Here is a 72,089-nt window from a genome sequence, read left to right on the forward strand (position 1 = left end):
AACATCTAGATTCTGCACATGATCAGAGTTTTTTAGTGCTGTGCCCCCCAGTGTAAGACCTGTCAGTTGGCTATGCTGCCATCTTGTCCTGTGATTTATCATCAGGACTTCTGTTTTATCTGGGTTTAATCTCAGCCAACTGCCACTCATCCACTCCTTGAGCTCAGCTAGGCAGCCATTTAAGGTTGTTATTGTGCCTGGAGCAAAGGAAAGGTACAGTTGTGTATCATCTGCATAGCCGTGGTAGACCAGGCCATGATGTCTGATTATGTCACCCAGTGGCAGCATGTATACTACAAAAAGCATGGGAGATAGTTATGAATAACGAATATTTAATATACCAGTGGACAATAAAAAAGTCACGCTGTTTCCTTAACCTTACTCACTTTTTACCTTTTCACATTACCAATAGCAACTACCTTGCCATCATTTCATTTACAGCAGTGGAGCTGCGTCTAAGGCATCTCCATTCACAGACACTGTAAAAGCTTGTAAATCACATTTACAAATGAATAGGCTCAAACACATACCATTGTCTCTGAGGTTTATCTCAGTTTTGCCCTTTCAGACCACCTTTGAATAAGAAAACCTTTTAAAGCATCTCATACGCTATATACTTATAAAGGAATTGATACACACAAATAATCAGTTATGGTGGGATCACGGATCTAACCCCATGTCCTAGTATATTTAAGTCCTTAATGGACAAAGGTTATAAGCGGGTAACAATCACTATTCAGGAACAATTCTACAATACAATCATACAATGAATAGGTATTACATAAATTATTTAAACAAACGCACTATGGAATGCAAGTAAAGCTGACACAGTGCAACAAACACACATATAAAGATATCAATTACCGTCACAGACGCAGAGATATGATCAGTCACACTCTCCCCCCAGGATCCCGGGAATGTCCTCTGCAAGATCAAATGAGAGTCCGGGAACCCAGTGTAGCTCCTTTTAAAGGAATGGAGACCAGGCGTCTTCTCATTGGTTCTTCACTACTTTGGTTTCAGATGTCCATCTGGAATTTCTTCCTGGCCATGAGGTATAGCTGGTTTAAACCAGTTATCTGTACAGTTCTTTGTTCAAAGGTTGGATCTATTTGCACATGTCTCTATACACATACACACACACACATATTTTTATATATATATATATATATATATATATATATATATATCTCCGGAGTTGCGCAATTAATAGCATTGCGATTAATTTAATGAACGTGCTTCTGTGACGGTGATTACAACAATACAAAACAATAAAGTATGGACGATCATATTCCAATACTTTGGGTAATACATAATGTACATATGTCGGGAGTGCCACCACGATTAGACGTCCTCGATCGATTAAAGATTCTTTTGATTTAAACTAGATCTACGCAAATAGTGTAATTAAATGGCGTAGAGGTCATTCGCAATACATTAATAGCATAGAGGTGCAATTTCAGTTTCCACATAGTATAGAACCCTGCGGGACACCACAAGACAACGGCACTGGTGGCGAAGAGTATACTCCCGATGAAATTTTCTGTGACCTGCCAGCAATATAAAAGTACGGTAATGCCATTCAGCCAAGGTTCAGAGATTCTGCAGGAACTTCTCCACAGCATACTGATCTGGGAATACCTCAAAGCACAGAAAAGCCCTGTTTTCTGCAAAAGACAGAGTGAAATCCCATCCTGTGCAGGTCTGTGAAATCCAATAAGCAACTCACCACCAAATGTTTTTTTCAATCTCTGCATAACTGACCCTTCCACAACTCTGTGACAGACTGATAGAGGCTGGAGCTTGCGTCACAGACCCTCCCTGAAACGCTTGAGCACACCTGCGTTTTCTCTGTTACTCCCAGAAAATGGGCAGTAAACACTTGCAAATATTGGCTTCATGTTAATCATCTTGCGAACGGCTTGCGAATAGAACAATCGCTGATTTTTGTCGCTGTTTGACCTCATGCATGCTCGCTATGATTCAAATGCATGCACAATCTTTCAAATAAAGGTTTCTGTGCAAATTCGCACAGCAGTGATCAGGTCTGAATAATCCCCATTGAACTCTTCTTGTTTTCTACACACATACCCAAACACACATTTAGGGAAATTTACTAACATAAGAATTGTATTTCACATGGGATGTTGCTATGGGCAACCAATCAGATACCATCTATTATCCTCTAGAGCACGGGTGTCAAACACGAGGCCCGCGGGCCAAATCCGGCCCGCCAGACCTCGTCATGTGGCCCGCGCGAGGAGATAGCACGCAGGGGCAGTGTGTCTAAAACAGGAGTGCTGCGGGCCACGTCCACTTCCTCGGCCACCTTACACTGTCGGCGGCCATGTTCCTGTAGGCACATATGTATGGGGCTACAGTAACATGGCCACCGGCCTCCACGGCTACATGGAGGAGGGCCCGGCCGCCTGTTCCCTCTGATGCCTGGCAGTGACAGACACTGGGTGGGGACGTCATGACGATGACGCCGCCCGCCCATGCGTCTGTAGAGAAGTAGAAGCAGGCAGGGAAGCTGGACCGGGAGTCGGGGACAGTGTGGCCGCAGCAAGCAGTGAAGAAAATCTGGAAGCCGCAGCAGCTGCAGGACAGATGGAGAAACAGTAAGTGAGGATGAGGATCACACTCACAATAAAAAATATATATATATATCTGCTGTTTCCTGAGGTGTCCCCGTGTATAATAATAATAATAATAATAATAATGCCATGACACCACAGGCTGCTCCTCCTGTATAATCATTTATGTGTCATGGCATGACTTTTATTATATTATACAGGGGGAGCAGTCTGTGGTGTCATGGCATTATTATTATTATACAGGGGGAGCAGCCTGTGGTGTCATGGCATTCATTTTATATTATACAGGGGGAGCAGCCTGTGGTGTCATGGCATTATAATTATACAGGGGGACCTACAGATACAACCGGCCCTTTGAGGGTGACCAAACTGCTGATGCGGCCCCTGATGAATTTGAGTTTGACACCCCTGCTCTAGAGGGTGCTAAATAAATATGAAGTAGATTCTGATTGGTTGCCCATAGCAACATCCCATGTGAAATACAACTCCCATGTTAGTAAATTTCCCGTTTGTTTTATAATTTACCTTTATGTGTTTCCTTTATGTCTCCCCCCCAACAGCCCCTTTATCGCTGACATATGTATTCCAAACTGCTCTATATTTTATTTAATGTATAAATGTGAGGCAGCTGGGAATTTATTGTCACATTTTTTCCTATATCTCTTTTATTGTTATTGCTGTATTTATTTATATTTTACATTCCACTCTGAAATGTAAGTTCTGATCTTCTATGATTCTTTGAGGTACTTTAAGACTATCTTGATCTGTTTCTTTTTTTTAACTTGACTGCTTTGAAAACATTTTTGTTAATTATACATTGCTGTATGTTAACTTTTAAAATCAATAAAATACATTGTGCTAATGTATTACCCTCCCCGTATGAGATCAGCATAAGCACAGGGCCGGCTCTACCATTAGGCAGCTTTAGGCAGTTGCCTAGGGCGCCAGGATCGGGGGGGGGGGGGGGGGGGGCGCCACCAAGTCTGCCTATCAAAAAATCAAGGATGTGATCTTTGTTGTACTTAATGCAGGTGTCTGCTGTGGAACTTCTAAGACCTCACTCCATACTTTCCCTTGAGGCATACTTCCCTACTTTGCTGCCCAATCCTCCTTGTACTCTATTGTGGATGGCAAAGGGGGGCCTCCAGGGGACTTGCCCACTTTCCGTGGAGCTGGGTGCCACAACCATTTTGGGTGCCTCCCTGCCATTCTGGATTGTTAGGCAAGTATGCCTTAAGGGGTTGGTATTGGTGGTAGTGTGTGTGTGTGTGTGTGTGTGTGGGGGGGGGGGGGGGAGGCTAAAGTTTTGCATAGGGTGCTGAGAAGCCTTACACCGGCCCTGCATAAGCATAATATACAGTTCAACATTTGCAGCTCATGGGATTCTCAGTTTAATTTTAATAAAAGCGCCCATCGCATCGCATACCATAACGCATACGATGGTATGCGATGCGACGCGATATCGTACGATAGTGCACGATGGCATACAATTTTGAAATTGTATGCCATTGTACATGGCATACGATGCCATACGATGCGATGCGATGCGATTAAACATTGTATAAGCACCCTAATGGGTGCTTATACAATGTTAAGCACCCAAATGGGTGCTTACAATGTTAAATGCACCCCCACGCCACCCCCCCACTATAAACGTGAACCCGAAGCGTGGCGAGTGCAGCGAGCCCGCGAGGGGCGGCGGTACGCGTCCTACGACCTTTTCATACCCCCACTATCCACGTCGGCGTGGAGTTGAGAATAGAATAGTGTGGCGAGCGCAGCGAGCCACCGAGCCCGAAGCGTGGTGAGGGGACGCAGATACCTGTGAAGCCCGCGAAGGGACGCGTTTACCTGTGAAGTTATCCGCGTCCCCTCGCGGGGCTCGCTGCGCTCGCCACGCTTTGGGCTCGGTGGCTCGCTGCGCTCGCCACACTATTCTATTCTCAACTCCACGCCGACGTGGATAGTGGGGGTATGAAAAGGTCGTAGGACGCGTAACGCCGCCCCTCGCGGGCTCGCTGCGCTCGCCACGCTTCGGGTTCTCGTTTATAGTGGGGGGGTGGCGTGGGGGTGCATTTAACATTGTAAGCCCCCTTTAGGGTGCTCAAAAGCACCCTTTAGGGTGCTTATACGATTTTTGATCGTATAGGGGGTCAAAATCGCGTCGCATCGCATGCCATCGGGTGCATGGCATACGATGCGATGCGATCCGTTCATCGTACGACGGACATCGGGGGCGCCGCCAAAATACACAAGTACCAAAGTTATTTATATTTAAAAAAACAGTTTTCCCTGACAGTTGAGTAATGCCTTGAAGACCAAAGTTGCACCTTTTAAGCATTGTTTCTCTAATGTTTTAAATGTATTTATTGAGCCTGATCTCTTTGTCCTAGTGTCTCTAGTTCATATAAATCTCATTCAAATATGTATCATATGTATTATACCTTTTTTTATTTCCAAAGTGCAGAACAATTTAAAGCCACTAAACTATTGCTCTTTTGCAACCAAATCAACTGTGCATTCATATGACGAGATAGATTGAAAAAAAGTTTAACAAATATTACACATTTGTTTTAATAACATTTAGAAGTCACCAATGCATTCCATGAGCCTCAAAATCAATGTCTTGAACAGGTCATAGAATTCCATACTAACATATATATTAGAGTTCCACTAATACAATATATATTGCTAATACAGGTCATGCTGTAATACCTAATCAAGCCTTGGTTATCAGTAAAGCTTTATGTAATCATTGCAGATTCCGCATCTCAGAGATACTGTGCAATTTCAAAATATGAATTTGTCTTTGTGATGTGTACTTTTACACATATTGATTTAGCATCTGATGCCACTTTATCTGCTTGTTATGTATGTGGAAGTTACTTATTGCGAACACCAAGCGAGGGGAATCAATATAGTTATCAGTGTGAGCAGACTTTTTCATAAAGAAGAACCCCTAGACAATGGTGGAGATTGACTGACTGTCAAATATGTGTGTCTTGAACCAATATATATTGGCGAGAACATTAGCTGAATTGATTAACATTGTCAAAAGAATCTATATGTTAGACAACTCTACAGTGCTAAAATATTTTGTACCAGACATATGTAAATCGAAAAGAAAAAGGATCTAAAACAGTGACATTTATTTCATTTTAGACACATTATATTCATGGCATCGTGTTCCCATATTATCTAGAAATGTAGAATTATACAATGTGTAATGTGATACATTTTTACCACCAAATAGATCAGTATTCAAAATGATTATGATTCATTTAATAATACATTTCAGCAACATATATATAAAAAAAAAACTTAAAATATATACAGTATGTGTGCTCATTTTTTGAATTTTATTTAAGTGTTTTAAAATGGAATTACCATTTTTTTTACATATAACTATGTATAGCACAATAAAATAAAAACAAGAATGAATTTGTTTTAAATAGGAACTTTTGTGTCTATACAAGATGTTGTAAATGTGTCCTTAATTGACAATTAAAATATATGTTTTCATTCGTTAAAGATTTAGGGACTAATTATCAACAAGTTAGTTATTTAAAACGTATTGCGTATAATAAACGTCGCTAGAGCCAATCAGCTCCCAATTGTCATTATTTAAACATATCACAAGTGAGGAGGTTTATATAATTAGTGTTGCTGCTATTAAGCCATGCATGAGGCATTATGGCAGACCCTTGAGAAAGGTGTACACACACACACATTGGTCCTAATGACATCCCTCTTATTTTGATCAAATACATATCAGCAGGGGAAGCTCCCAAGGTAGTGCTGCAGCAAAGTTCAAAACTCAGATAGGGGAGAATCATTCAATGGTAAGTAAAAATTTTATGATTTCTCCTCTGAGACGCTGCATGCGAACAGATGTTTACCCGTACACATTCGTTCACAGCCCTGCAAACTTCTTCATAAGGTAGAATTTCGCGAAGCTGTGGGCTGCGTTTACCTGCTCGCTAGACTGCGGGCACTCGCAGTCCAGTGAGCCGGTCTGAATCAGGCCATTAGTTTGCTGGTTATCACAGGGTGGCTTATGTTATTGCTGAATAAAGCTGTGTACACACGGTGCAATATATTGCTCACATTATATTGCTCAGTGTCCAATTTTCATCAGCGACCAGAGATGGTCGCTGGTGAACAGGAGACTCTGCCGGGGGAGCCGTAGGGTGAAATAGCTTGTCGCAAGACCATTAGGGACAGGAGCGCACACAGCGATTTATCACCCACAGCACATACAAATCACTGGCAATATGGTTGCTCAGTGACCATATTGCCAGCGATATGTGCTAAAATTGCACCGTGTGTACACAGCTTAAGTGCATTAAGCCTTTTTGTTATTTACTGGTGTGATGACTGTTTGATGTGGAGGCCAAAGAGGTGAAGTTCCAGATAGTGAATGAGATGCAGAAAATATGAAAGATAAGCTAATTGCAACTTCTGTATTTTCAACAAACTGTTGAAAAAAAGTAAAATGTATGTGGTCAATTGTATTATGTAATTGAATAGATATTACTTGCAAGCTTTTAAACCTAATGTTTTTAAGCAGTCAAGCATGATAGAACAACAAATCATATGTCACATATTTATACACATAGGTATAGTAGATCTGTAGAATCACTGAATTATCGCAAATGAGGTAACAAAGCAAATTAACATTTTATTCAAGGGAGAGGAGGTCTATTATTTTCAGTCTCTTTTTAAGAGTAATGTTATTTGCTGTCTTAAGCTTGTAAAGTACTTTGGAATATTGTTACTTGATTCCGAGTTAACAAGACAATTACATTCTGTTTACTCTTTTTATTGCACACCAGTTTGCTTAACATAACAGTTAAGTATATTCATGGGATTAAAATGTAATTGTTCACTGGTATTAAAATCTATGGTCTCTTCATAATGCCATTCTTGCTATAAAAAATATATGCTTATGTTTTTAGCTAACAGAATTAAGTAAAGATTAATAAGCTATCATGAAGTGTTAAAAAAAAAGTGTAGGATTTTCAAATAATAAAAATGACCTTAACATAGTATTTCACTTACTATTATTCTAATTATTGAAATACTGTATTCAATGGTGTATAATGCAATGAAAATAACAAGAACTTGAAAATTGTTTGTTAATCTATTTAAGTAGCAGTGATATACAATTTTATTATAAACATATTGTACAGGTAGACTAGTTAGGATAATATACATCTGGCTGTTAACAAATATCAATATACAAATCATATAAAGATACGTTCCTAAATTATGAATATGAATTGTTACATATTTATATATTGTCCTGCAAATTTGTCTAGTATAGGATGAAAGTAAATTATTTTTACTTTCCATTTTAGGATTTGTAGAAGTTATAGAGAGGTATATAATTTAAACCAATAAGTTAGGAATAAAGTATATGAGATTGGTGAGGAGAGAGTAGGGGAGAGCAGGTTATATCAGTGCTGTCTTTAATATTGGGCTTGTCACCCTGAGGTTGGGCACTACGCCCAGGGAGTAATACGCCTGCATGCTTGTGCAGCCTCTGTGCCTGGGATCGGCTCCAGGCCTACTAGCGTTCCGAGTGAAATTTTGAAGCCCCCCCCTCATTCCCAACTAAAATAAAGAGTACACACAAAAAATACTTTATTTTTGTGCAAAGTTTTGGGTATTTTTAAGCCTTCTTCAGATAATACAAAAAAAATGCATGGAAGAAGGTTTAAAGGCAACCCAAAATATTTCATACAATAAACCTCAGTGTTTATTTACCTCATTTTAATTAATGTACTGTATGTTCTTTTCTATTCAAAACTATTTATCTGCAAGGTGCATATTTACAAACTAGATGATTGACATCTGTTTAAACATGGTGGACTGTTGGTGAGAAAAACTCATATAAAAAGCACATTCAAATTATGCTGGCAAACAGGTGCTTACAAATCGATGCCCTTTAGCAAATTTATACTAAGTTCATCAAAATAAAAATAAAAAAAGACTCTCATTCTGCATTAGTATTTTCCTTTTGGCTTTCCATTTTTTTGTGCATGTGTGAGAAAACAAAGTAGTTTCACTCGCTGCCAACAGATGGCAGTGTTTCGGAGACACACAAGTGGACACTAGACATATATATATATATATATATATATATATATATATATATATATATATAAAGTTGCCAGGTAAGCGGCACCCGGAGACTAATCAATAAGGTAAGCCAAACGTGGATGGGATCAAACGTTTTCGAAGTTTATTCACTTCTTCATCAGGATGCAAAGACACAAATGAAAACACATACCTATATCAGGGACACCACACCACGTGAAGATCATCCCGGCGACGCAGGTCCTGAATGACGCGCCCACTGATGACGCCATCATCCCATTCCCGTTGCCCGGACAACCATCTAAACAAAAACGTAACAGTGAGAAATATAGTAAACATACAATATATGTTAAAAACATGAGAAGGTTCACAATAATGTAATGCGTACATAAGGTAATAAATATGATGGCGGTCAAGCGCCGCTTCTATATAAACACAAAGAATAATGCGCAAGCAGCATAGGAATGCTGGTAAGAGCACTGCGTCTGCATGAAGCAGGCAGGTGTACACGAGACGGAAGGTGTTACAAGAAACAATGAAGTCCTGCGGACTCGTTAAGCCCTCGTGGGGCAAGTGTCCCCAGGCTATGGATCCAACGGGACTCTCTTTGTAACAGTCGAAGTGACCTATCCCCTCCCCGTTTATTCACAGGCTCATGGTCAATGATAATATATTTTAATTGATTTATGCTGTGGCCGGCAGTCACAAAATGCCGTGCTACCGGTTGGTCACTGTGTCCACTAAGCAAAGCAGCACGTAATGTCGACTTGTGTCCGGCAATCCTTTCCCGCAGAGTGCGGTCGGTTTTGCCGACATATCCTTTACCACAAGGGCACATGATAAGGTACACAATGTACTTGGTGGTACACGTGACCACATGTCGGATGGGAATACGTTTACCAGTCAGGGGATGTGGGAAGTCACTGCCAGTCATGAGTGCACTACACACTATACAATTTAAGCATTTGTAACATCCGGATCTTTTAAGCAGAAAATTGCCCTGCACCGATTGTAACCGGTTCAATCCACTATAGCATGGCATTAATCTCTTCTCCCCTAGTAGTAATTCGGGGTCAGTCTGCACAATGGGCCATAGGTTATTGGATACTGAGCGGATGGTATTGCTCATGGTGTTGTAATGGTTGACCCATGGGAATCTTTTGTCCATGTCCGTGTTTTTACAAGAGGTTTTAAGTGTTTCCTCTCTCTGGCACCTAAGAGCTTTGTCTTTGGCTAGTTGTAATTGTTTACCATCGTAACCCCTTACTACAAAGTCAGCCATCATGGTGTCAATATGTTCAATGGCGATTGCTCTGTCAGAGCATATCCTAATCGCCCTAAGGAATTGTGAATAGGGCAATGAAAATTTGAGTTTGGGGGGATGGAAGCTAGTAGCATGTAATGTTGTGTTTCTGTCCGTCGGTTTACGGAACAATCTGGTACACAACAGACCGTCACTGATGCTCACCTGAACATCAAGATAGTTTACACTTGTTTCACTGATATTATGTGTGAATTGTACAGGATGGTTGGAGCTGTTGTGTACCGATATGAACTGTTCAATGCTCTCTTTAGGACCAGTCCACAAGACAAATAAGTCGTCTATATATCTTACATAAAATAATGCATGCTGGACAAAAAGAGTATTAGTCATCATAAGATCATCTTCGATCATATACATGTAGGCGTTGGCGTACGATGGGGCCACATTGGACCCCATCGCACAGCCAGACGCCTGCAGGTAATACACACCATCAAACATGAAAAAATTGCACGTAAGCACCAACTCAAGTAAATCAATAAGTACGTCAATATTCGGACCCTTATATGCAGGGTTTCCAGTCACCAATCTGCGCACTGCCTCCAATCCATCCTTGTTGGGTATTATGGTATAAAGACTGGAAATGTCAAGACTGCACAATAAAGTTCCAATAGGTACACTGGGTATAGAGCTGAGTTTGTTAATGAATGCAGTAGTGTCCAGTAAGTGTCTCGAATGTTGTACAATACATGGCTGGAGCATAGCGTCAAGATAGGTGGATACCTTCTGGAACAGACCATTACGGGCAGATATTATGGGGCGGCCGGGAGGACAAGTTAATGATTTATGAATTTTGGGTAACGAGTATAAGATGGGGGTAACCGGATTATCATTAATTAAAGCTGATTTGAGGTGATTGGTGATGTGTCCATCACCGACCGCCCTAGCTAATCTGTCATTAAGTTGCTTACTGAACTGGTCAGTAGGGTCACGATCCAACTTCTGATATACATCGGGCATATCTAATTGTCTCAAAAGTTCTGTTCTATAGTCAGACAAATTCTGCACCACTATAGCACCGCCCTTGTCGGCCGGTCTAATAGTAATATCAGTATAACCCGAGAGATCTCTCAATGCCTGCATCTCCACCTTATTCAAGTTAGAATGCTTACCACACTGCGGTGTCCCGTTCCCCAATACTTCAGATGTCGTGCTGTTAAGCATGCGGTTGAAAGTTCTGATGGATGGATTGTTCGTCATGGGGTCAAATCGGGAATGTTTCTGCAATTTTTGTAAAGCCGGTGGTAAGGGATCTTCAAGAGGAGAAGTAGGTGGGATACGTGAGGCTACTTTTGTGCCTCTAAAGTGTTCATGCAATTTCAGTTGTCTGTGTAGCTTGTATTTTTCGATGGACCACTGCATACTGTTGGGTTGAACGGTAGGGACGAAAGATAAGCCCCGTTGGAGAACCTTCTGTTCAACTTCAGTCAAAGTATGGTCCGAAAGGTTGTAAATCAAGCTTTCACTTTCCTGTAAAGTGGTGGACGCCCTGGCTGTCCTCGCCCTCGCCCTTTGGGCCCTTTCGCCCCCTCTGCGGGTTTTGTACCTCTGTCGCCGCGTCCGCGACGGGGACCATCCCCTAAAGGGGTCCCTCGAGAAGTACCAGATGTCTCAGTCGTACCCTCAGACTCGCTGTTGGTGGCAGCTTCCTGGGACGAGTCGGATTGCCACAGCTGTTTATAATTTCTTGGACGTCTTCTGTACTGGTTGTTTTGTTGGTTGGAGCCGCTAGCCCACTGGTATACGCGGTTACACTCGTAATCGGCGTTAACTTTTGCTAATTTTTCTTTTTTGAACAGGATCAGGTCATTACGATAGGAGGCGATTTGCGTCTCAAGCTTGCTGCACCAGTTCTGGGAAGTGTCAGCACGAAATGCTGGTAGATGTTGTGCCTCAAAGTTTTTGATCCTTTCTTTGGCAATGCCGAGCTCCCTGGCCGACTCCTCAATCACTAGGAGCAGTAGATCATAGCTGCACTTATTTAAGACGGCGATCCATCTTTTACAGAAGGCTGTATTATATCGGCCGATTGTAGGGGAGTTGTTCACGCGAAAGCCACGGGGAATGCATTTGTCCTTGTAATATCCACTTAGTGTGATCCCGTGGTACAAGTAATCAACCTCTTTTTGTTTCAGGCGTACCCAATCCTTATACAAATGATTAAGGGGTACCGGTACCGTAGCGTCACAAAGCAGTTGATCAAACAGAATAGCTTCAGCCTCGTCTTCGGTAAAATTCAGGAACGTGCCCTGGGTCAGGAGAGACAAGTTATCCGATTCCAAACACTCACCCACTTCTGTGTTAACAGCGCTCGTCATAGCAGACTTGCTGTAAATAGTGTGAACAGTCCCGTGTGGGGGGTGTATCCTGGGGAATATAATCCGTGTGGGTGCTGTAGCCCAATATTTCAAATGCAAGATGCACAGAGAAATATATTAGTAGAAGGGTGGTGGGGCAGCACTTCCAAACTTAAAAGCATATACTTGCTCCGGTGCCAAGCTTTTAAGATACCGCGGTATCCAAACAAAGTTGCCAGGTAAGCGGCACCCGGAGACTAATCAATAAGGTAAGCCAAACGTGGATGGGATCAAACGTTTTCGAAGTTTATTCACTTCTTCATCAGGATGCAAAGACACAAATGAAAACACATACCTATATCAGGGACACCACACCACGTGAAGATCATCCCGGCGACGCAGGTCCTGAATGACGCGCCCACTGATGACGCCATCATCCCATTCCCGTTGCCCGGACAACCATCTAAACAAAAACGTAACAGTGAGAAATATAGTAAACATACAATATATGTTAAAAACATGAGAAGGTTCACAATAATGTAATGCGTACATAAGGTAATAAATATGATGGCGGTCAAGCGCCGCTTCTATATAAACACAAAGAATAATGCGCAAGCAGCATAGGAATGCTGGTAAGAGCACTGCGTCTGCATGAAGCAGGCAGGTGTACACGAGACGGAAGGTGTTACAAGAAACAATGAAGTCCTGCGGACTCGTTAAGCCCTCGTGGGGCAAGTGTCCCCAGGCTATGGATCCAACGGGACTCTCTTTGTAACAGTCGAAGTGACCTATCCCCTCCCCGTTTATTCACAGGCTCATGGTCAATGATAATATATTTTAATTGATTTATGCCGCAGTGTGGTAAGCATTCTAACTTGAATAAGGTGGAGATGCAGGCATTGAGAGATCTCTCGGGTTATACTGATATTACTATTAGACCGGCCGACAAGGGCGGTGCTATAGTGGTGCAGAATTTGTCTGACTATAGAACAGAACTTTTGAGACAATTAGATATGCCCGATGTATATCAGAAGTTGGATCGTGACCCTACTGACCAGTTCAGTAAGCAACTTAATGACAGATTAGCTAGGGCGGTCGGTGATGGACACATCACCAATCACCTCAAATCAGCTTTAATTAATGATAATCCGGTTACCCCCATCTTATACTCGTTACCCAAAATTCATAAATCATTAACTTGTCCTCCCGGCCGCCCCATAATATCTGCCCGTAATGGTCTGTTCCAGAAGGTATCCACCTATCTTGACGCTATGCTCCAGCCATGTATTGTACAACATTCGAGACACTTACTGGACACTACTGCATTCATTAACAAACTCAGCTCTATACCCAGTGTACCTATTGGAACTTTATTGTGCAGTCTTGACATTTCCAGTCTTTATACCATAATACCCAACAAGGATGGATTGGAGGCAGTGCGCAGATTGGTGACTGGAAACCCTGCATATAAGGGTCCGAATATTGACGTACTTATTGATTTACTTGAGTTGGTGCTTACGTGCAATTTTTTCATGTTTGATGGTGTGTATTACCTGCAGGCGTCTGGCTGTGCGATGGGGTCCAATGTGGCCCCATCGTACGCCAACGCCTACATGTATATGATCGAAGATGATCTTATGATGACTAATACTCTTTTTGTCCAGCATGCATTATTTTATGTAAGATATATAGACGACTTATTTGTCTTGTGGACTGGTCCTAAAGAGAGCATTGAACAGTTCATATCGGTACACAACAGCTCCAACCATCCTGTACAATTCACACATAATATCAGTGAAACAAGTGTAAACTATCTTGATGTTCAGGTGAGCATCAGTGACGGTCTGTTGTGTACCAGATTGTTCGTTAAACCGACGGACAGAAACACAACATTACATGCTACTAGCTTCCATCCCCCCAAACTCAAATTTTCATTGCCCTATTCACAATTCCTTAGGGCGATTAGGATATGCTCTGACAGAGCAATCGCCATTGAACATATTGACACCATGATGGCTGACTTTGTAGTAAGGGGTTACGATGGTAAACAATTACAACTAGCCAAAGACAAAGCTCTTAGGTGCCAGAGAGAGGAAACACTTAAAACCTCTTGTAAAAACACGGACATGGACAAAAGATTCCCATGGGTCAACCATTACAACACCATGAGCAATACCATCCGCTCAGTATCCAATAACCTATGGCCCATTGTGCAGACTGACCCCGAATTACTACTAGGGGAGAAGAGATTAATGCCATGCTATAGTCGTGGCAAAAATCTCAGGGATTGGGTCATGAAGACCGACATCAGTGGATTGAACCGGTTACAATCGGTGCAGGGCAATTTTCTGCTTAAAAGATCCGGATGTTACAAATGCTTAAATTGTATAGTGTGTAGTGCACTCATGACTGGCAGTGACTTCCCACATCCCCTGACTGGTAAACGTATTCCCATCCGACATGTGGTCACGTGTACCACCAAGTACATTGTGTACCTTATCATGTGCCCTTGTGGTAAAGGATATGTCGGCAAAACCGACCGCACTCTGCGGGAAAGGATTGCCGGACACAAGTCGACATTACGTGCTGCTTTGCTTAGTGGACACAGTGACCAACCGGTAGCACGGCATTTTGTGACTGCCGGCCACAGCATAAATCAATTAAAATATATTATCATTGACCATGAGCCTGTGAATAAACGGGGAGGGGATAGGTCACTTCGACTGTTACAAAGAGAGTCCCGTTGGATCCATAGCCTGGGGACACTTGCCCCACGAGGGCTTAACGAGTCCGCAGGACTTCATTGTTTCTTGTAACACCTTCCGTCTCGTGTACACCTGCCTGCTTCATGCAGACGCAGTGCTCTTACCAGCATTCCTATGCTGCTTGCGCATTATTCTTTGTGTTTATATAGAAGCGGCGCTTGACCGCCATCATATTTATTACCTTATGTACGCATTACATTATTGTGAACCTTCTCATGTTTTTAACATATATTGTATGTTTACTATATTTCTCACTGTTACGTTTTTGTTTAGATGGTTGTCCGGGCAACGGGAATGGGATGATGGCGTCATCAGTGGGCGCGTCATTCAGGACCTGCGTCGCCGGGATGATCTTCACGTGGTGTGGTGTCCCTGATATAGGTATGTGTTTTCATTTGTGTCTTTGCATCCTGATGAAGAAGTGAATAAACTTCGAAAACGTTTGATCCCATCCACGTTTGGCTTACCTTATTGATTAGTCTCCGGGTGCCGCTTACCTGGCAACTTTGTTTGGATACCGCGGTATCTTAAAAGCTTGGCACCGGAGCAAGTATATGCTTTTAAGTTTGGAAGTGCTGCCCCACCACCCTTCTATATATATATATATATATATATATATATATATATATATATATATATATATATAACAGAAATATACTAAGAATTGTGTATGAAATAATTGTGTATGAAATATTATTGCTCTAATGTTGTAGCAATGCAATGAAAAAAAATATAATCCATGTGTAAAAAAGCAACAACAGACATGAGTACTCCCTACGCAAGTGCACATGACCACAGCACATGCCTATTCTCATTGCCCAATTTGTACCTCCCTCCTGGGGGCCCTGGGCCACTGATGACTGCTACTCTGTCCCCAATCAAAGTAAAGCCCCAATCAATCAGTCTTTCTGTTGAGCAGCTCACCAGATTTCTCTAACCATGAACATGGAGATCCATAACGGCAGAATACAGTGAAAGTTAAATACAGCATGGGCTACAGTGCAAGTTGGATACAGTGTGCGGGTGCCAACAGTGTGGCAGACGGACAACATCTTCCCATGCACATTCCCTTCTATGCACATTAAAACCTATGGGCAAGCACTTACTGGATGAGAGCTGTGACAGATGGCCCTCTCAGCCACTCAGCAGTTAAAATAAAATTAAATACTGAAGATAAAAACTATATTTGCCAAATAAATATAATAAGAATGTTTTTGGTTTAAAAAATCCAGTTTATATGTTAAGTAGAAATTGCATGACTAAGAATGAACCCTTTAAAAAAAAAGCATATTCTCTGTTTCAAAACCAACACTGCTCTAAATATGATTCATGTGATGTGCTGTCTATGTATCTTTATGCAGTTAAGATTTAAAGGTAACTGAAAAGACTTTCCACTTATAGTCCAAGCTGAAGGTTTAAAGTTTTTCTGAGTAATAGGTAGCTACACCTTGACTTAGAGTAATCTATAATGTGAATTTCCATGTGTTTTTATATAACTCATAGCCAAGCAATCATTCCTATTTCCTGTTCTGACAGAAAAGATGCACTACTCAGTATTAAAGATGCACTGATATCCAATGTTGACATTATTTACCTGTTGTTTAAGGTTGATGTATAGGCTGTATCTTAAATTATCAATTCAGGGGCTTCTTAAAGGAACATATTTGTAATGGAAAACAGTAGATTTACTACTTTGAAATAAATGCAGGGTTTACTCTAAATTTATCAATACTATCATTAAATCTTTTATACATGATAGGACCATCAAATCATTTATTTTGTGCTAGAACTTTTGAATATCTGTGATGCTGGAAATTATCTCACAGTGCACGAAAACAAAATATATATACACAAAGGTAGAATAATTCTCAGATACTGCATATTTATCAAATTGTAATTTAGGTTATGTCTGCACACAGCGGGCAACCATTCACAAATATAAATGTGAAGTGCTAGTATATAGTTATATGTAGAGCATACCTGCTAAATTACGATTTATTATTCAAATAGCACATGACTGAAATAGTAACAGCAATGTAATAATAACAAATATATTAAGAGTGGAAATATTTGGCAAAAAAACCCCATTATAGAATTGCATGTATGTGAACCTCTCCATTGCTTATGGTGTGTCAGATACTTAATTATTGGGGGGCCGTCAAGCCAGCAATAATTAATATAATGACTAGGCACTTAAGTGTGTCAGTATATTGGTACTATAGATGCATCCCTGCTAGTTGTGGTGGCGGGAAAGTAATAATAGAAATAAAGCATAGCAAACGGTAGTACTTGCCAATGTTTCGGGCAAGTAAGCCCTTTATCAAGACCAGGGCAGCCGAAAAGGGGGGGGAGCAGGTATTAATGACCAGGGCCCAGGCTTGCTGGAAAGGCCCGGTAGGGGCCCTGGTCCGATCCCCCTACCCTTCCATCCCTCCCGGCATCAGCAGCAGCACACATCCAGCATGTGCTATGCTGACAGCAGGCTCAGCATGTCTCACTGACAGCGTGAGAACTCATGCTGAGCCTGCTGTCAGCACAGCACATGCTGTAGGTGTGTGCTGCTTCTGCTGAGTTTAGAGTTTTCTTTCACCCCTCTAAACATTTTGGGGGTGTGGCCTAAGCACAGGAGGTGGCCACACCTCCCACACATTGGTCACACCCTCTAAATTTTACTGCAGCCCGGCATTCCTCTCGGCTGCCCTGATCAAGACATGAATTGTGAACAAACAGTACTTACATATATAGGGGATGGACCATGCACCTGAAACCAATCCCACTACCGATGGAGAGCCTGTGACGTAAATGGCGCATAGAGTACCGATGCACTGGGCTCCCCAGGGGGCGGAGACCACAGTTGTGTACATAAGCCATGGTGACTCTAAAATAAATGTACAGTGTAGCTAAAATGCAATGGCAACTGTTGATAAAAAAGAACCAACAGGCAAAGCATATATTAAAGCAGTACAAAATTACAAGAGCAAGGCTGGGGGGCGATGCACAAAAAGGTGGAAAGGTAACAATAAGGAGGCTGTAAAGCAGATCCTTGGGGTCATAGGATTTTCATTCAGGCCGAATGGTTGGACAGTCTGTAGTCTGTAAATACACTGTGCTTCCGATTGTAAGAGGGATCTACCTCTATCTTCTCCTCATTGATTGTCAGAAACACAGTTAATTATCTTGTATCGCAGACTGGGCAGACTATGGTTGAAGTTCTTGCAGTGTTGGGCCACTGGCTGGTCTGACCCTTTGCCGATTAATGCAGCCTGGATCACTCTGGTCCCCTGTAAAGTAAGGTCTGGCTCTGAGCTAATAATTGGCCACAATCTATTAGAATTAATCTGGCTGCTGGCCATGTTGAAATGCTTAACCCAGGGTATGCAATTCGATGGTGTCTTTTTCACGGGGGATTTCACTGGAGGGGAGTGAGCTGGTAGCATGGGAGGCCAGTGTGGAGACTATTGCTGTAATCAAGCAATGTAATAAACCATTGAGTGAACAATAGTGATTGGTGTTGCATAGCTGAATCCGACAGGATTGAACCAGGGATTGGAAATGGGGGTAAAGGAGAGTGTGGAGTTTAGAGAGACAGGAGGGAGGGGTGGAGACTATTTTTGGTGAATAAGTAATTGGGAGGGCAGTAGATGATTGCCACATGGAGGTGAATGGGGTAGAAGAGGCAGAGAGTGGACCTCAAAAGGTAGAGAAAGTGAGGGAGGGTTCAGTTGGGATGATGCAATAAGTGCAGTTCAGCAATGACGATGGTGATAAAGTTAAAAGAATGGGATATGAACAAGTAATGGATAACAGGCAGCTTGCTGCAGATTAATCTGGTATTCCAGATGGCACAGGTAAAAGGAAGGGAAGAGACAGGTGAGATGTGGATTAGGTTGGCCTGTGGATCAGGTTTGCATGTTTGTGGGTGCAGGTGGGGGATGTTCTGACACTGGAGAGTGACAGAGAGCATGCTGAGGGGATTGTTATGGCACGCAGTTGAAGAACATGGCAACTGTACAGTAGAGTTGGTCAGAGGAATATTGGCAAACTGGAGAGAATAAAAAACAAATTAAATAGGAAGTGTGAAAATCAGGTGCAGTTATGATAAAGACAGGTACAGATAGGACTTATGTGGAATCTGACAAACCAACGCCATATTAAATGTCCCCAAAATAATATTTGTTAGCAGTGATTTTCTGGTAATATGCTAGAGTAGTTTTATATAATTATTATAGAGAAAAACATTATTACTGTAGAAATATGTATCTGGAGTACTCCCAGAGTCTTAGCCACTGACATTTCTATGCATGTAGATATTTTTGAAAGCTTGAGCTCTGATAAAAGTTATTGGGGTCATCTGTATTCAGCATTGTGCTGATAATTATTTAAAAAAAATTGGAAATATACTGCATCTTACTAGTTCAATAATGACGAAAAGGTAACTAATTTTAAATGGTTGTACAGTTATTTGCAAGTTAGAAAGCCTCTTCACTTAAATTCATTGATTAAAAATGGATTGCAAAACTCATCAGGGGGTGATGTAGATGTATCCTGTGCCTCTGTTATTTGAAAGGGCCATAGATTGTAATTATACATATTCAGCTTTGCAATGAGAATAATTATAGCCTTGCAGAATAAAATAGATGTCTTCACACTATCTTTTTTTAGTTTAAGAAATTATAAAACTGGACATCCGAAGTGGTTATTTTGTCATATTTAAAAGAACTCTGAGTTTACATGGTCATCCATAGTGATAATATGACTAATAAGGATATTTTCACTAAAATGTCCCATAGTAAATACTTCATCCTTAATATATTTCTTTGCTCTCACTATCCCCTCCCCTTTTCTCAAACATTCCCGGAACCTTGCTCACACATTTCCCCACCTTTTTTTCACATTTTCCACCTTGCTTTCACATTTCCCCATCATGCGATCACATTCCCCACATTGCGGTCACATTTCCCACCTTGCTCTCACATTTCGCCACCTTGCTCTCACATTTCCGTTCCTTGCTCTCACATTCCCCCACCTTGCTCTAACGTTTCCACACCTTGCTCTCATTTTTCCCCATATTGCTCTCACATTTTCCCACCTTTCTCACACATTTCTTTTACTGTAAAAATACTCATCAAATAGCAAACAATTATCATTATTTCTCATAAATATTATAATGCCTAATTCAATTGTTACATTGTAGAGAATACGTTACAATTTATTCAGTAATTCCACCATCAGGATCTGTTACCCTCTGCCCTGGACACAGGCCCTTATTCAGATCTGATGGCAGCTCAAATTTGTTCTCAAAATGGGCAAAACCATGTGAACTGTAGGTAGGGCAGATGTGTAGAGAGAGTTAGATTTGTGTAAGTTATTTTGTTTCTGTGAAGGGTAAATACTTTTTACACTGCAATTAAGATTTCAGTTTCAGCACACCCCACCCAAATTTAAGTCTCTCTGCACACGTTACATCTGCCCCACCTGCAGTGCACATGGTTTTGCCCATTTTAAGAACAAATTTGTACTGCAATCAGATCTGAATAAGGACCACAGTTTTAACAGAAAGCCACTGGTGCTGCTAATCAGCCAAACCCTGATCACATCAGCCTAGGAAACCTGGACTGGGCCAAATTATCCTGCTGCTACTGATGATCTAATACCTGGTCCAGATAGTTTACATGCACCTTATGCTGTCCCTACCACACTCCAACCCCCTTAGCTTCAATTACCTTGGTGAAGCTACTAGATTTTCAGTCAAACTCTCTGCCACACCCAACTCTAGTTGTGTTATCTGTCCAGGTACACAGCCTTCCCTACTTTCCAGGGATCACCCACTTCACCCTCTTCCTCCTCCCCTAGGTTAACCATAGGCTTGGGACCTACAATCTTCCTGGAAAGGGCATCCACATTGAGGTGCTGTTTCCCCAGATGATGGAGCACCTCAAACTTAAATGGCAGTAAGGCCAAAAACCAATGGGTCACACGAGCATTCATCTCTTTGTTCATGTGCATCAATTGTAAGGCCACATGGTTTGTGACCAACAAAAATTCTCATCCCAACAAATAATACTTTAAGGATTCAACTGCCGACTTAATTGCTAAGCACTCCTGCTCTACAAAAGAGCACTTGTGCTCTTTGGGTAGTGATTTATGGCTAAAGTAGAAGATAGGCTTTTCCTCTCCATCTTCCTCTTGGGAAAGGACTGACCCTAATCCTGTCCCAGAGGCATCCGTCTGTAACACAAATTGTTTTTTAAAGTCATGAGCTTGCAAGACAGGCCCTGTACACAAAACTCATCTTAAATCCTGGCAAGCATTTTCCACTGGTGTAGACCACATTATCTTAACCGGGGACTGTTTTTTAAGACATTCAGTTAGTGGAGCCGCTCTAGTGGCAATATCTCCCATGAACCTGTGGTAGTATTTAACCAGAAAAATAAATGTCCTAAATTGTGACATACATTTTGGTTTAGACCAAGTGAGGACTGCTTCTACCTTACTAGGCTGAGATTTAACCTGTCCTCTGTGTACAATGTACCCCAGATATGTTTCTTACAACCATACCGATGGCACATTCCTCAGGGTTGGCGGTAAACCTGTGTGAACGTAGCGACTTTAATATTGGGACACAATCTGAATGATTTTAGGTTCTTGGCATCGTTGTTGCTCCCACCTTTCCTTCAATAGATCCAGAATCCCTCTGGGTTTTCTTCCATAAAGGAGCTCATAGGTACTAAACCCTGTACAAGATTGGGGTACCTCACTAACTGCAAACATTAAGTAAAGTAAGAATAAGTCAAAATCTATTTTTTCTTGGCACACTGTCCTTTTTAAACGGAGGTGGTAATCCTGTCAACCTTAAACAACTGGCATAAATCCTTCATAAGATTGGAAACAAAATGGGTAGTTTGGTCCGAAGAACTCCTTCGGTATTTCCAAGCTGGAATACAGGGTTAGTAACTCTCTGGCAATACTGCCAGATTTCATATTACTCAGGGGTATAGCCCCCGAGTATACGGTGGCATAAACCACTACCACAAGTATATATTGATGCCCTCGAGCAGATTTCTTCACTGGCCCTATTAGATCCATACCAATTGGCACAAAAGGCACAGAAATGATAGGGAGGGGTACCAGTGAAGCCCTAAACTCAAACTAAGGGGCCTTCTTTTGGCACATGGGGCATTCCTGAAAATACCTCTTGCTCAAGGCATAGATGCCTAGCCAAAAGAATTATAACTGTATGTGGAGAGTTTTCTCTTCCGCTAAATGGCCACCCCACAAATGGCAGCTCCCAATACCAACTGTTTAAGGTTTCAGGGAACTAACAACTGATCTATTATTTTCCCCTGTAAAGTGTTAATACAATACATTTTTTTAACATAAAATATGGCACACCCTTTGGTGGTAAAGCAGCAACCACTTTACTAATGACCCCTTTTACAGTCTCAAAGGCATGAACCAGATTGCAGTTGCATGCCTCAGTGGCTGAATGTTTGTTTGTGTCATGCCATGTAACCAGCTCCTGCAGCAAGGGTGATTCACGACCCTGGATAATAAAATTGGGTGCTCCGGAGGTCACTGCAGTTACCACATTTAATTGCCAGCTTTGTATGGTCAGGGGTAAGTACACACTTGGGCACTCCTCAACATCACCATGAATACGCAACTCCTTCACAGGAGGCAGGAGAAACCACATTGTCAGAGATGATGGTAATCTCAATGCCAGTGTCCACTAGCATCTAGATTTCCAGAACCTCCAGCTGTACCATGACATGGAACAGGTTGTACTCTGCTTTGGGTATATACCAGCAGCAATGCTATTCATTGTCCCCCCCCGCGCACGCTGCAATCCATCGGCCCACCGCCCTGTCTGGGGCAGTCCTGCGAACATTAACTGGCTCGCCACATTCAAACTACACAGTGTGAGGTGGGGCCTGTCACGATCCGAGCTCTCAGACAGACTTTCTTACCGGCTAAGTGCCTCCGCAGGTTCAGCTTGCGGTCCAGATGTCATCCCTGCCGGCGTCCTGTCTGCCGTGCGCCATCACCGCTGCCATCCTCCAGTCCTCTCAGCGCTGCTGAGTCCGCGGCTGCGCGGCGCACCGCTCTCCTTATCCCCAGTGACAGTACTCAGTGCACGGCAATCCGTCTGTCCGCCGCCATTGCTCCCAGTAACAAGCATGGTGTGCACAAACACACTTTCCCGCCATTGCAGACATGGGGGCTGCCATGTTCTTCCCAGTCACATGTTTGCTCTGTCCAATCCTGATGGTTCTGATCTCCCAGTCATACCTGCCCGGCCAATCCTGGCCACTCAGTGGGTATAAGTATGCTGGGAGCTCTCAGAACCATTGCTAGTGCTTCAGTTGTCTCCAGTGTATGGTCAGCTGTCCTTGTCTCCGTGCAAGTGTATTTCCTGCTGGTGTTGTCTTCTCTGCTGCAGTGTATTCCAGGCATTCCATCTCCTGTGAAGTCCAGGTTATTCCATCACCTGTGTTCCTGCTTCGACATCCCAGCGATCAAGCCTAGCTCCGGGACTCTGGTCCTTCCGATGTTCCAACATCGCCCACCATCGATGCTCCGACATCCTCTGTAAATCCGATACTCCGGATCTCCAGCTTCCAAGCTTCCGTCCGTCATTCCGGACCCACAGTCTCCTATCCGATGTTCCATCATCGTTCACCATCGATGTTCTATCATCATCCATAAGTCCGATACTCCGGATCTCCATCCTCCAGTTCCCGTCCGTCATCCCGGACCCACAGTCTACCATTTCCGTATCCGATGTTCCACCATCGATTCCACATCATCCATCTGTAAAGTATTGCTATCTGTACAGACTGTATAACATCTCCTGCATACTTTACTGCCTGTTTATATATACAACCATCTGCTAAATAAAACCCGGTTGTATTTTACCGCTGACTATTTATTGGCTTCGGGTGCACTGTCGCGCATCCCATGCGCAAGGGTCCTCTCCAACCTCCCCGGTTCAGGTACCAGTCCAGGTCCCCACCAGAGGTCTCAGTCTCGTCGACTCAGACCCCTGGTGTGACAGTAAGCACTAGCCAAATGGATCCAGCCGCAAGCCAAGCATCACCATCCAGCCCTGTACAGCAACTGGCTGTTCGCTTGGATCAGCAAGAGGCTGCGCAGAGCCAAGTGATTCATTGTCTGCAAGATCTGTCTTCCCGGCTGGATAAACTACAGACCACTCTCAGTGGCCCTGAGCCTGTCAGTGAACTTCCAAGTCCAGTTCATCCTCCTGTAATGGCAACTGCACATCGCCTTCATCTGTCTGTCCACACTAAGTATGATGGGAACCCCAAGACCTGCCGAGGTTTTCTCAATCAGTGTGAGATTCACTTTGAGCTGCAACCCAGCAACTTCCCTACTGAAAGGGTCAAGATCGCCTACATCATCTCCCTCCTGTGTGGAGCAGCGTTAGAATGGGCGTCCCCTTTATGGGAAAGATCTGATGCCATCTTGTCTAACTACAAGGACTTTGTGTCAACATTCCGACGTATCTTCGATGAGCCTGGGCGATCAGCATCTGCCTCCACTGAACTCCTCCGTCTCAGACAGGGATCCCGCTCCGTCGGGCAATATCTGGTCCAATTCCAGATTCTGGCGTCTGAACTCTCCTGGTGTGATGGGGCCTTATACGCAGCTTTCTGGCATGGTCTATCCGACCGTATTAAGGATGAACTCGCTACCAGAGACTTACCCTCAGGTCTAGATGACCTTATATCATTATGTATCAAAGTAGACCTACGCTTCCGAGAAAGGGCTGTAGAACATCACAAGAGCGCTCCAGTTAAAGTGCTGACTCCTCCGCCTTCTTTACCTGCTGCTCCCGTGGCTCATTCCAAAGAAGAACCAATGGAGATAAACCGCTTCCGTTTGTCCCCAGGAGAACGACGACGTCGTCGGTTGGCACAGCTCTGTCTGTATTGTGCCGATCCTGTACATCAAATTTCTGCATGCCCAAAGCGTCAGGAAAACTCCTCCTCCTAGCCCGTCAAGGAGAGGGTAGGCTAGGATAAATTAAGACCTCTCCATCAGCAACTGATTGCGTCCTTCCAGTTTCCCTACAAGTTGGTCAGCATTTCAAGACTGTCTCCGCACTTCTTGATTCCGGTGCCGCTGGCAACTTCGTCACTGCAGAACTGGTCCGCAAGTGGGGGTTGCCCACTGAAAGTCTTTCCAAGACTGTCTTCCTTACTGCTGTGGATGGCAGTAGGATTCCTGATGCGACAGTCTCCCGCAGAACTTTGCCACTTACAGTGAAAGTGGGAGTCCTGCACACTGAACTTTTGTCCTTCCTGGTTTTACCCCGAGCCACTCATGCTCTGGTTCTGGGTTTACCCTGGCTCCGTCTTCACAATCCTCGCCTTGATTGGAAGACATCTGAAATCCTTTCCTGGGATCCTTCCTGCTCCGGTACCTGTCTCCAAAAGGTACTCCCAGCTCGTCATTCTTCAGCCGATGCAGCAGACCTTCCGCCTCTTCCCTACCAAGAGTACTCAGATGTATTCAGCAAGTCTGGCGCTGATATTCTACCTCCTCACAGACCGTGGGATTGCCCTATCGACCTTATCCCAGGCAAAGAACCACCCAGAGGTAGAACCTATCCTCTCTCTCTTCCAGAGACTCAAGCCATGACCGACTACATCAAGGAAAATCTGGCAAAGGGATTCATCCGTCCTTCGACTTCTCCTGCTGGCGCAGGATTCTTTTTCGTAAAGAAGAAGGATGGAGGCCTACGTCCCTGCATTGATTATCGCGGCCTCAATGACATCACAGTAAAGAACCGATATCCGTTGCCCCTCATCACCGAGCTGTTTGACCGTGTCAGCGGTGCAACTATCTTCAGGAAACTCGTCCTGAGGGGCGCATATAATCTCATCCGCATACGAGAGGGCGACGAGTGGAAGACGGCGTTTAATACCAGAGACGGCCACTATGAGTACCTCGTCATGCCCTTCGGGCTCAGCAATGCCCCAGCCGTGTTCCAGCACTATGTCAATGAGATTTTTTGGGACATTCTGTATCGACATGTAGTTGTATATCTCGATGACATTTTAATCTACGCCAATAACATCACAGAACATCGTTATTGGGTCAAAGAGGTTCTGTCCCGGCTGCGAGCTAATCATCTCTACTGCAAACTGAAGAAATGTGTCTTCGAGGTGAAGTCTATACCCTTCCTAGGGTACATTGTCTCCGGTTCTGGTCTACAAATGGACCCAGGAAAACTGCAGGCCATCCAAGATTGGCCAATTGCCTCTTCGCTGAAAGGTATTCAACGTTTCCTGGGTTTTGCCAATTATTACAGAAAATTCATCCGTAATTTCTCTTCTATTGTGGCACCCATCACTGCCCTAACGAAAAAAGGGTCTAATCCAGCGAAGTGGCCGGCAGAAGCCATCGAAGCCTTCCATCTGTTGAAGCAGAGGTTCACTTCAGCTCCTGTCTTAAGACAACCTGATACCACCTTGCCCTTTATTCTCGAGGTTGACGCCTCCTCCGTGGGTGTTGGGGCAGTCCTCTCGCAGAAAGCGCCCGATGGACGTCTTCATCCCTGTGGGTTTTACTCTCGCAAGTTCCTGCCTGCAGAGCGTAACTATGCCATCGGCGATCAAGAGCTCCTCGTCATCAAGTTGGCATTAGAAGAATGGAGATATCTTCTAGAGGGCGCTGTCCATGAGATCACAATTATCACAGACCACAAGAATCTTCTGTATCTCAAGTCTGCTCAATGTTTAAATCCCCGTCAAGCCAGATGGACACTTTTCTTTTCCAGGTTCCGATTCAAGCTGTCATTCTGTCCAGGGACACAAAATCGAAAAGCTGATGCCCTTTCCCGCTCATGGGAGCAAGATAGTGAGTTAAAGTCCACACATCAACATTTCATTATTGATCCAGTGGCCTTCTCCGCAACGGGAGTTTCAAATCTCACGCCCCCTACAGGGAAAAGATATGTAAAGCCAGCTCTAAGGAAGAAGTTGCTTTGTTGGGCGCATTCTTCAAAATTCGCTGGCCATGCAGGCATTCAGAAAACTTACGAGTTTATCACCAGGTCCTACTGGTGGCCGTCCCTCAAACAGGATGTACAGGACTTTGTCTCCTCTTGTGCTAAATGTGTACAGCAGAAGACCAGTCGTCAGTCTCCTCCTGGGCAATTGATGCCACTGTCAGTGCCACATCGTCCTTGGACGCATATATCTATGGACTTTGTAACTGATCTTCCAGAGTCTGACAAGTTCACCACCATCTGGGTGATTGTTGATCGGTTCACCAAGATGGCTCACTTCGTTCCCCTCACCGGTCTTCCGTCAGCTTCCAAGCTGTCCCAGCTCTTCATCAAAGAGATATTCAAGCTTCATGGGCTGCCTCTTGAAATCATCTCCGATAGAGGAGTCCAATTCGTAGCCAAATTCTGGCGAAGCCTGTGCTCCCTGCTTCAAATCAAGCTAAAGTTCTCCACAGCCTATCACCCTCAAACAAATGGCCAAACGGAGAGGGTGAATCAGGACCTTGAAGCATTTCTCCGCACATATGTCTCTTCCTCCCAAGATGACTGGGCTCAACTTCTTCCATGGGCAGAATTCTGCCATAATAACCAATATCATTCTTCATCAAATGTCACTCCATTTCTTGCCAACTATGGGTTTCATCCTCGAGTTCCTGACTTCACTCTGCAACCTGTGTCCTCTGTTCCAGCGGTCGACACGACCATCCGGCAATTCATTAAATCCTGGAAGCTCATTCATTCTTCACTCCTGAAAGCTTCAAGCAGGTACAAAAAATTTGCCGACAGGAAACGCAGAGCTGTGCCAGCCCTCCATCCAGGAGATCGTGTCTGGTTGTCAACCAAGAATCTTTGATTGAGAGTGCCATCTATGAAGTTCGCTCCCCGATATATTGGTCCATTTCCAGTTGAGCGAGTCGTCAATCCTGTGGCTTATAAGCTCAAGTTGCCGCCTTATTTGAAAGTTCCAGCTACATTCCACATTTCGCTGCTCAAGCCGCTGGTTCTGAATTGCTTTCATTCCAAGCTCCCTAAGGTTCCTAAGGTTTGCACCCAGCGTGGAACAGAATATGAGGTCAGTAAAATCTTGGACTCTCGCATCCGATATGGTCGTCTGCAGTATTTGATCGATTGGAAGTGCTACGGCCCCGAAGAACGATCATGGACCAATGCCATCGATGGCCATGCTCCCAGACTCATCCGGGCGTTCCACTCCAAGTTTCCCCGCAAGCCTAAAAGGTGTCCTGGGGCCACCCTTAAAGGGGGGGGGGGGTGCTGTCACGATCCAAGCTCTCAGACAGACTTTCTTACCGGCTAAGTGCCTCCGCAGGTTCAGCTTGCGGTCCAGATGTCATCCCTGCCGGCGTCCTGTCTGCCGTGCGCCATCACCGCTGCCATCCTCCAGTCCTCTCAGCGCTGCTGAGTCCGCGGCTGCTCGGCGCACCGCTCTCCTTATCCCCAGTGACAGTACTCAGTGCACGGCAATCCGTCTGTCCGCCGCCATTGCTCCCAGTAACAAGCATGGTGTGCACAAACACACTTTCCCGCCATTGCAGACATGGGGGCTGCCATGTTCTTCCCAGTCACATGTTTGCTCTGTCCAATCCTGATGGTTATGATCTCCCAGTCATACCTGCCCGGCCAATCCTGGCCACTCAGTGGGTATAAGTATGCTGGGAGCTCTCAGAACCATTGCTAGTGCTTCAGTTGTCTCCAGTGTATGGTCAGCTGTCCTTGTCTCCGTGCAAGTGTATTTCCTGCTGGTGTTGTCTTCTCTGCTGCAGTGTATTCCAGGCATTTCATCTCCTGTGAAGTCCAGGTTATTCCATCACCTGTGTTCCTGCTTCGACATCCCAGCGATCAAGCCTAGCTCCGGGACTCTGGTCCTTCCGATGTTCCAACATCGCCCACCATCGATGCTCCGACATCCTCTGTAAATCCGATACTCCGGATCTCCAGCTTCCAAGCTTCCGTCCGTCATTCCGGACCCACAGTCTCCTATCCGATGTTCCATCATCGTTCACCATCGATGTTCTATCATCATCCATAAGTCCGATACTCCGGATCTCCATCCTCCAGTTCCCGTCCGTCATCCCGGACCCACAGTCTACCATTTCCGTATCCGATGTTCCACCATCGATTCCATTCATCCATCTGTAAAGTATTGCTATCTGTACAGACTGTATAACATCTCCTGCATACTTTACTGCCTGTTTATATATACAACCATCTGCTAAATAAAACCCGGTTGTATTTTACCGCTGACTATTTATTGGCTTCGGGTGCACTGTCGCGCATCCCATGCGCAAGGGTCCTCTCCAACCTCCCCGGTTCAGGTACCGGTCCAGGTCCCCACCAGAGGTCTCAGTCTCGTCGACTCAGACCCCTGGTGTGACAGGGCCTTAGGCTTAACCACTGGGTCCTGAGTTCTGGGCTTTGGTAAAGGCACGGATCCTGACCTGGTCTTACTCATTATTTCATGAGTCTGGTGCCACTCAATTGCCACTCATGACGAAGTCCGACAAGTAATAAAATCTTTGGAAAAAAAGGTAAGCTCCAGGCCCAAATGGCTTTGGAAGTAGGTTTTATAAATGTTGACACATATCTTATAACCCCTAACCCAAGCTTTTTATTATATCCATTTTAATAACACAACTCCTCCCTATTTAAATGCAGCATACATTAAAACCTTGCCCAAACCTGGCAGAGATCTTACCCTCCCTGGGTCTTATAGACTGATATCTTTATTAAACTTGGACTATAAGACCCTGGCTAAAGTACTGACAGAGAGACTTAAACCTCTTATGTCGTCAATTATACATTCAGATAAAACCAGTTTTATTTCAGGGAGACATTCAGTTTTAAATGTCAGGAAGGTTATAGCCGCTGTCCAACACCTACAAAACAAATCAGATTATTATTCTCCGGGTATTATTATGTCTCTCAATGCAGAAAAGGCCTTCAACCTTGTTTTATGGCCCCACTTGTACACCACGATGGAACATTTTTGGTTTTCCTAGACAATTTATATCCTATATACAATTGTTATATTGTAACCCGATATCCCAAATTATTTGCAATGGACAAATCTCAGACTACTTCACATTATACAAAGGGATAAGACAAGAATGCCCTCTTTCCCCCTCCTTTTTGCTATAGCGATCAAACCCCTTTCCATTCTCCTACGAATTAAAAGTATCCCTCTTTGCCGTCGATATGTTGTTGTTTGTCACTGATCCCTTTATATCTATCCCCACCATTATTTCCTTGATAGAAAGATTCGGTTGACTTTCTGGTTGCAAAGTAACTTAGAAAAATCTGAGATACTACTATTAGGTAACCACTCTGAAGATATTACCTCTTCCAGTTTTTTTACCAAATTCAGAGTAGCACACTCACAAATCGAATATTTGGGGGTTAACATCATGAATAAAATTGAAAACCTTTTACAAAGCAAATTTCTCTCCGCCCATTAATAAGTTAGCTTCCTTAATGAATACATGGACCTCCCTCCCTCCCTCTCTCATTATTAGGTAGAGCAGCAGCGGTTAAATCAGTAATATTCCCAAAATGATTTTATTTTATCCATATGCTCCCCATTGCGATGCAACAAGAGACATACTACTAATTAACTCTTCCATATCCCGTTTTCTGTGGGGAGGAAAAATTAGTTAAACTAAATCTTTCTAAATCACAGGGCGGTCTACAACTCCCCGATTTTAAAGCGTACACCAGTATTCTTCAGATACGCAAAGGACTGGCTGCTGGAACAATCCTTGTATACGGATTCAGCCCTTGATAGAGCTATTCTCCATCTGTATTCCCCCTTGGCTCTGTTACAACTGAAGTCTGCTGATATCCCAAAATAAATTTACTCTAATGTAATATTCCGAGATACCTATTATAGTTGGATAAGCCTCCATAAAAAAACTAAAATTAGATTTTAGAACCTCCCCTTACCTTCCTTTATGGGGAAACCCAAATTTTACACTGTCACTTATGTCTACCCCATTTCTGAACTGGAGACAGAAAGGTCTGACACTCGTGTCTATGGTCTTCGATCCTGGAGGGACTATACTTTCTTTTAATACTCTGAAGCAAAAATACCTTTTACCAGACACACATTTTTATTTATATCTCCAAGTTAGGCATAATGCCCAATCAACAACTCCCCCTCTTATCCCTGGCACGGCACAACACCCCATCCTCAAGTTATTATAACTTAGCAGTAACAAGACATACAAACTCCACCAATTATACCCCTACTAGTACAGTCAAAACTATCTATATCTAAATATTCCAATGCCCTTTTCTCTAAATGGTAGGAAGATATACCTTCCACTCTCATTATTAGGTAGAGCAGCAGCGGTTAAATCAGTAATATTCCCAAAATGATTTTATTTTATCCATATGCTCCCCATTGCGATGCAACAAGAGACATACTACTAATTAACTCTTCCATATCCCGTTTTCTGTGGGGAGGAAAAATTAGTTAAACTAAATCTTTCTAAATCACAGGGCGGTCTACAACTCCCCGATTTTAAAGCGTACACCAGTATTCTTCAGATACGCAAAGGACTGGCTGCTGGAACAATCCTTGTATACGGATTCAGCCCTTGATAGAGCTATTCTCCATCTGTATTCCCCCTTGGCTCTGTTACAACTGAAGTCTGCTGATATCCCAAAATAAATTTACTCTAATGTAATATTCCGAGATACCTATTATAGTTGGATAAGCCTCCATAAAAAAACTAAAATTAGATTATAGAACCTCCCCTTACCTTCCTTTATGGGGAAACCCAAATTTTACACTGTCACTTATGTCTACCCCATTTCTGAACTGGAGACAGAAAGGTCTGACACTCGTGTCTATGGTCTTCGATCCTGGAGGGACTATACTTTCTTTTAATACTCTGAAGCAAAAATACCTTTTACCAGACACACAATTTTATTTATATCTCCAAGTTAGGCATAATGCCCAATCAACAACTCCCCCTCTTATCCCTGGCACGGCACAACACCCCATCCTCAAGTTATTATAACTTAGCAGTAACAAGACATACAAACTCCACCAATTATACCCCTACTAGTACAGTCAAAACTATCTATATCTAAATATTCCATTGCCCTTTTCTCTAAATGGTAGGAAGATATACCTTCCACTCTCATTATTAGGTAGAGCAGCAGCGGTTAAATCAGTAATATTCCCAAAATGATTTTATTTTATCCATATGCTCCCCATTGCGATGCAACAAGAGACATACTACTAATTAACTCTTCCATATCCCGTTTTCTGTGGGGAGGAAAAATTAGTTAAACTAAATCTTTCTAAATCACAGGGCGGTCTACAACTCCCCGATTTTAAAGCGTACACCAGTATTCTTCAGATACGCAAAGGACTGGCTGCTGGAACAATCCTTGTATACGGATTCAGCCCTTGATAGAGCTATTGTCCATCTGTATTCCCCCTTGGCTCTGTTACAACTGAAGTCTGCTGATATCCCAAAATAAATTTACTCTAATGTAATATTCCGAGATACCTATTATAGTTGGATAAGCCTCCATAAAAAAACTAAAATTAGATTTTAGAACCTCCCCTTACCTTCCTTTATGGGGAAACCCAAATTTTACACTGTCACTTATGTCTACCCCATTTCTGAACTGGAGACAGAAAGGTCTGACACTCGTGTCTATGGTCTTCGATCCTGGAGGGACTATACTTTCTTTTAATACTCTGAAGCAAAAATACCTTTTACCAGACACACATTTTTATTTATATCTCCAAGTTAGGCATTATGCCCAATCAACAACTCCCCCTCCTATCCCTGGCACGGCACAACACCCCATCCTCAAATTATTATAACTTAGCAGTAACAAGACATACAAACTCCACCAATTATACCCCTACTAGTACAGTCAAAACTATCTATATCTAAATATTCCAATGCCCTTTTCTCTAAGTGGTAGGAAGATATACCTTCCACAAGGGCTTCTTCTGGAAAAACCTTAGAGAATTACTGCCTATATTCTAAACACCTAGGTTCAAGAAACTCACTTAAAATGTCTTCATATGGCCTTTAGATCACCTGCCCAATGTAAATATATGATCCCAACTGACGTGGCAGGTGTAGCAAATGCTCAATGATGAACGCTACATTTTGACATTGTTTCTGGGAGTGTTATAAAATACAGAAATTCTGGAACAAGGTCATTTGTTATACTAATAGTGTTCTTAAGATCTCATTGACCCTCTCGAAGGACACCTACTACCAACTTTTTATATTTGATTAAACTGTTTTGGAAACTTCTTTCTCACCGTATATACCTTTGTTGGTAACTATCTTTACTATGGCTAAGAAACTGATTCTCCGCCACTGGATCACAAAATCAGGACCCACCTTTCAGGAACTGAGACTAAAACTATTAAGCCTTCTGTACTATGGCCTAAGAGCTATTATTTACCAAGACTCTTCAAATTCACTCCTATCACAACAAATGGGATCTCTTCATCCAATCTTTGGATGACAATTCAAGACATACCATTTTAAGTTACTTAAAATCTCGACATTGGTCCAAGGTCAGCCCATATATAGAAGAGATGTCTACATCCAACCTTGCTACTCACAGGACATAGGACATTTGGGACTTCAAATATTGCAGAACTCCTACTGTGATCTTCTTTAAGTTGCTAGACTGGACCCTGAGCAAATGCACAAGACACATTAATGTGTATATGGTTGCAAGTCTTCAAACATCCTAGGCAGTAAGTTGTGAGTCACCCACAAGTCTCAATGATCTAGGCACAAAAGGGAGACATCCTTATTGCATTATGTTATCAACTGCTGACCATGCTCATGCTAATTGTTAAATGTATACTTCCCCACATCCCCCCCCCCTCCTCTGCACTCCTCCCTCACTTGCTTATACCACCCCTGTCTATGTCTATCGTCTCAAGTTCATGTGTGAGTTCAATTCCGTGTTATTATTATGTAACTTTTGCTTAGCAATAACTTTTCAAAAACTACGCTCATATATCTGTTAGCCAAACAGACCAACCTGTCATTTATATTGAACGTTTTATGCTCTGTTCATTACTTGAAAAATGAAACAAAGTGTATATAAAAAAATCATCACCTACCCCCCCCCCCCCCCTATTACAGTAGTTTAACACATCCCCTTATATATTTTAAGTTGCCAGTGCCACACTCTTTTTTATTTATTTAGGCTGACTGTGGCTGGGGCAGTTTCTATAAGATGATAAGTTCCAAGGAAGGCTCTAAGCTCTGGATGCTGATTGTCAGTGAGCTGATGGAGTGACAGCCAAGATCAGGTGAGCTGCCTTGCCTACAGCCCTATGGAACCCTGTCACCCTCACTAAATATGTGAGAAGGAAGAAGGTGGTGCCCACGGAGGCAGGGTCATTTTAATTGAGGAGGAGGCCTGTGTGCAGTCTCCAGAAAACTGTAGCCTCGGCCATTTTTCTGATGATTTCTGCAGCACTGCTCTCTGAGGGTAAGAGTTTTAAAAATTGATGCAGTGTGTGTGGTGTGGGCCCCCCTTGGAATCAAGGGCCTGTGTGCACCATGCAAACTGCACCCTTTATAGATACACCACTGCATGGAGGAGGACAGACTGCCGGAGCACAAGTTGTTGCCTGAGAGGGTGAGTCACCTGGGAGGAGGCATGCAGGTGGGCAGCTGCAGCAGTGTTGCCTGCGGTAATATATGTATTGGTGTACATACATGACAATAGGCAACTCTGCAGGTGGCGATGGTGGGGCTGAGGCAGTGCATTAAATAAGCCAACCAGCTCCTAACAGTCAAACACAGCCTGTAATAGGCCAGTTAGAAGATGATTGGATGGTAATTTATCACTCTACACTTCATTATGTTTTGATGCTTAGTACATTGGGCCCATGGTGCAACCCTATGGGTGCTGTCAGCTGCTTCTGCACCCACTAAGCATATGTGCTGTGTGCCAGGCACCGCTGTTACCATTACCCTAGTTACAGCGCTGGTAGGTGGACACATCTTTATTAGAATAAGGTTTGCCTACCCTCCCGGGAGGACCGAGAGAGTCCCGGAAATTGGGTCCCCCTCCTGGCCCCCCAGAAAGGCGGGAAACCCTCCCACATTGCCCTCAGCCTCCAGCGAACTGCCCACCCCCCCCCCCCCTAGAGAGGGCAGCCAGAAGGTCAGCAACCTTAATTAAAATGGATTTATTGGAAGCCCAAAAGTCATATGCATAAACAGAAGTTAATCTGTAGATTAACATAGTCAAAGGCAAGGTCACTGATAAGTCACTGCCACAAATTCTGCCGATGGTTTGTCCTAGGACAAATGAGGCCAAAAAATGATTGGAGCATTTGAAAGGTGTTGTTTTTTTTAAATATATAATACTAGAGATTGTGACATTTGTGGATCATTGTTATAACATCTTTTTTTTATTGGTTGCCCTGTGCCAATTTACCTACTGTACTGTATCTCTAATTGGCAACTTATTGATTGTTTAAGTTGATTTTTCGTATAATAATCTCCTCTTTATTGTATTCTAATGATGATCTGATTTGTACTGACCACTTCTGAATGAACCTACTGTATTCTACTTATCCAGACCCCAGACTGTCTCACTTTAGTTTTGTCTTTCCCCTGTAACATGTCACATTCCCACATTATATGTATACCCTGCAGTCATGATGTAGAACCCTGACCTGACTTATTGATGTAAAGTAATACTGTATGTAGTCTTCAATAACAGAAAGTGGACTAATGGATATGATTTTGGAGATTCTGTTTTTTCCTGCATCTCAGTATAATGTCTTCCAGTGATCCAGCATTAGCACATTTTCCACACATCAGCTTATCTTGTGTTACCTCATCATTTCTCCAGGTCTAATTTGTGCCACATTAAAAGAACTTTGATGACAGAATCCAAAACATATTTGTATTCATTGAATCAGTTATATAACTCAAGACATATATGACACATTCAGAAAACACAACCACAGCATGTAATTGTATTGGCACGTGAATTAACTTACTTTGCCTTTACACTATATCTATGGTACAAAAAGAATTGAATGTAGCATAATGCATCCCAGAAAGGACCTAAAGTCCAGGAAATGAATACTGGAATCTTCTCAAAGAAGAGCCATTCTACATAAGCCTTCTGTGTGGAATGTTATACTTTTTGTTTTCCATCTATACCCTGCCATCTTTCATGCAATGCCCAAATGCCTGTGTATTCAAAACAAACTAGATTAAAGACAATAACACACAGCACACATTTACAACATTCAACAGTATAGCAATAATGTTTAGGCAACACAGCGACAAAGTGATTAGCATTGCTGCCTAGAAGGCCAGGGGGCAGCAGATTCTAAACCTTGGTGAGGTTGTAGTTGCTAATACCCCTTTCACACCAAGCTCATTTCCTGGACCATTGCCGGGTCAACCCGTGTCGGGCCTCAGTGTAAATGGACCCCTTAAAAATAAACCGGGTCCAAAGACCCGAAAATCTAACCCAGAAAATGTTGTGGGTTGAGACCTATGTTCTGTTGCAGTAACCTGGTAACCTGGGTCATCCTACAAAGGACCAATTGACATAATTGGGGGTGAGCCCATACCTCCCGACTACAGCGTTCTGCGTTCATTCCGGAGGTTTCAACAGGGTGCATGCTGTCTTCTGTACTATGCAGACAGCAGTGGTCCTGGGCAGGAGGTGAATGGATGTCTGTTTGCAGCTTCCATTCACCACACAGACGGCGGCTAGGGGCAGCTCAGCAGCTTTTCCAAATGTTGGGCTTGCCCCCACAATGATGAAGGTGCCATGGTGATCCAGGCCGGCAGATTTTCCAGTGCTTGAAGTTTATGTAATCTCCAAGTGTCGGCATTGATGACCATGTGGTCGGGAGGTACAGGTTTATACAAATTGATGAAAATGTGTCCGGATCAGCACTGCAGTGTAAATATCAGGTTCCAAATCCTGGGTCAGATATGGGATTTTGGTGTAAAAACAGTATAACAATGCTGCTTTCTTGAACAAAGATTTATTTTGACAAGGAAACATTATGTGTAGAGTTTGTACTTGCTAGCCGAATTTACATGGTGTTGCTCTGGTTTTCTCCACTGTTGAATAACATTATGATGTGTTAATGTTTTTTAGGTAATTCATTTAAACTGTAAGTTCTGCAGGGGCAGAGACTAATATAAATTATTAAACATTCTTGGTAAAGTACTGCATTACAATCTTTGTAAATTAGGTTGATAATAATAAATAATGCATATTTCATGTGTATTTGAATGCTATGGTTGATCTATTAATTCAACTTTTATCTAACTGTAAAAACTGAAAGTGTGGTAATTAATTAAAACAACAGTCTTTGTAGAACTTACAATTTGCTTGGGAGTTTAATACTTTTGAGCATACTTTTAATGATCTTGATAGAAAATGTTTATTTTTGCATTTTAAATGAGTTTATTATGTGGATTACAAACACAAAGCAGCCAGATTATTTTTTGTTCAAATAAAGTAAGCGCCTCAAGAGTGCAATATGTTTCTTAGCCTATTTAGAATGTAGAGCAAATCCTACTGTGATATCGCTACTGTGACATATTTTATATGCCTTTTTAATGAAACCTGCACTTCTTTCATTTGGTTGTTTGGTCTGTAAAACACACATTTCATTTTAAAAAGGGAGAATTTGCTACAACTACTGTTTAGAAATGGATGAGTCAGCTGTGACTGATTTCTGGTGCTGTGATTTCCAATTAAGACTAGAAAAAGACAACATTCTGTAATTAAAAAGAAACAATGGAATGCTTAGTCATGTCCTCACCTTATGGCTTCACAAGTGTCGAATGCATTTTTTTTGTTTTGGTTCCAAATGAAAAGCCATTGCCGTGTTTTCAGGAAAATAAATACTTCATATAAAAAGAGTCATTAACTAGTTGTATTTATAATTGCTCCTTTAAACCACTTTCTCATTACGTCATCCTTTTTGTGGTCATACATATAAAAGAATGTAATGCCTGTAAAAAAAATCAGATCAAAATCTATTGATGTGAATCCATACACGTTATGACTGATCTCAGTCTACGGATGCAGTCTTTGCATAACCCTACTCATCGCCATCCACATGAGAAATCACTCCACCTTATGCATCCAATGGCTGGATCTGTCTATTTTGCACAACTATAAAGCCATCAAATACATAGCTTGACATTAAAATTGTCGCATTTTCAGATGGTTGTAGTTTTGTGTAGACAAAACTCTCTATTTATGATAGTGCATCATGAAGAATATATGGACAAATAGAAGCCTCTAAACTTTAAGTTAGGGGCAAATAAGGTTAATAAATGTTGGAGATGGGGCTTATTGTCGATTTGTTAAGATCCAAGCAGTGGGTTGTGCTTATCTGCTTTACAGTTTTTGCCAGTTACAGTTTTTGCTCTTTGTTTCAGCTGACCTTCAGATATGGAAGTACAGTACTGTGCATTTGCACTGCGTTTGCTTCTCCACTGGACTTGTTATTGAACTATTATTGTACTATGGGCCAATTCAGCATTCATTAGTTGCAGTTTTGCTGAAACAGAAAAACTTCAACTGCAGACTTACGTATGCAGCCCAGCACATGTCAACCATGAAAAGGCCTCAGGAATGACTGCAGTCACATTAATAGAGTTGACACCTTTTTGGCTGTGAAGGCAGTCACACAACCGCCATAATTTTTTCACAGTGGCAAAAATGGTGCAGCCATGCCTACACTGTCGGGACCATGTCTCCTAAATACCGCATTGTTAACTCATCACCATCCAGAATGCAATCGCACTTTGAAGCTTTGCAAATGCACACTGCAGCCACTGCACATGCACAGAAGTGTGAAAACACCTGTTTGTGATCTTCGCTCTTCTGGAACCCAACTTGAATTGGGCCCTATGTCTGTTAATAATTTTTTTTCTTTTTTTTCAACTAGGATGTACTCTTTTTTCATTTCTTTTTTTTTATTATTTTTTGTGTGTTTTCTCCAGTGCCTATGTCTCACTCCATCACTGTTTCAGTCCCTGCTCACTTTGTTGCTGGTTCCAGTTCATGTTGTGCATCATCTATTTTTCTGTGAGATACTGGATGTGTTTGGGCCTACAGTACCATCAGTGGCTGGGGTTGGTCTATGGTGGACTTTCTGATAACTCAATGATTCTCCAGCAAACTTTCAGTCCAGGTCTTGGCAAAGTCATGACAATTACTATATCTCATATGTCTCCTCTTTCAACAGCTGCCTGTTCCTGTGCTCCTGTAAGTGGTTAGTTGGGTCAATGGAAGAATCAGTGTCCCATTATTCTGGTGCAGGGCTTCCGCTTACCTGAAAACGGCATCTGTTCTCTCCATTGTCCCTTGTTTCTCCTGTGCTTTTTATTATTATTATTATTATTATTATTATTATTATTATTATTATTATTATTATTATTATACCATTATATCATCTCAGAACTATGTCATTAGTCCTTGTGTTGTTATAAATAGCTCATTATCTTATCTTACAGATGACAGTAATAAGGGTTGGCAGTCAGCCAGTGCTTCTGTTGCTGCTCCTACCTCAAGCATCACCAGGTTCTCCTTCTGGGAAGTTAATGGTGAGTATGATAGGGGAATCTGCATGGCATCTTCCGTGACATTTAGTGGCATAACAACATGTGGTGGGCCAAGCATGAGCACTTAAGATGCTCCAGTCATGAAAGCAAGTGATTGGTTAGTTGCAGCAGCAATGAAGGTGATCAAGATTTGGCATATGTAGTGAATTACTTCAACACAGCAGCTTCAAGGCCTGCATGTTACAATGCACAATAGGATAAGTAATGGTAAATAAGTAGATATCCACATCAAAATATGGGATTAGGGATGAGACATTTAGGTTTTAATGTTCGAGAAGGTTTATGTTTTTGCAGTTTGCTATTTTTGAACATGGCTCATTGTGATTCATAACCTCCATTTAGAGAATCATCATTTGATTCCTCCTGACATCAGAACAGATTTTGTTGGAAGTATTCCATGTAATGGAACAGGGTTGCTACAATGTCAATGTGAAGATATATGTAGCAAAGCCTACTTTAGTTACGTCATATACCCTGTTCTGACCCCGACATTATCTTCTTTGCCCCAGAGAGCTGTGGTTGCTTATCCACCATGAGACCACTATTATGCTTTTAATAGCAGCATGTGCAATGTACTGTAAGGTGTCATTTTCCACATGTTTGTCTCCAATGAGATGTCTCCAATATCTTGGTGCCATTTTTACAGAATTTGGAATTCCCATTGTGCGTGAAGAAACAGAAGGTTTTTGCATACATTTTATGTACTTGGGCATTGAGATTGATATGATCAAGTGCTGTAGCTAGTTGCAGATGGGCAAAGTTCTCAGGTTGCACAATGTAATCTTGTTAGCTGGGAAGGTGGCTCTGAATCGTGGACAATCCTAGTTAGGATTGTTATATTTTGCCTGTCATGTGACCCCAATGGGTAGGCTTTTTCAAAACAAACTTCAATAAGCCTATGCTGGTATTTTATTGCCATAGCATTTTGTGTGCCCATCTACAGAGATGAGGATCTATCTTGGCATTTGGGATGCTATCTTGGTTCATGGTACGTTCAACCTTGGCCTAAAGAGAAGGTGAGTGAGGGCCTTACCAAGTACTTGATGCTTCTGGAGCATTTTTACGTCATAATTGCTCTTTAAATGTGGAAATTTGGAGCGGTTTAGTGGTTATCAATCAGCCATCTTCCCTGACAATTCTTCATCTGGTGCCCCATTTATTGATGTGTTGCATGTGCATTTTATCTTCACATCTCACCACATCCAATGTATTGCCCATTTGATCATTCTGACAAAACAGCAGTAGCGAAAAACGCATTGTTTTCCAGGTGCACACTGATCTATATACTTGTTTTGGTGTTTGCTTGGTTGTGACATTTACAGTATACCCCTTTCATGCAGAGGCTTTGACCTGGGAAATATCCAGGTACATTTTGGTCATGTGTCGGCATGAAAGGTTGACCCAGTTAATGTGTCCAACACCCCGACCATAACTAAGAGTCAATAATAATTAGCATAACCTGTTTTCATAACAATACTGTTCCATAGAACACACTTATTTGTTTCCATACATTGGGACAAATTAGCTAAAACTAGCTATATTATACACAGAGAATTAATTTACAGGTTATATCTTACCAAAATTGGCATATCATTGTTAATGTTTTTTTAGTGTCACAAACTACACCATGCATTTTGTATTTGATATTGCAGGGAATAATTAGTCAGTGCTTAACACAGGAATAACTTCAAAATAAATTACATAATAGAGTACTCAGATGATTGCAGCAGGAAATAAATATGACAACTAACATGAAAATTATGTTAAAGTGATCTCTATATTTAAAGTAACATAAAAAAAAATGTTGCACAATTCATATCACCTGTATTAGAAGGCCACAAACTCCATTATACAAAGAAATGGAGAAGGTATGGCCTCAGCCAGTGGCATAACTATAAATACTGCGCCCCCCATCCCCCCGGAAATATCTGCAGCGCCCAACCAACTCCCCAGTAAAATAAAGCACACCATCCCAAACCCTGCCTTACCTAGCTGGTGCTGCCACTGGGTGTGTGGCCGGGACCCGCGATCGTGTTATCTGCGGTCCTGGCTCCTGATAATGGCAAAAATAGCTCTCACAAAATGTCCGCCCCCTTACAGCAGACACTTTTTTAGGATGCGAAAGGAGCCTCCTCTAGCATCCTCAATAAGGGGGAAATTTACTAATATGAAAAACCTAGTTTTTCGTATTAGTATTTTCCCTACGACTGCATACGACTGTTTCAGTCGTATGCAAAGTCGTGTTCTGGAGGGGAAATTACAAAGCAGTCATATACGACTGCTTTGTAACCCTCCGATGTCGTATTCATTCGTATTAGCTGGCCGTATATACGGCCGCTAATACGAATTTTTCTGGCAGTCGAATGAATTCTGGCCAATCAGGAGCCCGGAAAGTCGGCTCCTGATTGGCCAGAATTCATTCTTAGTCCAGACGCCGAGGAGGAAACATCTCTGCGGCTCTGACAGTCGGGGAGCTGCCGGAGTCGCCCGGCAGCTTGAAAAAGAAGCCAGAAGATGGAAGAAGATGGAAGAATGCCTGGACTACGTCGGACCAAGCCAGAAGAACTTCCATGGAGGACCTGGGTGAGTTGGATTTCCTTCCACAGGTCCACCATGAATTTCTTCGGACCCGGACCTGACGCCGACGCCGACATGAAGATCGACATGGTGAAGAAAGACGACATGATCCGGAACCAGGACAAGGCACCGGATCAAGACTCTGGGACCTACCTACTGGATCAAGATAGGTAAGTATCAGTGTGTGTGTAATGTATGTATTAAACTTTTATTTTTCAGGTGTCAGTGTGTATTTATTTAACTATTTTTTTTACTGTGGAACTACAAGACCCAGCAGGCCCTTTAATGCCCCGCAGGCTGGGACTTGTGGTTCACCAAGTCCCAGCTTGCAGGGGAGGCTTGCTGGGACTCATAGTTCCACAGTTTAAAAAAAATAGTTTATTGTTCTATTTTTTACACCAAGATCAGCCCGGTGGCCACCGCACAGGGCCACCGGGGACAGCACCAGGCTTCAGCCTGGTCAGGTAAGTCCTGGAGGGGGGGACCCCTTTATTGGGGGGGTCCCCACTCCCCCAGGGCCCCTGGCCAGGCTGACTGGTCGGTAGGGCTGAATGCTTTGGCCGGGGGGACTTGTATAAAAAGTCTCCCCCTGGCTGTGGCATTACCCTGCTGGCTGGTTTGGCCTGGGGCTGGTTCTTAAAATACGAGGGACTTCTTGTCATTTTTTCCACCGTATTTTGGGAACTAGCCCCGGACCTGGAGCCTGGGGCTGGTTGTTAAAAATCTGGGAACCCCTATTTGTCGGGTTCCCTAATTTTTAATTACCGGCCCCGGCTCTTTCAGCCTGGTGCTGGTTACAGCTGTGGGGGGGACCCCACGCTGGTTTTTTCTATATTTATTTATTTTTCTATTTTTTCTTACACACTGCAGCCTGCACGGATCTGACTGATCCGTGCAGGCTTAAAGCAAATACGACAGGGAAAGCAAGGTGTATTTTCCTGTCGTATTTGCGTGCCTGTTTTACACCAATTAGCAGCCGTATTATCAATACGGCTGCTTAGTAAATCAGGAACCACCATTCTTTTGAATGGTGATACCTGTCGTATTCTATCGATGGTGTAGACATTCGTATTTGTAAATACAAATACGAATGTCCCATCATTAGGAATACGAATTGTTGTATTTTCGGGATTGTAAATCCCTAAAATACAAATGTGTAAAAAATAGGTGTATTTCTGCCTACGAATACACCTATTTTTTCCGAATCCATTTTGGTAAATTTCCCCCTAAGTGTCTGCTATAAGGGGGTGGAACTTTTGTGAGAGTTTTTTTTTGCCATTATCGGGTGCCAGCCTGGAGGAGAGCTGGGACCGGAAACAAGCATATCTGCGGGTCCTGGCCACTCATAACTCAACCAAATCTAATTCTCTCTGCACCAATTATATCTGCCCTACCTGCATTGCATATGGTTTTGCGCATTAGAGAAAGATTTTTCTTTTGAGATCCTTACTAAATAATCCCTAAATTAGTAAAAATTATTTTGATAATTATGCCCGTTAATATTTTAAACACATAAAAAAGTGGAAAGTTCTTCCTGCTGCCTGCAGAATAAAGCCCCTTCTACTTTACATTCACTACTACTGTAAATATGACATTTTTACAATAATGTGAATAATATGTATGTGTTTAGGTTAATTTTAGGTAGGAAACAGAACTGCAGCTGTATAATAGCTGGTATATAAATAACTATCAGTGTTTAAATAACAGAACTGTTTTAATTTACATTTGAGACAAAAATAGGAATAGAGGGAAAATATCCCTGAGCAATAACACCCACAAATAGGATGACCTAAATTTAGGTTTACCGGTTTTAACTCTCAACTAGAACAACAGACCTACATTCAATGAGAATGTTGCTCATAATGTACAGATTATACAGTAGTAAAATAAATCTCGATTAATTCAACACTGGTGAAAAATTGAAAAAGAATATCTAAATGTCTAACGTTTCCATGGAGATACAAACCCTGGTTATGGCAAATGTATTATATTTTGTAAAGAATTTAACTTACTGATGCATCGGTGTAATTGAAATGACAAATTAGTACACACTTCATCAGTTTCCAGTTATATTTAATATACTGTATAAAACGTCTTCCCTTTGTGAGATATTGGGATCATTGGAGACATACTGTATATGAAAGAACACTGTATATTTGGGGTCTGGTATAAACTATGGGGATTGGACGTCAAAAATAGACAGCAGCAAATCTTTCCAACATCTGTTGTGGTATCTTCTTAAAACCTTCTTGGAATAGTTAATTAATGCAGAAAAACTCAGAGGAATTTTCACAAAAAGATACAGTATCTTCATAAATATGGCCATAAATGAGAAAACTAAGAGGGCACACAGTATAAGACTATCCTGTATTTCAGATCCTCAGAAATATTGTTCTGATGTGTTCTGCTCCCAGCAGACCCATGTTGCTTGAATGATAAAATATAGTTTTCATGACACAAGGTGGTGCTTGCTTTTGGTATAAAAACTTTTTTTGAATCACGACACACTAGAGTATAACAATTTTACAACTATAGAAACACACTCCTAAATATGGGGACATTAACCTACAGGTAATCACACAGACTGCAGTCTGGATATGATTATGGATATCCTACTTCACTTTATATTAAGACTACTTAATAAGAAAACTGATCCACCTCTTTTATGGTTTATATGTAATTGCTTTATGATTATGATTTATATGACTGTTTTATTGCATCTGTTAATGTCAGCCTGGTTTCATAGCAATTAGCGCAGAATTTCCTTTAATGGTCAAATGTTTTATTTGGACTTGAATGAGTCATCTAGATATGCCACCACTGGCATAGGAAATACTCTGCAGCTGGGCATAATTAATAAGTAGAATTCATATATATTTTTAGATAACTGGGTTGAATGGTTAAGATGTTATACAGACAGTCTGCCCCTTCCACCGGTGCTGATGTCACAGAGGGATGTTAGGGGCTTCTGTGGTTGTGGGAAGAGGTTGGGAGCCGTGTCACTACAGAAGAGGGAGACGTGCGCAGCCCATTTTATTAGGGGGTGCACCATTGGAGGGAGTGTCTATCTTCACCTACTGCTCATCAATGCAAACTAAATAGAAGGTGACTTGTTTATGTATATGGGCTTCAGAATGAAAAATTTACACTGTAATGCCAGTACATATTATGCCACACTCTGTAATGCCCATTACACATTATGCCACACTCCATAAGGCTGATTACACAGTATACCACACTGTAATGACCATTACGCACTATGTCACATGCTGTAATGCAAATGACACATTATGCTTCATGCCTTAATGCTTATTACATGTTATACCACACACCATAATGCCAATTACACATCATACCACATGCCGTAATTCCCGACTGTCCTGTCTATGCATATTAGAAAATAAAAAAAATAAAAAATTATATATATATATATATATATATATATATATATGAAGAATGCCCCTATACTGTATGTGTCTGTTTAGACACAATATTTATGTAAAGGGAATGCTATTAAGCAAACTCCAGTTACTTAAGCTACTGTACAATAAACATATTTTTACAGTGCCTGCTCTGAAGGGCGTAACAACCATAGGTGCAAGGGGTATAGCTGCTATGGGGCCCAGAGCTGAAGGGAGCTAATCTTTGCTGTCTAACTGATATGTTTTACATACATTTATCACCATCAGTTGCTAAATATTATATATATATATATATATATATATATATATATATATATATATCACTGGCACGCTTCTCTACCTGAGATGCTAGTGTTGCTGATGGTATGCATTGTGAGCCTGCCACCCTGCCATAGGAGAGGAAATGGCCTCATTGATGGATAACTACAGCATGTTTAGTTTTACATTTATCAAAAATAAAATAAACATTTCAAAGTATCTTTATTTTTGCAATACTATTATAAGCCTGCAACCTGTCATTGATTTTTATTAAACCAAAAGTCATATCTAAAACTTGTATGTCTTTCATTACAGTATGTACAATGCTATTGTAATAAGCTGTATTATATAATGGATATGTATAAATAATGTGACAGGAAGAATGATATAGCTGAATTCTCTATTCTTCACGAATGAGAAAAAGCCTATTTGAGAAATGTTTCCCAACACAGATAGATAAGACACACATACCATATTTACACAAGTGTTATCAATCTTTCAGTAGGTTACAGCAGCACAATGAGCTGTTAGGTTACCGGGGTAGACAAATGTGAAGGTTTCATTTACCTTTTCTGTGACATGTCTAAATATGTCTTGCAATATGTGTATGTTGATACTGCGCTCAGGATTGAGGAAGTACAAAAGCTAAACCTAACATTGCAAATACAATGCATATTGTGCTACTGTTATGTATTACATTATCATACTGGTAACAAAACAAAACCAATTAATGATTTACAGGAGATATCAATTTGCTTATACGGTATTTTCCCTGATCAGCAGATTATCAGTGGATCAGACCGATAAAAGCACATTGGGGGAAATTCACTAAGGTGAAATGGCTATGAATATGCATATTCTTGGCATCAGGAATACAAATGCATACACCATCGAAAGTATAGAAATAGGAATCACCATTCAGTTGAATGGTGATTCCTAATTTACTAACCCTCCATACTGTAGGTAATATACGGCCGGTGATTGACCAGGAAATACGGCTGGAGAATACTCCTCATTTTCCAGGCATATTTGGCTTTAGCCTTCATGGATTAGTCAGATCCATGCAGGCTTCATTGTGTAAAAAGACATTAATTAAATAAATAATAATTAAAAAAAAATGGCCTGGGGTCCCCCTTCCCATGGCCGTAACCAGCCCTGGGCTCAAAGAGTAGATCCTGGTTGTACTGGTTGTAGATACTGTATGTACGAGTCAAACTGAATAGGACTTGGCATGTCCAACCGATTAGTATTTTTTTAGTTTGTACGCTGAATATTTATCTGGGTGATCCACTGACATTGGGCCTATGCTCAATTATAGTTTCCGAGTGTCCTCTAATGTCAAAAAGGAATTATGTCATAAAGAGGCCAGCAAGTATTTAAATCCTAACCACTCTGCCTGGCATCCTAGCTGTAACCCTCCCCTTCTGTAGGCTAACCTAATCATCCCCTCACAAAGCCTAACCCTAACCTCCCCCAACCCCTTGACCTAACCCTAAACTCCTCCAATCACACAGCCTAAGCTAATAACATAATTTAACCACCCTTACTTACAAATAGGATCCTACTGACCAATGTGTGCAGGGATCATGGTGTACATGGGCCCCTAAGTCCCAGAGGGACCCACAACACATACACTGCATCTATTATTTTAATACTTACCCTCCAAAATCCCTTGATGTAGGGAGCAGCACTGCCGGCATTGCTGGAAAATGGCCACTACACATGTCCAGTAGAGTCTTGTGTGCTCTACTTCTCAGACTCTATGGCACTGGGTGGTGCGTACCATTAATATTGATAGTTGTAGTAGTAGAAGTAGCAGTAGTAGTAATTTTTGGAGTATTACTGTTATGGAAATGGGAGTGATCATGACTATCCCAAAAAAAAATTAACTCTCATGTACATGATTAAAACATGACCTGTTGGGATTGCTGGTGACTAGTGTTTAGAACCACTGGTATGTACTAAATACTGTACCCACTAACTACTTACTGTATGCATGATTCAGAAAACGCTATTCTCCTGTGCTTTTAATGAATCAATATGCATGTACTCTGTAACATCCTTATTTTAAGCAATGCAGAATCGAAAGCAAGTCAGATGAAATTGCCATTACATTGCATTAAAACAGTACAGTCCCACAAGTCCCACAGTTTCTGATATCACACTGAATACACATCGTTTTAAGTGTACCCAGGAAAAGTATTATCTGCAAGTACTGAGTAATATGTGTGTGCTATAAAGAAGTATGTTAATAAAATAAATACATATATGTATCAGCAAGCAGAGTTATACATATCTCTGCAGTAAACAGTGCCTTTCTGCAGGCTTCTTTTCATAGTCATCATCATCATCATTAGGCACGTAAAAAATATCATTTAACTGATGCAGACACAACTACACAACTACAGTACTCTGAACTTTGCCTATGTGTGTACACCCTGCTACCAGCTAATCATACTCCTTCCACTTCAAATGGTGATAGGCCCCAAGGTGCATACACACCTAGCAGTGGAGCATTCTGCAGCATGGCCCTTCATAACGATCCGTTCCCTCGTCTGTAAATGCACAGACAATGAAAGGGATCAATAGCAACCTGCAGAAGCGCAAATTGTGCATCGGGAATAGCGTACACACTGGGTGAAATGATGAACAATATCATTCAGAAGAGCAAAAATTAGCAATATCACTCATTATATCACCTAGTGTGTATGGAGCTTAAGATGAATATGGGCCAGATGTATCAAGCTTTAAAAAGTGATAAAATGGAGAGTGATAAACAGCCAGCCAATCAGATCCTAACTGCCATGTTACAGGTCGACTTGCATGAAGTTCAACATGGGTTAAGTTGACAGTGTCATTAGGTTAGGTTAACACAAGCATTAGGTTGACATGGGGAAGGTCGACAGTCAAAAGGTTGACATGGAGTTTTTCCTGTTTTTCTGTCACGAATGTTGACAAAGTCAACACGGACACTGAATTGCGCATGGCAAGCTGTGCTCTCCATTCTTCGGGCTCTGTGCCTCGCTACGCTCAGCACACTATTTAATTATCCCGCCATGCCCTAGTGGATGGTAGGGCATGAAATTCTGCCTGTTGGCACATGCTGGTTCCCAAAAAAAACATGAAAAACCCCATGTCGACCTTTTGACTGTCGACCTAATGCTTGTGTCGACCTAATGACCCTGTTGACCTAACCCATGTTGACCATCAGTCATGTCGACCTTCCTGCATGCCGACCTTCTTGCATGTCAACCTAGTGGTGTCGACCTAATACTTGTCGACCTAATGCTTGTAGACCTAGTGACCGTATCCTGCTCAGACACTGCCCGGCATTAGCCTGCTCATGTGTAGTCTAATCTCAAAATCCCAGGATTGGATACTACAATCCCGCAAATATAATCCCGGACATTTGGGGCTAAATCTCAGGATCCCGTCGATCCCTAGGCAGGAGGATGATAAGATAGGTGGCTGGATAGACCGAGTGGAGGTTGGAGAGACATGGAAGGTTGAATAGATATGCGCCGCCTTGGTATGGGAAGAGGGCGGGCAGCTGACATCTGGCGACATCAGCTGCCCACCCCTGGCACCAGTGTCACAGGTGAATTACCATGGGAACCCCATACTGCTCTGTACGAATGGGCCGGCAACTTTAGAAGTAACCGTGTACACTCACACAGATGGCCTGCACATGCGCATAAGTGAATATGCGCATATGCAGTCCATCAGTCACTGTTGCGAATTTGCAATGATGAGTATGGATTAGAATGACCTCCATGGGTTGGGAGGCTGGAGGGGACATGGGGCAGGAGATGACACAATGTGATTGAAACTCTGCTGTAAGATGATGAAACTGATATTATTCCTACACAAAAAGGCATCTTCTAGACCATGTGATCTCTGAAATGAATAGTGGATACCCAGGGGCGTAACTAATGGCGGGGGGGGCGCCCAAAACGTAGCTACGCCACTGTGGATACCGCCAGATAACACTGTTTGACCAGGGACGATCACTTTCTTCAGAGGTTCCCCATCACAGAGCAAAACCCATAAAGGCAGATGTACTGTACTTTAATTTAGTACACACAAATCAGCGTATTCTCTTTGTGGGATTACTTTAGTAGGTTGAAATATATCTGGCCCTCTATGCCCCAGTTTGATACTGCTGCTAATGTTTATTTTTATTTCACTTCAATTTAATCCCATATGCTGGACACGCCACCTCCCTGGCATATTTAAGGCAGGGGAGTACCGCATGAGCTCCAAGCACCATGGCTATCTACTAAGCCCCTGCCTGTGTTGAAACACTGTTCTAATCAGTCAACTAGTTCCTTGGATAGGTCATGCCAGGAGGTATGTCTGTAGGTTCAGTTATGTGGTGTACAGTTGTACTTCTGATTGTCCACATGTTTTAGAAATTGGCAGCCATCATGACTGGTTTTGCTAATAACTTTGACCATAAATAATTTGATTTTGTCATCGATTGCCAATTAGAGGAACCCCTGCAGGAGCCTCTTAGCACCCCAGAGTGCACAGGCACACAGTTTGGGAAATTAAAAGTTATAGAAAACATACATTGCTGTTTATAGTCAAACATTTTCTTTAAGGCTTTTCTAACTATAAAACAAATTAAGAAGCTTTAGTTTTCACACAAACTGGTTTTCCATAATATTAGTTTAAAAGAACAATAGACTTAATTAACAGAGACTATATTTGAATCATGTCAAACATATTATCTGAAGATTGCGCAAAATTCATTTTTCACCATGCATTTTTGAAAAGATTTAAGTAAACGGAATGTCAGATTACATAAAATATCATATTTTCATTTCTTCACATAACGCTGCTTAAGAGCTAAGAACAAAACAAGATATTGTGATTACATTCAATGTCACCACAAGCAATTTAATAAAATAGGATGCCAGATTTCTGCCAAAACAATGGATTAAATATCAGTATCTTTCTTCATGTTTAATCGGCATGGCAAGGATGTACAAATTTGAAATTCTAGAAGAGATTATGTTCAAATAGACAAAAGTTCCTCTGTTATAGAAGCAAAATTAAATATTGGACATCTATTATTAATTACAAACTCACTGTGAGAGAATTTAACTCCAGTTACCAGTAATGCACTAAGGTGGACGCCATATTGCATATTGCACAGATGTGACATGAGGATGTCTGGAACTTGTTTATTTTTTTAATTTGTTTTAAGTAATTTGCAGAGCCCAGCAAAAACTTGATTGAATTATGTTTTAAACTACAGTAACTCATGTTTTTCCTCATGCTGTATCCAGAATTTTCCACCACATTTAAGAATGTAGTAATAATCCTTACATGACTGTAGGATTAGAAACATGTAGATTAGAGATGCTTAACTAATTTAAACTAGTTCAAAGTTCAATTACATTTAACCAATTTGAGGGCCTTTAAACTTTTTATGGTACTATCACTAATTTAATCAATTTAATTTTGTGGTTCAAAATTTGTGAGTCACATTCATGCTTGTTCAAGGTTCAACTATCCACTGTTTGCGTTCAAGTTTAAGGGCCGTAAACTATAAAATGTTGTTGCTTGTTTGAGCATACAGTTCTACATTGTAGAGTGGTTTTTTTTTAAGCATTCAAAAAGCTAACATTACTATTTTTGATTTTAAGGTTTTCTAATAGATGTGTTCGGCTGCTAATCTGTTCGCAGCTAAGTGAATATGTCCAATATATTCTTAAACCACTCAACATTGAATGGTTTCCCCACTAATCATCACTGATCGCAAGTCTGAGTATTGAGGGAATTACTTGACAGCTGTAATGAAATCAGCCTGGTGGCGACATTGCACCCCCTCCCCTAAAACGCTTGTTCATGCCTGCATTTGACCTTTTTGTGTTTCAGCATGCCCCCTAAATGGCCCGTTCGTGGGGGGGGGGGGGGTGGCTGATGTCACATGACGGCCACATGCGAGGGGATGTGTTCTCAGACAAAGGCAAATGCAAGCGACAGAGACTGGCAACAACTGAAAATGAGCCTTGTTTAGCACAGTAGCATTTGCAGTACAGGGCTGGTGCAAGTGCATGCTAATGACAAATACTAGCAGCCAGCCAGGGGCATAGGTTCCAGGAGAAGATGTGGTCATATCTCAAGGTGTATGTGGGAGAATTTTTTTTTTTCTGTGCATGCTTCTTTCAATAACTTATGCTCAATTTGTTTACAACTTGGCTCATTGTATGCAGTAAGCCATCCAGAGACAGAACTCTGGGAGGCAACTGAGTCACCTGCCGCCGGGCTCCTGCTCCCAAGGGGGCACCTCTCCTCCCCATGCAAGTATGAATCAGTGATTTAAAAGCCAACGATATTGCTTCTCTGACTGAGTTCTGAGAAATATATGTTTATCTATCTATATTTCTATATAAATATATATTTTATATAAGGTTTTATTGGGTTGTGTTGTGTATGTGTGTATGTGTGTGTGTTGGGGGGGAAGGGGGGGGCACCAATATATATCTAGCCTCCGGGCAACTGAAACGAACTTACGCCACTGAAGCCATCCACTAACAAATCGATATGTGTATGTCATGTATTTTGTCCTATTACATACATTAGGACCAAATGCACCCATTTTACACTAGAGTAGATAACACACTGATAAATAGGTTGTGTAGCCATGGCTTATTATAGATGTTTTAAAAAAAGGTTACCTGTGTAATTTTTAGTAGATAAATAAAATAGGATTAGGATTTAAGAAATAACATATGAAATTAAAAATATGATTTAGAATGGTTTAGTATTAAACGAAAGGCTGTGTTTTTACTAGATTATTCATCTCCTGCTTATCCATTATCTCCTCAGATGTGAAGTGAGAAGGGATAAAGCAATATGTAGTCTGTAAGATTACTGAAATGTTCACAGCAGCACAGATCATTTGAGGAAATGAGTGCTGATTTTGCAGCATGTAGGATTTCCAACTGTCTCATAAGGCAGGGTCTAGCTCAGGGGTCATATGCAAACTTGCACAAACAGTGAAACCATGCCAATTACCAGTACCAGGAATGTAAGACAAGTCAAGGCTCGGATTTACTAAACAAAACTCATAGGATTCCAGGTTCATATACTGCATGAGTAATACACATCCTAAATAAAAATTCGCAAAAATACAGTAAATTTGAATTGCATTATACTTATTATAAAAAGAATATGACTCTTGGGATGTACATGACTCATTGAAATGGTCTGACATGTGAATGAAGATTCTTATCATCACTACTGTGTCAATATTTTCTAATACCTTACTACTGCATTCCTCACCCACATTATCACTATGCATATAAAGCATTTATGCTAACTTTGAAGCTCTCACATCTGGAAGAAGCTCATAGGAGAGAGCCTCCAGCGCCGCTACATTGGGGGAGGGGGGTGCCGGATACTCTGGCGCCGCTACACTGGGGGGGTGCCGGGTACTTCGGTGCTCACCTGCTCCGGACGCTTCAAGAGGGGGGAGTGGGTGCCCAGAGATGCAGCGTTCAACAGGAGGGGACGGGAGGGGGCAGGTGTTATGCGGCTAGGCCCGTGGAGTAACTCCACGGGGGTGATGTGGGGGTGGCAACCACCGAGTCGCCCCAGGGGGGAGATGGGGGGGGGAGTTGCCGTTAACCTCCATCCCTGGGGACCTGCTCCTAACTGCCGTCCTGCAGTGGCTGGTGCCCTAGGCAAATGCCTAAGGCTGCCTAGAGGTGGCGCCGGCCCTGGCCACCATGGGGGCCACCACTAGGCCTCACCATGGAGAATACCACAAACTGCAGGTTGCTCATGAGGATCAGGGCAAATTTGCATTAAAATGTGTAATTGGATCAAATGCTAACATCTTAAAGTACAGATGTGCCCTTATACACACCGCATCTATATGGAATATGAAGAGAGATGCCTCACTTTTAGCATGCCTTCACTGTGACTGTGAGAAGTCTCAGTGGACTGTGAGCAGAAAGCCACTGCCCAGACAGAAAGAGTAACCTCCCCTTGAAAAATTACAAGAGAATTGCTACATATTTGTCATCCACTCCCAAATCCTTACTCCATTCCCGAACCATCAAACAGTTTTAGTAGTCTTTTACTAATTTTTAACTGAGAAAGGATGGAAGTGGTCATTGCTGACATCACAGACCCTCCTCACAAATGCCTGGGCACGCCTACATTTTTCCAACCAATCCCACAAAACGTCAGGTTTCCACCCCCAAACGCAGGTGTCCTACTAATGGATTCCCTATTGTTATTCACCCTCGCACATGCGCAATGCATAAGATATGCAGCATTCGTTCGATAATCAATTATTTTGCAAATTCTCTGATTATCGATCAACTATGATTCAAGCCCTTTGTGTGCTGATTAGACCATTCACATTTAAACTCTTACTACAACCATTGGAATATAATGGCGGCTCTGGTTATTACACCATGACCTGACACCCCATCCTTCCTTTGCATGGCACTGCATTGTAACAATAGATTAAAAATAAAATTGCTACATGTGCATATACTGTAGTAGGTTTACATTTATTTATGCTATAACTTCTGGTTTGATTGCACCCTTACATTCTTCCCTGAGAATTCTAGCTTTCTTTTTTTATAGAAGCAATCAATTTCTTAAGAAATACAGATGCATGAAATCCAATCAACATGTTTGAAGAAATACCCTCTTTGATCAAATTAATGTAATTTATAACAGAACGAGTTATTTAATTCTCTACAAACGTATGAGTTATGGAGAATGCTTGGGCTTTGGATGAAATTACATGATGTAATTATGATTGTTTGTAGGAAGAAATGTACACAATTGACCCTCAGGCAAACATTTACAGACAACAAAAATCAAGTCATACTGTAAATACAACATCGTACGGAACTCTAGGAAATGTTTATTCTGGTAAAGTTGGAAAGATATAATAAAAGATTAAACATATGATGCTTTGCCTGTTTATAGCTATCTTCCTGTATTGTCTTCTAAAATGTATGTAGGTCATTAATTTACAGAATGTATTAATAACAAATAGTTCTCTCACTCTCTCCTTTCCTGCTTTACTTGCACTTGCTCTCTCTGGAGGGTATTCAATCTGTGATGATGCTTACGATAGTCAGAAAAGCATCACTTTTAGATGATAATCAGTCTAATTTACATTTGACCTATGCATTCGAAATACCGATTTTTTGACTGTCAGAAAAATCAGCGTAGTCAGAAAACAAGTTTATAAGCAAATTATTCACCAAGCCACATATTTTAGACAAAAATGCAGCTTTTTCTACTATTTTCTGCAGAACCTGCATCAGCTCGAAAAACTGTCTAAAAATGGCCAAATTGAATAGGTATGTCAGAACATCGGATACCTTTCTCTCTCTTTAGCTCTCTCTATTTCAGATTTATCAACTGTGGCATGTGATAAAGTGGAGATAAATCACCATGCACAAGCTATAAATGGACAGAAGCTGAGTGGTTGGTACTTTATATCTCTGTAATCTTCCCTATTGGTGGTCTTACTGTACCTATGATTGTTTAATAATTGTGCCCTTAAACCCATTGGATATACAGTATAATCAGCAGTCTGGAGGGTTACATTGTAACCATTGGAATATAGGCCCGTATTCTGATTTACACACTCCACTGTGTGTACTCGCACGGGAGCGATTTTTCGCAACTGCGCATGCTCATAGTCATTTATGCACATGTACAGCCGCTGTGTGCGAGCGGCCATGGCGAATAGATTCTGTGCCAGGCACTCGCACACAACAGTGTTGGCGGGGGGGCGGTGGGCCATGGGATGTGCCCATGGGAAAATCCAGCGTTTCATGTGAGTTCCCATTAAACCCCTGGGCGTTCTGATGATATAGAAATAAAAATCTTCATATTGTGTCTACATAACCTCAATCTTTGAACAATGCTATAATCTAATGGGGCATACACACGGGGGCGATTTAAGCCCCAATTCTAAGCGATTTGACTAGATTGCTTATAAATGAATCACATCACTCCGTGTATATACCCCATAGTGATGGCGATGCGCGATCCTGCACATAATGCACTCAAAAAGATAGACAGTGCATCACTCGCACAAAATGTAGGACACAGCATTGAGGGCATTGGTTCGATTCCCCCTAACTGTGCGGAGTTTGTATTCTCCATGTGCTTGCATTGGTTTCCTCTGGGTACTCCCAACAAAATTTCCCCTAGAATGTCTGTGTGTACATGTGGTAGGGAATATACTGTAGATTGTAAGCTTCACTGGGGCAGGCACTGATGTGATTCAAATATTCTCTGTAAAGCGCTGCAGAATATGTGTGCGCTATATAAATAACTGGTGATAAATAAATAATATTTGTGATTTGCAGTCAATTGTTTTATTTTGCTTTTAGTTAATCTTTAGTTAATCTTTTACAGTTAGAATGGAAAAAAGGTTTCGTTAAGCAGCACGTGTATTTGTGAACTATCAATAGTCAAAGGCACACAACCCACATAATAGGCTCAATACATAGGGAATTTTTTTTTTTTTTCGGGAAGTGGAAACAATGCTCTGTTAGCACACATATTCATAGGATTAGCTAAAAAAAATAAAAAAATAAAACCTTTATAAAATCCCAGCATTATCTTTGTTTAAGTCAAGTATGGAAATGTCATTCTTTTGGAAAGTACCAAGAAGTTGATAATTTATTTTTGTCTATTGTATGGAAACCTGCTCCTCTCTAGAGATAGATAGATAGATAGATAGATAGATAGATAGATAGATAGATAGATAGATAGATAGATAGATAGATAGATAGAAAATGTGTCCAGACAGTGACTAAAAATATAAATAAATGCTGTCAGTGAGGCTGCAATGTGATGCTGTCAGTGAAGAAGTGATGTGCTGCTGTCAGTGAGGCTGTGATGTGCTGCTGTCAGTGAGGCTGTGATGTGCTGCTGTCAGGGGGCAGGGATAGGCTTCTTTTCTGTGAGTAGTTCTCTGAGAATGATGCTAGTGGTTACAATTATGGTCCTTACCCAGCTTACCATGCCCAGGAGAGGTGAACACACATGCCCTTCCTTTGCCGCATACCCTTGCAACCATGCGAGGGGATGTGTTATGAAAACCCATCCCCTTGCATGTCCTGCAGCAGGAGAATTCATTTGATGATCGCCGACCATCAAATGATTTCTCCTAGACACGCAAATATAAGTCAGTGGAGACTTATATTTGCGTGCCCGGACAAAGATAGGGCGGGCGGGCATTTGATGTCAGTCACCCGCACCCAACACACTCTGTCATGGCCACGTTTACATGGAAATGAGTTTGCATAGGGGTGCCGCCATGAATTGCTGGCCGTTCCCATGGCCCACAACTGGCTCTGTCCACCGCTGTACCCCCCCCCGTGCAGTGGCAGATTACCCACTGGGCAATAGGGAAGGTCACCCTGGGGCTCCCACACCCTACTTCTGCGGCAGTGGCAGGTGGGTGGGTCACAGCGGTTGGGACACTGACACCCACAACTGCAGCCGCCTACTACCTCCCCTCATGCCAGGACTCTCGCACCCGTGACTACACACAACTCACCCTGCCTGCTACCTATGCACACGCCAGCACTCCAGGGGAGCTGCATCTCCACCCACACCCCCCCTGGCCTGGCTGCATCTCTGTGCGCACACCCCCCTCCTGGCAGCATCTCCACCCGCACTCCCCCCCGGCCCTGCAGCATCTCCGCCTGTACCCCCCTCCCGACAGCATCTCAGTCCATACCCACCGCCCCCCCCCCTATTCCCGGCAGCATCTCCATCCGCAACCCCCACCTCTCCCGGCAGCATCTCTGTCCACACCCCCCCTCCCGTTAGCATCTCCATCCGCACCCCCCCCCCAGCCAGGCAGCATCTGCACCGACACACACACCCCCAACACCGGCCTGGCAGCACCTCCACCTGCACTCCCCCCGGCCCCGCAGCATCTCCGTCTGTACCCCCTCCCAACAGCATCTCAGTCCACACCCACCGCCTCCCCCTATTCCCGGCAGCATCTCCATCCCCAACCCCCCTCTCCTGGCAGCATCTCTGTCCGCACCCCCCCTTCCTGGTAGCATCTCCATCCGCACCCGCCCAGCCAGGCAGCATCTCCACCCTCACATGCCCACCCACCCCCCAGCCTGGCAGCATCTCCATCCACACCTCCCCCAGCATCACAGCCCACAACCCCCCCAATATCCCACCAGCATCTGCCCACGCACCCCCACCACCCTCATGGCAGTATCTCCACCCGCAACCCCCCCATCTCCTGGTAGCATCTCCAACCGCACTCCTGCCAGCATCTCTGCCTGCACCCCCTCCTGCCAACATCTCCTCCCGCACCCCCTCCCACCAGCATCTCCACCCCACCCCATCTCCCTATAACATCTCCCCCCACACCTTGTACCCCCCCCCCCACGATCACAGGCGTATCAATGTCCGCACCTCCTTTAACCCCAAGCCACCATAAACCACCCACACCCACCCATCCTAGAATCCTAATTACCACCACCACCTTCCATCTCCCAGCAGCATCTCCACCCTCACCCCCCCCCCGCCCCATCTCCAGGCAGCATCTCTCTACCCATCCCCCCTCCCTCCAGCATCTCTGCCCGCACCCCCACCCCCACTCCCGCCAGCATCTCCGCCCGCACCCCTCGTCCCGGCACATTCCCTCACCCCCAAGCACCTACCCCCAAACATAGCACCCTACCCTCACAGGTTAAGGTGTGCTTACGCCGGTGTGAAGAGCGCCCTTAGAGCACGATGAATCACCTAGTATAATTGTAATAAACCATGGAGTTATTAGTAGGTGTTAAATTCTAAATAAATAGTGTGCACTTATAGGAATATTTTTCCATAAAAGAGTTGTGTACCCACTAGCAACAGATGTACAGATGTTACCTGTGGTGCTCCCCTGCAGTAAATACAGCAGCTTACAGTATATGAGGAAGAGAATAGAATGCACTGGACACAGAATTTCTTCTCTTACCTTGTTCAATAGTAAACTAAGATAGGCATTCTGTGTGAAAAAGTAATAATTGCCATAAGCAGTTCCGTATCATTTTACCCAGGGCATATGTGTGAACAAGCCCTCAGGGGAAGCTCATAATTGTAACTATACTGCTGTTCCATGTGCAGTCTCACACAAGCAAATCTCCACTATCAGTCTTAACCAACAGCTCTAAATTAATAGAAGCAAGCTGATTAGGTTCTTTAAAACTTTAATGATGTGTCAGTCTGGGTGATTTACTGGTATGTGCACCAAATGGCAGAAACTTTTCTCAGAAGTTCCTTAATTTACCATAAATCATTTCAGCTTGATTAACACCAATGTGTGTTTAATGTTTAATTAATGGTTAACTTAAAGACAATAAAACAAAGACATGCTTGCATTTTATCTAATCATGCATACATTGCACAATCTAGTCACCTGGGGAAGGGGCACAAACCACCTAAATCTTTTGTTAATTATTATTGTGTGCCAGTATTGGAAATAATGATTAGTAGGTCATTATTTATTTACGTATTTCTAAAGTATGTTATCCAAATTAAATACATTTATCAGAATTACCTGTCATTTCCAGTACAGTACATCCCATATAGTGCAATATCCGGAAGCACATAAAGCCTAATTTGGCATGGATTACTAATCTAAGAAGATGCAGTTGAATGCGAGTACCGCCGCCCAGAAAGAGTAACCTCCCCATGCAAAATTGTGAGTGAATTGCAAATGGATCTCTAATAGCAATCTGTTTGTAAATCCATATTTAGTTCCTGAAACATCGATGAGCTTTTGCCATCTGTGCAAATCGGAGTAAATCTGAGGCGTCTGCTAATCTGCGACTGGGACAGGGTGGAAGTGGTCATCGCTGACATCACAGATCCTGCTCAAAAGCACCTGGGCACGTCTAAATTTGCTCTGACACATCCAGAAAATGGCAGATCCCCCCCATATGCGGCTTTCTGTCAGTCACACTGCGAGTGGATTGCGTTGTCAAACCATACACATTTGCAGACACTAATACCCCACACGCAGGTGAACGGTACACATGCATGAATTTTTCTAGAATACAGGCGCTCATAGGAGTTATCAATTGTAGCTATATAGCTGGAGCGGTATTAGGGGCCAATTCAGACTTGTTTGTACAGGTCCGAATTTGGCCCCGTCGCCGATGGTGGGGGTCTGCAGATGAGTATATTCGCTCATGCGCAAACTGCCGGAGTGAATGCCTTACGCAAGTTTCACACTCGCAGGGGTGTTTGCATAATGATGGACAGGCTGGGCGTGGATGCAGGTGTCCACCCAGCATTTTATGGGCGTGCCCAAAAAAATGGTGGGCGTGCAGATAGAAGCGCTGGGCATACCTCGGTGAATGCAGGCCTGCCCATGCCTGCTCGGGGTGGGCAGCTGACATCACATGATGTCAGCACCCTCCCCAATTCGTCGGAAAGTGGCCATATGAAAAGTAAGTCTAGGCTTATCTTTCATAATGAACAGAAGAAAAATCATTCGGTGATGAGCGACCATCCAGTGATTTTTGCTCTGTGCAGCTGCATGCCAACTGATGTGTCAGTGTACAAATCACGTCGCGGGAATTTGCTTGGCTGAGACACATGCTTTTGGCGGCAATGTGTTTACCTGTTCGCTGGTAAATATGCACATGAATCTATGCAGCCAATTGAGCAGGTCTTAATTGCCCCCTTAATTAGCGGCAGCGAACCTGAGTGTGCTGTGGAAGCACACCTGTTGGAAAGTAGATTCCTACTGAACAATACTGAATAAAGCTAACTACTGTAACTTGACAATACCTGCAATATAAATATATACAAAGATAAAACTTATAAAATGTATCTTTATCCTGATATAGAAATCCTGCTACTTTTTTATAAGAATAAGTCCTGGGCTACACACAGAGGGCCTGATTCAGGCCTGATTGCAAGACTGAAAATTCACTGGCCGGGTGATATTTTGATAGACTGCACATGCGCCTATCATGCAATCATGGCCTTTTGCAAGTTGATTGACAGGAAGCCACCATTTGTGGCAAGTCTTGAGCGTTTCAGCTCTGGCCCGAACAGCCTGTTTCTATCACAGCCGCCGAATAATTCCTGGGCTACGGACAGACTGCCCACACTGGAAAAATCATTGGATCTTCTCCCTGTCAGTCAGGAGTGATCTGGGTTAGTGTATGTGGTCTCCTACGCGTTTCGGCTTATAGAAGCCTTTTTCAAGGATCCTTGAAACGCGTAGGGGAACACTCACATACACTAACCCAGATCACTCCCGATTGACAGGGAGAAGATCTGACACATTTGTGGCCGAACAAGAAACTCCGGAGAAAGCTCTGGCACCCGGGTGTCAGGGCTCCACCACACTGACGCGTTTCGCTCCTAAGGAGAGAAAGTGGCCATATGAAAAGTAAGTCTGGGCTTATCTTTCATAAGGAAACGCGTCGGTGTGGTGGTGTGGTGGAGCCCTGACACCCACAGTGGAACCCAGACCCAGACATCTACTTGTGACCGGACCAGCTCTCCTGAATTAACACCCCAGCAGCCGCATATATCAGGACACAGCACCTCTCAACCAGGTCGAGCCCTATTCCAGCAGGGGCTCCCTGGGCCGGAAAATTACCCACTAGGTCGAGCCTGATACCAACAGGGGCTCCCTAGGCCGGAGGAGAACATATTATCAACAGTCCTATAGGCACACTTATTGGGACATTCAGGAGACATCCATAGGAACGGACACTGGGACTCTTAAACACGAGAAAATCTGGGTGACTATCACGGCTCCATATTATTAGCAAACAGTACCAGCCTACCGCATATAATTATATATGTTTTTATAAGTGAATTTTATAAGTGTATTTTTATAATAAATGTATTTTTGTTTTTCACCTGCTGCACATTAACTGGTAAAAGCGCGGTTTCACACACCCTTTTCTTTCTATATTTTTTGTTTGGGCTTGACACCCTTACCTACGAAACCGCTGCTCTAGCAGAGTCACCCATTTATTGGCGCCCTCAAGGGACACTTTGTGCCCCACCCTCCTTCTCTCCTGTCGGGAATCTCCCTGGAGTGACACGGCACTGAAAAATCCCCACTTGAGGGACCCCAAATAGGTGTAGCGAGAAACACCAAGTAAAAGAATACCCAGTTTTATCCCCATATAACCAGTTTCATAAGCAATAAAACATTGAGCTTTACACCAATCGTTCTATTCCAATTCTTATATACACACAAAAGCAAACAAACACAACAAAAAACAAGTATATTACGTTTAGTTTACCCATAAACACAAAAATTCATCCAAAACAAAAGGCAGCGCTGTAGCCCACCCAATTGTACCATAGTACGATAGTTTAGGTAGGAGGAGGCAAAGATCAATTAAGCTATGTTCTGTGCTATTTTCACAGCAATTTTTTTGTGAGCTGCATTTTGGAGCTTTAATATCAAATTGTTCTTAGCAAATGCAAATATACTGTACTTCTAGTACCGATACTGTCAGAGAATGATCTGTCCTGTGTAACAGATAGTCAGCTACTAGCTAATGAGAGATTCAATAATATTGAAATCACACAATGTAGAAGATGGAGTACCAGCTGTTGTACAGATGTGTCCTCATACACTATTTCTGCAGCGGCAGCCAACATCCATCCGAGTCCTGCTCCATTGCAAACTTTATGCTCGGATGCGCAGCTTGTATGCAATCCGATGCAACAAAATTGGTTCACTGGATAATTTGATATGGCACACTCGTATATCTGTGTGGGTTCAACTTGAAAGGCATCAACAATGCCATCTTGGACGTGTATGCGAGTTCCACAGTGAAATACATTCATATATTCCAGCTCCAGTGAGACCTGTGCTTACCTGTTCATAAATCTCGCTCCAGCATCCTGTACTGCTGGGTGAGACCTTGTGATCCCACAAAGGCTAATATCACTACATCTGCTAGTACCGCTTGCATCATGCATTGCTACAGTACCTATATATACTTACAAGCTGGTAGGGTGTATTACTCCTTGCTCCACTCCATCTACCAGTGTGGTATACACTGAGTATGGCTGTACCTGCTTTATCTTCAATAAAAAAAAAACTCCAATGGTAAAGTACCATCCTGATGGTCACAATAGGCACTAGCAGAAAAGTTAGGGTTAAACTGCTGGAGGGCTGGGTTAGATTTAAAATACTTTTCAACATTCATTGGGATTTCTGACTGTATCTTGTGATTGCACTACCAATTTCTGGAAACTCACCATAGGGAGTTTGTACCCAAAGCGTTCATAGTTGTAAGAGATCTGATGGTGTGTACAGAATCTATGTTCAATCCCCAAACCTCTACACACATTTTTCCAGCATATATTGGTATGAAAATTGAGTTTGTTAGCATGATAATGGTCTGAAATCTAAATACATACACTAAATTAAAAAAAAAAAAACTCTTTAGTAAATGGGCCTTTTAGAGCACTGGGATATTATTTCAGTAACCTCCAGGCTTTGTTGACTATGCAGTTACAAAAAAAAAATATTTTGAAAAGATGCAGTACACCGTTTCTGAATGATTGTACATTTCCAAAGTTATAGGGGTTTTTTATACCATTTTTTGTGTGCTAAAGGATTACAATTGTGGAAAAAGGGTCAGTTTTATAGACTCCTGCTGTGTTGGGCACACCATCCAGATGTGCCTGGGCTCCTCACATTTCAAACAAGTTAGTTTAGTCAGCCTCTGATTCACCTTTTTAGCCACAGGTTTTTTAACCTTCGGGCCCAGTCGGTTCTTGGAAAACTGCAGTTTTTGGTAGAATGCCCCAAATCTCTCAATCAGTGGAGAGTCCTTTTGCAGATCCTGTTCTAAGGACCAGACACGGGTGGTCAAATGCCAGCAGTTCAGACTGAAGTTTCTTTGGAGTAAAACCCTTCATAGAAGCACTGAGCTCAGCCTGGCCTGGTAATGCTAACAGAAGCCAGTATCTCTTTATCCTTTGAGTGCCAATATCTCTGTGAGCAATGTGCAAAAAGTCAGCTAAAAATGCCAGTGTCGCTCACATTTGTTATATAAATTCAAATTAAAAATGTGTAAAAAAACGATTATATTTCCTATATACTGTAAGGTAAACATTACAGATCATTATGATGAATAAAAATGTTTGCTTGGCAATTTTCACACCAATTTTTACAAAATCACTTGGCACGCACTGGTAAAGTCAAGCTCACCTACATTACACCTCCCTCATGGTGCATAAAACCCACCATGCCTCCCCAAATAAATATGGTACTAGCTTCTCCACCCAGACTACTGGTGGCCAACCCACCCTAATCATCATTCTCGCCAATGTAGCAAGATACAGCTGACATTTTCTGAAGCTTGGGCTCCAGCTGCTTGGACACAACTGTTTTGGCTGGTATTGCAGCAGCAATCATTCATGCCACAAATATTGCTGCCATTGCACCTGTGCCAGCTGCTGCTGAATTTGCTGTAGCTGCTGCTTGCTAATGAGTATTTTCAGTATTTCCTACAATTTGGCTTCTTTGTGGATTGGGAAACGAAAACTAGCTGCGCTTAGCAATTGATGACACTTGCAATAAAGAAGCTGTGTAGTGGAAGCACACACTGACTGGACTTCTTCACCACAGTTTTATTTTGTTAGGATGACCACATACAAGTATCTAATGCAGAGTAAATGTTAATAATGTCCCTGTCACAGAGATCTACTCCTTAACCACTGGCCATCTTATCTGGCTTCTCTCATACATGCGAATGGCGCAGACAGAGCTTATATGACCTAGACTCAAGCAAGCAAATTATACTTTTAACTTGCTTTTTCTCCTGACAAGAGCTCTGTTTAGATTACTCACATGTTTTCAGCTATGCCAGGTTGGAGGGGAGACAAACATTGAAATCAACAAGCATGTAAAACACAGCTATTTTTTTTAATCCTTCAAATGCATGAATTCTCTGGGATTAATAGCAAATGTCTTTGGTTTCTTAATAGCACACTGTCCCTTTTTCCACACAATGTATAGCTGAAAAACAGCTTTCATGTTTTACTTGTTGGATGTTGGATGTTATACTGTACCTGAAGCCACTTTAATTCTCTTGATTGGCACAGATGCTGTCAAATATTTTTTTTTGTTTTATTTTAAAATCATTTAATTTTGTATACGGGATTGATTTATTGTCAGAATATGTCCAACAGCATTTTGCAAAACACATCTAGCTCTATAACTGAAAAAGGTCTTATATGTAAAATTCAATATTTACAAAATTACTTGCCGGGTAGATAAAAGACAGGCAATTACAAAGCATAAAACAGCTGAGGTGCCATACAAAACCATCTGTGGCCCTACTGTACCTGTTAAAGCAGACTATTTGTCCAGTGGTACAGAACACACAACACAAGTGGAGAACATTTGGCGGAATTAAGGACATTTCCTGATAAACATTAGTAGCCCCTTCAGCGTGCCCGACAGTCGGGATTCCGATGGTCGGTCAGTACTCCAACATCAGAACCCTGACAGTTTAAATGCCCAACAGTAGGGTTCCATGACCCCATAGAGGCGAATAGAACCTGTGGTGAGTGAAACCTGTCTGCCTCCCTTGTCGGAGCACCATCAGTCAGGATTCCGATGTCGGAACACTGACCGTCGGGATCCCAATTGTCGGACTGCCATACCACCCCCTCCCTTCATGAGTGACGTATGTTAGGTCAACAGTTATCATGTTGACATGCATCAGAATGCTGACATGGTCAAAATATCAACATGTTTTCTAACTGTAAATTACTGTATTAGAGTTGCTATTACCGTAGCTGATATTTTAGTTAAATTCATGAAAGTGCTGTAATTAAAGATTTTCACTTTCATGGACTTGTAAGAATTAAAGTTATTCAAGGCTGATGGTGGAAGTGTTTTTTTTTTTGCAATGTACAAAAGGCTTTAAGCTGTTTTAAGAAGGCAGGTAAGACATTTTCCAGAAATACTTGTTTGATTACAGGTTCGTTATTGTACTTTATACTACATTAAGGGATTGTTGCTTTAAAATGCCCACTGTTTCATGTAGAATATTGAAATATGTGTGTAATGTTAGTGATTGCAATGAGTAATGGTACATACCACCTGAAGTCAGTAAACAGCCTAGTACTTAACCCGTGAAGGGGTTTATTCAACAGTAATCTAAATATACAGCCATACTAACTGTTATGCGTGTAACAGACTCTCAGCATGCAGTGGAGCTTGAGAGGAGCATACAGACCATTGGTTGGTGACTGTGTGTGGATAGTGAAGCAGGATGCAAGCAGTACCAGTGATTGTATTGGTAATAGCATTTGTGATATTATTGGGTCTCGCAGAGCTAAGTGAAAAATGTTCATGTTTCCTCTGTGGCACTGTAACACAGTGACTAGATGACGTCACTCATGTGCAGAAATAAAGAAAGGTGGCCATCTTGGTTATGGAATGAAGCCCCCCTAAAAGAGCCTATATGGAGAATATAAATTAGCACGCTCATGGCTACTAAATTGAGAAAATGATTTTAAGAAAAAAAATGTATATACAATTTCATATTAGTAATGCAAACAAAAAATACACTCAGGAGCTTTCTAATGTTTTTACATTTATACATTTTTTGGAATATTATGAATTGTTTGCTTAATTCAAAGTATATACCAATTTGCATAATAGCTGCTAGAACATTTCAGCATACTTCGTTCCCTTCAAGAACATAAACTATTTTTCAATGGTTTGTTACTGTTAGTACAACACTAGCCAGTCTCCCTGCACTGCATCATTTGGTTCACTGAGGGATCAAAGACAAAATAGTAGAAATCTTGGTTCTTAAAAAGCAATGTCAGTTCAAAATACTGACAAGGTGTTTCAATTACCTTCCCCTCACTCCACTGTCTACTAAGCTGCTGTGTTGAAATGATAATGGCAGTACTGCTCAAACTCATACAATGAAACTAGCCAAACTGTCAACCAGTAGTTTCTCCCAATGTAATAAGGTCAAGGATTAAAAAGTCAACCAATTACTGCTCGCAGGATGATGTAAGAGATTGACTCGTCTTTGCCTTTATGTGGAGTAGCTTTCATCAGGGGTCTGTGCAGAAAACTATTTACACAGCTCTGACTCCATTACAATCTAAGATGTGGGTGGTCACAGGTGGTTACTGTAAAATAAAAGAACCCTCCCCTAGTGTAGGGGAGGGTTTTGGTGGTTTTCTGATCCTATACAGGTGTTCCCTGTGTGATAACTGTGCTGTCTCTGCTTATATTGTTACCTACCTGGCTGTTGCAATGACCAGTGGCATCGCTGATGGCTGCCTAGTTGCTGTGCAGCTCAGCAAATATATGTTCCCTGCGTCTACAATCCCCTGGGCACATTGACCATATACCTGTATGTGTTATGTATATCTGTTAAGAGGTAAAGAATCAAAGCGCTGGGGACAGGGAGTAGGATAGATAAAAAGATTAATTAAGAAAAACAAATATGCAATACCAAGTAAAAAAAAAAAAATGGCTTCAATGTTTAAGCTCTTTTTTGACCTTTTAGCAAAGTCAAATGTTAGCAAGTGTTGGAGACCAAAAAGGTGTTGGATGAGTGCTAACTAGCCCTTTTACTAAAGTACCGTGTAAGGATGCGGCGTTTTCTTCACGCCGGGATCCCGTGCAGCTACTTCTGGTTTCGGCACTTGTACTTCTTGTGACAGTCCTGCACTTGGTCTGGCTTGTGGCTTTGCTGCGGGTCTTGCTCCAACGTGTTTCGTGCTTTGAAGCACTTAATCATGGATACCTGCACTGGTTCGCTCGGATGGTCTCCCGGTCACTCGGCACAAGTGGCGGCCGTCAGCAAGGTCAAACTGCGTGTGGAAGGAAGACGTCTGTGTAGTGGCTGGGTCAATCTGGATATCCCTGACACTGTTTTAACTATTACCTAAATGGCTGTTGCACAGAAATCCAAATCAAATTCCTAGTATACCCAAGTATACCTGGCCAATAAACCTGATTCTAATTCTGATTCTACATACATAGTCAGTATAAAAGGCAAATACTATGGGGGTTATTCTGGTTGATTCGCTCGGATGCACCCTTGAGAGTCAAATAGAACCCACTCTGCGAATGGTGGTATGCCTACCCCCCTTGCAGCGTGTTTTCGCATGCATGGCCTGCACATGGTTAATGGTGTAATGGTTAGCATTACTACCTCACAGTACTGAGGTTATGGTTTCGATTCCCACCATGGCCCTAACTGTGCTGAGTTTGTATATTCTCCCCATGTTTGCGTGGGTTTACTCTGGGTACTCCGGTTTCCTCCCACAATCCAAAAATATACTGATAGGCTAATTGGCTCCCAACAAACATGTACATGTGTACATGTACGTGTACATGTGGTAGGGGATATAGATTGTAAGCTCCACTGGGGCAGGGACTGATGTAAATGTTCAAATATTCTCTGTAAAGCGCTGCAGAATATGTGTGCGCTATATAAGAAACTGTTAATAAACTGTTAATAAATAAATAAATAAACAATAAATAAACATAAACATCCATTCGTAGCTTGTGGGTGATTTGTGGGTGATTTGCGTGCACCCTACGGAGGAAGTTGGACGGCAGCTGACATCTGGTAATGTAAGTTGCCCGCCCCCAGCACTGATAGCTCGGCCCAGCATTTACATTGGAACATTCCCAATGGCGCAACTATCCACCGCCAACCCAGGCCCCCTGGGCGCAGCCTTGGGTGCATGCACCCAGCAAACAGTCTGTTCGCCGTGGCCGCAAGCACCTGGCATATGCACATGTGCAGAAATGTGGCTGTACATGCGCATACACCAAACATCTCTGTGCAAACGAACGCTGGCTGCTAACGGCCCAGAACAAGGTCCTATAAACGCTGACAAATCAATAATTTCATGTTTTAATTTCAAAGACTTTAGCTATCACTATTTTTATTATCAGCATTATAAATGTATAGAGCAATATCTCCTGCAATATTTGTAAGTGTGCATTGGACCTCTCGGCCAAATGAGGGACCACATCCCAAAAGCTTCACCCTGTTGTTATATGCCCATACAGCACTATGATGCTGAAGGTATATTGGCCCCATACTATAATTTTAAGGGAGGTGATGCCCACCGGAACCTGCATACTAGTTAATTCCAGTATTAGAACTACCCTAAATACATATAGGGCATTTATCATTTTAATATATAACTAGTGACCCACCCCTGCTTCGCATAGGTATGTCACTGTTATTAGAAAAAATGTACCCATGCAAAGCAAGGGCAAGACGCTAGTACAGTAAATAAGTGGTATAATTTCAGTGACAGCGATGGCTCAGTAACAAGAGGCTGGCTGTGACAGTAGAGAGGAAATTGCCCCCCCCCCCCCCCTTTGGGTATCAGTGACAGAATAAGGCACCCCCCAGGTATGTGTCACAGCAACAGCCACTGCCCCTTCCCAACTTCAGGGCCTAGTGCCGGGGTACTCACCCATGCTGCCCAGGAAGGGGAGTCACTCTCCACCTCTCCCTCCCTGTTGACACGATCGGCACCATCAGCCCATTCACTTCGCCCAGGGCTGTGCTCCTCTGCCCATGCCCTTTCCAGTCACCAGCTCCTGGCTGCTATCCATCCTGACTACTACTGCCGCCACCGGCACCCAAGTGTCCAGCCAGCCGCATACAAATATACCACCGCGCCATGTGACCCACGACAGCTAATGAGCAAAATTCCCCTCTCTCGCAGCTATCCCAGGAGCAGCACCGCTTCCCTTCCCAGAGACTGAGCACTGGCAGCAGCCAGAAAGGAACAGTCTGGCCCATGGCTGTTACCAAGTATGCTGACGTCACCCACCCCGCCCCTCGCCGAACCTTCTACCACATTGCCTGGCCCTGTCACAGGGATTTTTCTTTGGACTTAAGTCACTAAAATCGATATTGCTCAGCTCCCATACAGGACAGGTTGATGGTTAATATACCTAAACCTTCCTCAATGACTGCACTGCATAATAATGAATACTGCACAAAAATCCATCCAACAGTTTTCGAGATTAGCACATTCAGACAGACAGATGCACTTTGGGAACTTTCTTTCATACTATGTAAGGATGAGCCACATTTTATATACAGTATATAATATATAGCTGTATTTGATTTTCAGTTACAGTAATAAATCAAGAAATAAATTAATAATTAGGAACACAATTAATTGTGGTTCTTCATTCCTCAATATTTATAGAAATAGTATGTGTTCCAAGGGGCCATGAATCTGGTACAGCTATGCAAAAATGTTCACGAGTTGGTGCCACGTGTTATGGTCTATGACAAGTGGTCACCTTATGGAAAAAATATTTTGGCTGGTTAAATGTTCTAGGCTGACACATCGACATAAGATTTAGCATAAAATTGATTGGTAGAAGGCGAGAATTACTCTTGGTAATGAACGTCACAGCTGAATAAGTGAACTAATTGCAACTCCTATTACTTACAACTAATAAGAATGATACAAAGAAAATTAAATTTATATTCTGAAAGAATAAACATTTAAAATGAAGTAAAGATACCATACAACTGCAATAATAATCCTGAGCAGAGATTTTAACATAAAAAAAAATTCTGAGTTTATTGCAAACAATTTAAAAAAATTATCTTTGCACGCAATTTTAATGTGTATGATGTTATTCCTATAATGTAATAAGCAGGTTTATGGCATCCCATAACCTACAAGGAATGTTACAGTGTCATTGCAAAAGCAATTGATAAAATTGTTCTCATTCAAGTCAGTCACTGAGGAGTGAAAATTAGAAACACCATAACAGTCTCACTTTTTAATACAAATAAACTGTGGGAGAGATCTCCTAAAATAGAGCTTTGTCAAAGCCCATGTTTTTGTGTATGGTTTTAAATTGTTACATTTACGAAAGGCAAACCTGCACATCAAGTCATAGTACATCAAAGTGAAAGTTCTGGGACCATCATTCTGATTTTTAAAACTGAAAAACATACAAATCCAGACATTTTCCAAAATGTATTGTCTACATAAAGGCCAGGGGATTGAATCTTGAGAAAGCAACATTTTTTCCAATAAATTTACAGTAAAAAAAAAGTGTTATTATCCTTTACATTGTGCAACAAGGATTCCATAGTAAATAAACAGATACAGTATGAACCAGAGGCAGATTTAGACCTCATGGGCCCCTAGACAAGATCTGTTTGGGGCCCTCTTCAAACAATCCATAACACTATATTTTGTAGCTGATTGCAGTCAGCATCTCTATGGTACCTTGGCGCATACACAGTCTACTAATAAATGCTCAGCTGCGTGAACATCGGCATTGTGCACAAATCTGAAGTAGGGTGTCCTGTGTCACACTTAAAGTAAACTGACTGGCCACATACAGTAGATGAAAACATTTTGTGTATCCATTTTTTTTTATCCTAGCAAAGAAGGGGATATGGTCATTGGGTCTACAGAAAATTGGTCGACAAGCATTGGGTCAACACTGTTAGGTCGACATGGGGATAGAAGACGAGAGGTTTGGTCTTGCTAGTCTGGAGAGTACCCCTTCTACGTCATTTTCAATTGTAGTAGCAGATGAAAAACTAGGGGTGTGCTACCACAGGACACATATAGAATGCACAGAAACAAGGGAAAGAAAGTATGTCAACATGGGGATAGGTTGACATGGTTCTAAGTCGACATGGGTCTAGGTAGACATCAATTTAGGTAGACAGGTCAATAGGTCAACACAAGCATTAGGTCAATAGGGTCTAGGTCGACAGTCAAAAGGTCGACATGGGGTTTTTCCCTGTTTTTTGAGCCGACATGTGCTGACAGGTGGATTTCATGCCCTACCATCTGCTAGGGCGTGGTGGGAGAATAAAATAGTCTGCCAAGCACAGTGAGGCACTGTGCCTGAAGCATTGCGAGCGAAGCAAGCGATGCGAGAGGTTGTGATGCACTGGAAACTGTGTCCATATGAACTGTGTCGACATTCGGGTAAGAAAACTGTGAAAAACCATGTCACCCTTTTATTATTATTATTATTATTATTTTATTTATAAGTC

This window comes from Crinia signifera, chromosome 2 (assembly GCF_055691185.1).
Source record: "Crinia signifera chromosome 2, ASM5569118v1, whole genome shotgun sequence".
Classification (NCBI taxonomy): Eukaryota; Metazoa; Chordata; class Amphibia; order Anura; family Myobatrachidae; genus Crinia; species Crinia signifera.